The sequence below is a fragment of the Ovis aries genome, chromosome 23, assembly GCF_016772045.2.
Source record: "Ovis aries strain OAR_USU_Benz2616 breed Rambouillet chromosome 23, ARS-UI_Ramb_v3.0, whole genome shotgun sequence".
NCBI classification, from domain to species: Eukaryota; Metazoa; Chordata; class Mammalia; order Artiodactyla; family Bovidae; genus Ovis; species Ovis aries.
In genome coordinates, this window is record NC_056076.1 from 4,268,182 (window position 1) to 4,329,326 (window position 61,145).

General features: G+C 41.0%; 1 protein-coding gene across 1 annotated transcript; it reads right to left on the bottom strand.

Moving 5' to 3' along the window:
- Positions 1-11,873: 11,873 nt before the first annotated feature.
- On the bottom strand, positions 11,874-53,509 carry C23H18orf63 (chromosome 23 C18orf63 homolog). The gene is made up of 12 exons (XM_027960695.3): positions 50,623-53,509; positions 48,569-48,647; positions 45,212-45,268; positions 43,198-43,309; positions 42,446-42,487; positions 40,078-40,154; positions 37,390-37,499; positions 36,398-36,494; positions 36,199-36,284; positions 35,111-35,294; positions 27,105-28,121; positions 11,874-11,963 (listed from the first exon to the last, which is right to left on the bottom strand). Exons 1-12 carry the CDS (start codon positions 50,817-50,819, stop codon positions 11,874-11,876), a joined length of 2,148 nt encoding a protein of 715 aa, XP_027816496.2. The 5' UTR covers positions 50,820-53,509.
- Positions 53,510-61,145: the final 7,636 nt, after the last annotated feature.

Here is a 61,145-nt window from a genome sequence, read left to right on the forward strand (position 1 = left end):
CTCGTTCTTCCACGTTTCAGGTCTTAGTTAATGGCTTACACCTCCAGCAGCGCCACTCCCCACCCCTCCCCGCCGGCAGGATTCTAGAGAGCACAGAGCCCCACCTGCCTCTGTGGCCCCACTGCCCAGGCATCGGGCAGCTGGTGGCATGGATGCCTGGGGAGCTCAGCAACACCTGGTCCTCTTCCCTGTGGCCGCACTTCCTATCGTGCCGCTGATCTCTTTGCTACCTAAAGAAACTGGCTGAACCAAAGTTTTGTTTCGAGCCACTGGGAGTTCCTCATTCCTCTTGACCTGCACGCAGGGGTCGTATATTCCCTCCTTTTGGTCTCCTTTTAGTAGGAAGCAGGACAGGGTGGACCAACTTCAAATGGTTGGTAAGCTACCAGTTTTGAAGCAAATGTATGTCAGAGCTTCATGTGTTTCTGTGGGCTTTGCTCCCTGCTTTTGTTGACTTTATCCCAAGCCTCTTGGGCAATTATTTTTGGTTCATTCAGTGAATAGCTTTAAATCAACTTCTTCTGTCCCGAGTGCTTAATTTAGGGCTTGTCTGCATGTAGTATTCAGAGTACTACTGGAAAGTGTCCCTTGTTAATAAATCTTTCTGTTGCTCAGCGGGCACCCTCCTCGTGGGTGCTGTGCAGCCTGTTCGCCTAGGCTGATGGAGAATCCTAAGTGGTTCTCCCCTGGAGAAACTGTTTCTCAGATTCCGTTTCCGGGGTGGTGGGGGGATGGTCTGAAAAATACGGCACTAAGATTTCCATAATATTTAATCCCTCCTGATTAGCATAATTTTCTAATTAGAAAATTAGAGATACCAAGGGAACATTTCATGCAAAGATGGGCTCAATAAAGGACAGAAATGGTATGGACCTAACAGAAGCTGAAGATATTAAGAAGAGGTGGCAAGAATACACAGAAGAACTGTACAAAAAAGATCTTCACAACCCAGATAATCACGATGGTGTGATCACTCACCTACAGCCAGACATCCTGGAATGTGAAGTCAAGTGGGCCTTAGGAAGCATCACTATGAACAAAGCTAGTGGAGGTGATGGAATTCCAGTTGAGCTGTTTCAAATCCTGAAAGATGATGCTGTGAAAGTGCTGCTCTCAATATGCCAGCAAATTTGGAAGACTCAGCAGTGGCCACAGGACTGAAAAGATCAGCTTTCATTCCAATCCCAAAGAAAGGCAATGCCAAAGAATGCTCAAACTACTGCACAATTGCACTCATCTCACATGCTAGTAAAGTAATGCTCAAAATTTTCCAAGCCAGGCTTCAGCAATACGTGAACCATGAACTTCCAGATGTTGAAGCTGGTTTTAGAAAAGGCAGAGGAACCAGAGATCAAATTGCCAACATCCGCTGGATCATCGAAAAGCAAGAGAGTTCCAAAAAAGCATCTATTTCTGCTTTATTGACTATGCCAAAGCCTTTGACTGTGTGGATCACAATAAACTGGAAAATTCTGAAAGAGATGGGCATACCAGACCACCTGACCTGCCTCTTGAGAAACCTGTATGCAGGTCAGGAAGCAACAGTTAGAACAGGACATGGAACAACAGACTAGTTCCAAATAGGAAAAGGAGTACATCAAGGTGGTATATTGTCACCCTGCTTATTTAACTTCTATGCAGAGTACATCATGAGAAACACTGGGCCGGAGGAAGCACAAGCTGGAATCAAGATTTTTGGGAGAAATGTTAATAACTTCAGATATGCAGATGACACCATCCTTATGGCAGAAAGTGAAGAACTAAATAGCCTCTTGATGAAAGTGAAAGAGGAGAGTGAAAAAGTTGGCTAAAACTCAACATTCAGAAAACGAAGATCATGGCATCCGGTCCCATCACTTCATGGGAAATAGATGGGGAAACAGAGGAAACAGTGTCAGACTTTTTTGGGGGGAGCTCCAAAATCACTGCAGATGGTGATTGCAGCCATGAAATTATAAGACACTTGCTCCTTGAAAGGAAAGTTATGACCAACCTAGACAGCATATTAAAAATCAGAGACATTACTTTGTCAACAAAAGTCCATCTAGTCAAGGCTATGGTTTTTCCAGTAGTCATGTATGGATGTGAGAGTTGGACTATAAGGAAAGCTGAGTGTTGAAGAATTGATGCTTTTGAACTGTGGTGTTGGAGAAGACTCTTGAGGGTCCCTTGAACAGCAAGGAAATCCAACCAGTCCAGCCTAGGGGAGATCAGTCCTGAGTGTTCATCGGAAGGACTGATGCTAAAGCTGAAACTCTAATACTTTAGCCACCTGATGAGAAGAGCTGACTCATTTCAAAAGACCCTGATGCTGGGAAAGATTGAAGGCAGGAGGAGAAGGGGATGACAGAGGAGGAGATAGTTGGATGGCATCATTGACCCAACGGACATGAGTTTGGATAAACTCCGGGAGTTGGTGATGGACAGGGAGGCCTGGTGTGCTGCAATTCTTGGGGTCGCCAAGAGTCGGACACGACTGAGCGACTGAACTGAACTGCACTGATTAGCGTAAGGCCTTTTAAGTCTCTAAAATATTTTGGTCAACAACGGAGGTGAAGGAGCCAACTACATGTTTTGGGGGTGAAGAAACCCCTTGGGCAGGGCTGCTCACCCTACAGATGAGAACCCAGGCCATGTCCCCCTCGCTTACGTGGGAACAGACTCCTGTGTCCAGGCCCTGATCAGGGGGCCTGTGTGGGGCACCCGGGCTGCTTGGGGTTTTCTAATTCCCTGTCCCTCTGATCAGTTTCTTGTTGCCAGTGTAGCAAATTGCCACCAACTTATTCTGTGAAGCAACACGTGTTAGCCACCTGACAGCTCTGGAGAAGTCTGAAATGGGTCCTGTGGGCTACATCAAGGTGTCAGCAGGATCAGGTTCCTTTTAGAGGCTCTCAGAGACCTGCTCTTTCCAGCCCCTCATTCCCTGGCTCCTTCTTCGTCTTCAAAGCCAGAAACATAACCATCCTCACATCTCCTTCTCTGACTCCCCTGTCTCCCTCTTGCCCTTAGAAGAGCCCTTGTGATTACACTAGATCCACCTGAATATTCCGAGATGATGTCCCAGACTCAAGATCTTCAACTTAATGTCTGCAAAGCACTTTATGGCACATGAGGTGACATAAGTCTTCCCTGGTGGGTCAGCCAGTAAAGAATCTGCCTGCAATGCGGGAGACCTGGGTTCAATCCCTGGGTAGGGAAAATCCCCTGGAGAAAGGCATGACAAACCATTCCAGTATTCTTGCCTGGAGAATCCCATGGACAGAGGAGCCTGGCGGGCTACAGTCCATGGTGTCACAGAGTCAGACATGACTGAGCAACTTACACACACAGGTGACATACAGGTGGCTCAGGGTAACGACCCCATTTGCTGATACAGGAGACACAAGAGGCCTGGGTTTGACTCCTGGTCAGGAAGATCCCCTGGAGGAGGAAATGGCAACCCAGTCCTGTACTCTTGCCTGGAGGATCCCATGCACAGAGGAGCCTGGAGGGCTACAGTTGCAGAATCGGACACAATTGGGCACACATACACACGCTCACGTTTACAGGGTAACACACTCAGAGTCTCTGTGAACTGGGTTGGTGCCTCTGGCCAGGTCTCCATTCTGGCCTCACCCTGTGCACTGAGGGACGCTGAGGTGAGGCTGGTGTTGGTCCTTCTCATTCCCACCTTTCTTGCCCTCAAGTCCGGCACGGGCGGCACCGCCTCCACCGGCTGGATGCTTGCTAAGTGTTCACTAACAGTCTGATACAAGGCTTCTCTGGGACCTTGACTTTGCTCCATAGAAGGATGACAGCTCCGTCTTCAGAGGGCCCATACCTCTCCCAGCACCTTCTTTGGTTTTTATCTTTCTTTATTATCAACTTCTTTATTCTTTATTACTTCTTTGTTATCAACTTCTACCTCATGTTCGTATTGTTGGATTGCACGAGAAGCCTCCAGGACTTAGCAGAGGAAAGGGAGGAGAAAGACCACTAATGGCAAGGCAATGTGTCTTTCATTCTCCAAACGCAGCTGTGAGTAGAGTCAGGAGGGGGTTTTGGAACAAGTCGGGCAGCCTGGCACTGGGTTTTTGTAAGCACAGAAATATGCTAGAACTTCACATCGTTTCTGCATCTTTTTCCTCTGTTAGATGTGGCGTTTTAATATCCCTCTCTCTTTCCTTAAAACAGTAACAGCCCTTACATAATTTGGTGGCTGGACAGACAAGATAAGCTCAGCAGTTAGTTGTTTCGGAAGTGTGTATTTTAAGATTAGGAAGCAGGAAAGGAACACGTTGCTCGGGAAACTTGAGACTCTCAACAGGGATAGATGGGCGTGCTTCCATTTTCAAGGTGACCATGCCAAAGCCTAGGAATTTTCTTTAAAACAGAACCCAAAGCAATTCATAGTCTCTCTCTCTTTTTTTAACCTTAAAAGCTTCTTTTTTCTTCCCTTGTTTGACTTCCATCACGTTCAATACAGTAAGCAGAAAAGATGGGGGTGGGATGGGCTGGGGATGGCCTTCAGGTCCCCAGACCCAGTTCCAGGACACGTGTGCAGGCTTCCTCACACCAACACACCATTCTCAGACTCCAAGTGGACGAATGCAACTCAACTCTGAGGCCCTCTACCCCGAGACAGACTCCAATTCCACAGGCCAAGGCCTTAGCTCCAGAAGGCGGCCTCCACGTCAGATACCAATCTCAAGTCCAGGTTGTTAGCTGCACTTCTGACCCACTGGCTATAAATCAGGGGCTCCCACCACCCCCACCGCAGGTTCCATTCGTGTGCTAGAATGGATCCCAGAACTCGGGACACCTGTTTCCTCACTAGATCATTGATTTACTCGTTGTTTAGTTGCTAAATAACAATGCGCAGGCATGAAATTAAAAGACACTTGCTCCTTGAAAGAAATCTATGACCAACTTAGAGAGCGTATTAAAAAGCAGAGGCATTACTTTGCTGACAAAGGTCTGTCTAGTCAAAGCTATGGTTTTTACAGTAGTCATGTATGGATGTGAGAGGTGGACTATAAAGAAAACTGAGTGCCGAAGAATTGATGCTTTTGAACTGTGGGGTTGGAAAAGACTCTTGAGAGAGTCCCTTGGACAGCAAGGAGATCCAACCAATCCATCCTAAAGGAAATCATCCTAAAGGAAATCAGAGTCTTCATTGGAAGGACTGATGCTGAAGCTGAAACTCCAATATTTTGGGCACCTGATGCGAAGAACTGACTCATTTGGAAAAGACCCTGATGCTGGGAAAGATTGAAGGCTGGAGGAGAAGGGGATGACAGAGGATGAGATGGTTGGATGGCATCAATGGACATGAGTTTGAGCAAGTTCTGGGAGCTGGTGATGGACAGGGAAGCCTGGCGTGCTGCAGTCCATGGGGTCGCAAAGAGTCGGACACGACTGAGTGACTGAACTGAACCCTACTCAGGCATGATGGCATACATCATTGGCGACTGGTGATTGATTCATCAGCCAGCCCCCTCCCTTCCTGGAAATCGGGGGCGGGACTGAGGGTTCCATTCTCTAATCACATGGTTCTCATGGCAACCAGCCCTGACCCCTGTGTGGGGTTTCCTGATGTGTTTTCAGGAACTAAAGAGGCCACGTATTATCTCATTGCCCTTATTGCTCAGGGAATTCCAAGAGTTTGGGGAGCTGTGAGCCAGGAACTGTGGATGAATGACCAAGTGTAAGTGTCTCATACTAGTTCTCACCTGAATGGCCAAATACACTTTTCCAGGGATCGAACCTGCCTTTCTTGGGTCTCCTGCAATGCAGGTCTTTACCACCACACCACCTGGGAAGCCTGTATTTCTGCTATAAAGCACAATACTGCCCGCAGGCACTGTGGCACACGCTATGGTTCAAATCTGGTGCTTGTCAACACAACAGTGAGTAAAGAGTGAAGGCAGGCTTAGATGCATTTACAAGCACACGAGGTTACCTGAGGAAGGTGTGCCAGCCCCGTGGTTCTCAGAGGAGCATCACCTGGGAGTTTGTGGGAGATGCAGCTTCCCAGCCCAGAGTCGTACATTCGAGAATCATCCTCCTCTGGGACAGTCAAGAAGTCTAGTCTGCAGGAACCGTTGTCATCCCTAGGCCCAGCTTCCACTGTCTGAGTTGAGACATTCACGGACAGGATCCCTCTCCAGCCTCCATAACCCCTGCAGGTACAGGCAGTTCCACAGTTAGCAATGCAGTCCTTTTGTTGTCCAGTTGCCCAGTCGTGTCCGACTCTTTGCGACCCCATGGACTGCAGCACTTTGAGGTTAGGCATTACTGCCCTCTTTTTAAAAAAGGACACTGACAAACACTTTCACTTATACTGTCTTTCTGTGGCTGCTGGGCCTCCTCAGACCCAGGGCTATTTTGACTGTACAACCGAAGAGAGTTACAGCTCCTGCAAGGACATCTTGTGTCATTTCAAAGACTCTGGCCCTCTGAATTATTTTAATGTCACAGAATGAGATGAAAAACTATGAGGAGGTTGGGATTGACCATGTCAGAAAACTAACACAAGTAATCTGCATTTTCTGCATACAAACCTCTACCTGGGTGAGGGGTTTCCTTCCTCTATTGCTCGCAGGGTGGAGAGCTGCAGAGAGAGACCCCTTGATTCCAGGTTTGTGCCGGGCTTTGTGCTGAGGAAGTGTCCCCTACATTTTATACAAGGAGGCGAACCTGGACTGAAAACCTGGAGAGTTCTAACCTCCCTCGTCTGTAAAAATTACCCAGGTTACCTTTTCTGGAGCCAAGCTACCTTCTCAGGGGAGAGGTGCTGAGAAATACATATTTGAAAAGCATTTAAAAGTGCTTTTTGCAACTGCAAGGCCCTTTCAGTCTTGAATGGTTGCTAATCACTGTTTTCCCCAGGCTCCTAATTTCTTCAGGTGCCAGAGACCTGTGAGATTAAATGAAACCTTAGTAAATACCTTGAGTGCTGCGTGTGTAATGTGGATAATTAACTGTGGTATTTCAAGTTGGGAAATCTGAAGCCATAAAACGTAAACTGGAATCCTCCATCCCAGCCCCCGTTCTCCCTTTGGAGCTCTTATTTATAAGAGACGGAAGTAGCAGCGTTTCTTGAGAACACGCCCAGAGATCTGGGGCTGGGCAAACGCTGGCAAGCCTGAGAAATAAGACAATGTCGCAGGTTACAGTCCTGAAGCGTGTCCCTTCCCCTCGTGCCTCCTGGTGTTGGGTTCTGTCCCTCGAAAGTTCTGGCATGCCTCTGGCAAGCCCCAGCTGGTCCAGGAGCAAGGGCATGACGCTCGTGTGAGCTGTGTGCTCGAGCAGTCCCCAGTGCAAGCTGAACGGTGAGGCAGGGGTGGGAGCCGAGGCAGTATGGAGAAGCCAAGTGCCCGGAGCCTCAGGGAGGGGTGAGAAGCCCGCGGCCAGCGGCTGAGAGCGCCGGCTGCGCACAGTCAGCGGGAGGGCAGTACTGCTGAGCTCCTACTGCCCCGCCGTCCACCCGCAGGAGAACCCAGTGCTGTCTGCCGTCTCTGGGTCTCATTAATGCATGAGCATCTTTTCATGTGTTCATTAGCCATCTCTATGTCTTCCTTGGAGAAATGTCTGTTTATGTCTTTTCCCCACTTTTTGACTGGGTTGTTTGTTTTCCTGGTATTGAGTTGTATGAGTTGCTTGTACATTTTGGAAATTAATCCTTTGTCAGTTGTTTCAGTTGCTATTATTTTCTTCCATTCTGAGGGTTGTCTTTCCATCTTGCTTATAGTTTCCTTTGCTGTGCAAAAGCCTTTAAGTTTAATCAGGTCCCACTTGTTTACTTTTGTTTTTATTTCCTTCAATAAAACAATAAATTAAAAAAATAATGCTTGAGGATTAATGCTTGAAAACGCACAATGGTAAAATTTCAAGGTGAATCAAATTGAGTAAGAACTGCTAAGCCACTTCAGTCCTGTCTGACTCTGTCCGACCCCATAGACGGCAGCCCACTAGGCTCCCCCCATCCCTGGGATTCTCCAGGCAAGAACACTGGAGTGGGTTGCCATTTCCTTCTCCAATGCATGAAAGTGAGAAGTGAAAGTGAAGTCGCTCAGTCGTGTCCAACCCTCAGCGACCCCATGGACTGCAGCCTACCAGACTCCTCCGTCCATGGGATTTTCCAGGCAAGAGTACTGGAGTGGGGTGCCATTGCCTTCTCCACTAAGCCCTATAAAAATATAAAATATGGGCATTTCATCAATATGAAAAGTGAAAGTGATAGTTGCTTAGTCGTGTCTGACTCTGCGACCCCATGGACTGTAGCCCGCTGGGCTCCTCTGTCCCTAGGAGTCTCCAGGTAAGAACACTGGAGTGCGTGGCCTCTCCCTTCTCCAGGGCATTCTCCCAACCCAGGGACTGAACCTGGGTCTCCTGCATTGCAGGCGGATTCTTTACCGTCTGAGCCTCCAGGGAAGCCCGTCATCAGCAGAGCTGGTCCTGGTTTCCCCTCTTGTTTTAGCTCGGCATCTGCGGGATGGCCATGCCCAAGTTCAAGGGGGAAGACGAAACAGAAGAACAGCTGTTCTTTGTGGGCACCGAGCGGTGCTGATGGTTGGGAGGGCGCTGACACCGGCCTGGCCCTGCCAGTACCCCCACCCCCCCCATTTCCCTGTGCTCGCGAGGCCCAATCAGGAGTGCTTCACACTGAGGAATGTGTGTGTGAGTTTCTGAAATCGTGAGAACCAGCAGCCTCTGACCTTAAGCTCCACGTAGAGAGGAAAACGCAATGTTCTCAGCTTGAATTGGGAACGTCCTCACTTGGGGCCTGGCAGGGAGAGCCCGATGGGTGCCAGGCCATGGAAAGGAGCGAGTGCTGTCAAAGGGGGCAGAGGCAGCCACCGTGAGGCCAAGAGGGCTGTGAGCGCCGCACAGCCTAGGGCTCGCGCCCCTGTGTCCTGCCTCACCTTCCTGTAGGTCCAGGTGCTCTGCCCACCTGAGAGGTTAGATAGGTTCACACAGTTCATCCGTTCACAATTCCTATTACAAGATAGGGTGGAGATGCTGCTGCTGCTGCTAAGTCGCTTCAGTCGTGTCCAACTCTGTGCGACCCCATAGATGGCAGTCCACCAGGCTCCCCCGTCCCTGGGACCCTCCAGGCAAGAACACTGGAATGGGTTGCCATTTCCTTCTCCAATGCACGAAAGTGAAAAGTGAAAGTGAAGTCGCTCAGTCGTGTCTGACTCTTAGTGACCCCATAGACTGCAGCCTTCCAGGCTCCTCTGCCCATGGGATTTTCCAGGCAAGAGTACTGGAGTAGGGGGCCATTGCCTTCTTCAAGGGTGGAGATAAATAAATGCAAAATGTTCATGGAAGAACTCAGAACTCTTTTGAAGAAGGTTGTTGTATTAGTCAACACTCTCCAGGGAAATAAAACCCATTGGGTATATGTACTTCTCCTGTTAAACACACACATACGCATGCAGATATGGAGATTATGGGGAATTGCATCATGAAATTGTGGAGGCTGAGTAGCCCTGTGATGTGACCCCTGGACTGTAGCCCGCCAGGCTCTTCTGTCCACAGGATTCTCCAGGCAGGAATACTAGAGTGGGTTGCCCTTTCCTTCTTCAGGGGATCTTTCCCAACCGTGGATCACTCCTGGGTCTCCTACATTGCAGGCGGATTCCTTACCTCCTGAGCCACCAGGGAAGCCATGAGCAGCTGGTAGCTGCTGGGCCAGCAGCTTAAGGACAGTGACAGACAGGCCTCTGGAGAGAAGCTGAGTTGTTGCCCTGGCTCCCCAGCCTGTAGGACGTGGAGGTTTCCACTGTTCACTAGAGAGACTAGAGGAACGCATGACATCTGCTCTCGTCAGTCTGTGGCTAAGTCAGGACTTGTGGAACTCAGACTGGAGCCTGGAGGAGAAATACAAGTCAAATGTGAGGGCGGTGGCTAGCGTGGAACTTGGTGTGCCAGCAGAGCCCCGGTATGACCTCAGATGTGGGGTGAAGGCAGCTGACCATTTCCAGTTAAGCGGTGCGGTGAGATTCGGTTTCACGTACCCCAAGAAGAAACAACCGTCAAACATCAAGCTGTTCTATCTGAAAGTTGATGCAGGCTGCCGCATGACTCTGCAACCCACTTCACAGCTCATTCTGTAGCCCACTTCCTCTCTCAAAGCATAAAATTCTGAATGATGGGAAAAACACGTGTCCCTTGTGTTCTTCCCTTTAAATATCACTAGATTCCTCAGAATTCGTGACTTTAAGGACTTAAAATAATTCACCCTACCTCTGCCACAGTGTCTTCCCCTAATTTTATCAGCTGCTCCTTTGTTAATTTACAAGGCAGAGACCCGCATGAGAATATCTATGATCCAACTCAAGGGACTCCGTCTTCTGCAACAAGAGAGCTGACCAGTATCTTGAAACTTACTAGAATTCCAATGTCGTGAGAACTACGTGGAATAAGTTCTTAGCTGAACTTCCCAGACACTATTACAATTACAAAAGGAAGAAGGTAACGGGGTTAGGAGCTGGCATTAGATATCCGTAGGTACCCACCTGAGTTTGGAGGTTATTTTTATGTTCTAACCACTCATGGAAAGCAAGGCAGAATCTGTAATTCCCAATTCAATACATGATTCTCTTCCTCACTGAAAAAGAGCAGTAAAACACAATGACTGTGCCTGAGACCAGCTTTGTAAAGAGAGATGAATGGAGAAAGAACAGAAAAATGCAACGATTTCCTCCCTCGTGAGAGATGAGAGTTTGAATTTGTCCTTGAGGCTGAACGTGTTTTTCTTCTGGGAAGCCACCGCAATGTGGAAAGACCCTCTTCTGAGAAAGGAGATATTTGAAGCCATGTGGCTCTGGCTCCAACCCCTCTGCATAGTAAAATGAAGGTTGTAATTATTGTGGCCAGTCACATTTCTGCAGATTGTGATCCTTTAGAGTAATTTTCTTTCCCAAATATGGATTTATACTGCAACATGTTGTTCAGTTGCTAAGTCGTGTCCTACTCTTTGGGACCCCATGAACTGCAGCACACCAGGCTCCGCTGTCCTTCACTATTTCCCAGAGTTTGCTCAATCTCATGTCCATTGTGTCAATAATGCCATCCAACCATCTCATCCTATCGTCCCCTTCTCCTCTGCCTTCAATCTTTCCCAGCATCAGGGTCTTTCCCAGTGCGTCAGTTCTTCGCATCAGGTGGCCAAAGTATTGGAGCTTCAGCTTCAGCATCAGTCCTTCCAATGAATATTCAGGGTTGATTTCCTTTAGGATTGACTGGTTGGATCTCCTTGCGGTCCAAAGGACTCTCAAGAGTCTTCTCAGGCTCAAGAGTCTTCGAACTTTCACCACAGTTCAAAAGCATCAGTTCTTCCCTGCTCAGATTTCTTTATGGTCCAACTCTCACATGCATGCCAATATTTTATTATTTATTTTAGTGAAGTTGCTACATTGTTCCTCAAAGGCAGTGTTGAGAAAAACCCCCAGACTGTAGGAAATCTACGCAGGTCTGACCTTCACTTCTCTGCACTGGAGGATAGATCATTGAAAAAGAAAGAGAAAGAAGGAAAAGTCCGGATGGCAAGGCCCAATAGAAAGGGGAAAGTGTCAGCTGGACGCAAGCTGGCGCATTAAGCGCAGGCGGCTGTGGCTGCCAGCCAGCACACTAAGCACAGGAGGCTGCCAGCCAGGGCACTAAGCGCGGCCTAGAGGAGATTTCCCACATCCAAGGTCAGGGGCAGCGGCCTAGAGTGCCAGGCTGCGTTGGCGCAGGAACGGCTGAGAGGAGCTACCCTGCGTCTGAGGTCAGTGGCGGCTGGGAAGAGCCACCCCGAGTCCGAGGTCAGGGGCGGCGGCCGGGAGGAGACACCCCGCGTCCCAGGCCAGTGGCGGCCGGAAAGAGACACCCCGCGTCCTAGGTTAGGGGCGGCAGGGAGAAGTCACCTCGCGCCCAAGGCCAGCGGTGGTGACCTTGAGGAGCCATCCCGAGCCCGAGGCCAGGGCCGACAGCTGGAAGGAGCAACCCAAGGAGGGGTGGCTGCGCAGGCACAGGAGGGCCTAGAGAAGCTTTCCCACGCTGAAGGTCAGGAAGGGTGGCTGTAAGGAGATACCCCTAGTCCAGGGTAAGGAGCAGCGGCTGTACTTTGCTGGAGCAGCCGTGAAGAGATACCCCACGCCCAAGGTAAGAGAAACACAAGTAAGATGGTAGGTGCTGCAAGAGGGCATCAGAGGGCAGACACGCTGAAACCATACTCACAGAAAACTAGTCAATCTAATCACACTAGGACCACAGCCTTGTCTAACTCAATGAAACCAAGCCATGCCTGTGGGGCAACCCAAGACGGGCGGGTCATGGTGGAGAGGTCTGACAGAATGTGGTTCACTGGAGAAGGGAATGGCAAGCCACTTCAGTATTCTTGCCTTGAGAACCCCATGAACAGTATGAAAAGGCAAAATGATAGGATATCAGAAGAGGAACTCCCCAGGTCAGTAGGTGCCCAATATGCTCCTGGAGATCAGTGGAGAAATAACTCCAGAAAGAATGAAGGGATGGAGCCAAAGCAAAAACAATACCCAGCTGTGGATGTGACTGGCGATAGAAGCAAAATCTGATACTGTAAAGAGCAATATTGCAAAGGAACCTGGAATGTCAGGTCCATGAATCAAGGCAAATTGGAAGTGGTTAAACAAGAGATGGCAAGGGTGAATGTCAACATTCTAGGAATCAGTGAACTAAAATGGACTGGAATGGGTGAATTTAACTCAAATGACCATTATATCTACTACTGTGGGCAGGAATCCCTCAGAAGAAATGGAGTAGCCATCATGGTCAACAAAAGAGTCCGAAATGCAGTACTTGGATGCAATCTCAAAAATGACAGAATGATCTCTGTTCGTCTCCAAGGCAAACCATTCAATATCACAGTTATCCAAGTCTATGCCCCAACCAGTAACGCTGAAGAAACTGAAGTTGAACAGTTTTATGAAAACCTACAAGATCTTTTAGAAGTAACACCCCAAAAAGATGTCCTTTTCATTGTAGGGGACTGCAATGCAAAAGTAGGAAGTCAAGAAACACCTTGAATAACAGGCAAATTTGGCCTTGGAATGCGGAATGAAGCAGGGCAAAGACTAATAGAGTTTTGCCAAGAAAATGCACTGGTCATAGCAAACACCCTCTTCCAACAACACAAGAGAAGACTCTACACATGGACATCACCAGATGGTCAACACCGAAATCAGATTGATTATATTCTTTGCAGCCAAAGATGGAGAAGCTCTATACAGTCAACAAAAACAAGACCAGGAGCTGACTGTGGCTCAGATCATGAACTCCTTATTCCCAAATTCAGACTTAAATTGAAGAAAGTAGGGAAAACCGCTAGACCATTCAGGTATGACCTAAATCAAATCCCTTATGATTATACAGTGGAAGTGAGAAATAGATTTAAGGGCCTAGATCTAATAGATAGAGTGCCTGATGAACTATGGAATGAGGTTCGTGACATTGTACAGGAGACAGGGATCAAGACCATCCCCATGGAAAAGAAATGCAAAAAAGCAAAATGGCTGTCTGGGGAGACCTTACAAAGAGCTGTGAAAAGAAGAGAGGCGAAAAGCAAAGGAGAAAAGGAAAGATATAAGCATTTGAATGCAGAGTTCCAAAGAATAGCAAGAAGAGATAAGAAAGCCTTCTTCAGCAATCAGTGCAAAGAAATAGAGGAAAAGAACAGAATGGGAAAGACTAGAGATCTCTTCAAGAAAATTAGAGATACCAAGGGAACATTTCATGCAAAGATGGGCTCGATAAAGGACAGAAATGGTCTGGACCTAACAGAAGCAGAAGATATTAAGAAGAGGTGGCAAGAATACATGGAAGAACTGTACAAAAAAGATCTTCACGACCCAAATGATCATGATGATATGATCACTAATCTAGAGCCAGACATCCTGGAATGTGAAGTCAAGTGGGCCTTAGAAAGCATCACTATGAACAAAGCTAGTGGAGGTGATGGAATTCCAGTTGAGCTGTTTCAAATCCTGAAAGATGATGCTGTGAATGTGCTGCACTCAGTATGCCAGCAAATTTGGAAAACTCAGCAGTGGCCACAGGACTGGAAAAGGTCAGTTTTCATCCCAATTCCAAAGAAAGGCAATGTCTAAGAATGCTCAAACTACTGCACAATTGCACTCATCTCACATGCTAGTAAAGTAATGCTCAAAATTCTCCAAGCCAGGCTTCAGCAATATGTGAACCATGAACTCCCTGATGTTCAAGCTGGTTTTAGAAAAGGCAGAGGAACCAGAGATCAAATTGCCAACATCCGCTGGATCATGGAAGAAGCAAGAGAGTTCCAGAAAAACATCTATTTCTGCTTTATTGACTGTGCCAAAGCCTTTGACTGTGTGGATCACAATAAACTGTGGAAAATTCTTCAAGAGATGGGAATACCAGACCACCTGACCTGCCTCTTGAGAAATCTGTATGCAGGTCAGGAAGCAACAGTTAGAACTGGACATGGAACAACAGACTAGTTCCAAATAGGAAAAGGAGTATGTCAAGGCTGTATATTGTCACCCTGCTTATTTAACTTATATGCAGAGTACATCATGAGAAACGCTGGGCTGGAAGAAGCACAAGCTGGAATCCAGATTGCCGGGAGAAATATCAATAACCTCAGATATGCAGATGACACCACCCTAATGGCAGAAAGTGACGAGGAGCTAAAAAGCCTCTTGAAAGTGAAAGAGGAGAGTGAAAAAGTTGGCTTAAAGCTCAACATTCAGAAAATGAAGATCATGGCATCTGGTCCCATCATTTCATGGGAAATAGATGGGGAAACAATAGAAACAGTGTCAGACTTTAATTTTTGGGGGCTCCAAAATCACTGCAGATGGTGACTGCAGCCATGAAATTAAAAAGACGCTTACTCCTTGGAAGAAAAGTTATGACCAACCTAGATAGCATATTCAAAAGCAGAGACATTACTTTGCCAACTAAGGTCCGTCTAGTCAAGGCTATGGTTTTTCCTGTGGTCATGTATGAATGTGAGAGTTGGACTGTGAAGAAGGCTGAGCCCCGAAGAATTGATGCTTTTGAACTGTGGTGTTGGAGAGGACTCTTGAGAGTCCCTTGGACTGCAAGGAGATCCAACCAGTCCATTCTGAAGGAGATCAACCCTGGGATTTCTTTGGAAGGAATGATGCTAAAGCTGAAGCTCCAGTACTTTGGCCACCTCACGTGAAGAGTTGACTCATTGGAAAAGACTCTGATGCTGGGAGGGATTGGGGGCAGGAGGAGAAGGGGACAACAGAGGATGAGATGGCCAGATGGCATCACTGACTCGATGGACGTGAGTCTGAGTGAACTCCGGGAGATGGTGATGGACAGGGAGGCCTGGCGTGCTGCGATTCATGGGGTCTCAAAGAGTCGGACATGACTGAGCGACCGAACTGAACTGAACTGATATATATACCATACACGGGTGTAACAAGCCTTGTATGAAACAAGTCTCAGTAAATTTAAAATAAATGACCACAGTAGACTTCCTAGAAAGCAAAAATAGAAAAAAAATCTGGCAAACTCATAAATATTTGAAAATTAATCAAGCTTCTAAGGAGAAATTTAGAAAAATTCAACTTAAACTGAATTGAGATGAAAGCGCACGTTAAAATTATGAGATATGCTTAAAACATTGCCTAGAGGGACACTTATAAATGCTAAAAATGCTTGTGTTGGAAAAGAGAAAGCTCTAATACGTTCTGAATCAGTTCACTCTCTGCATCATGCTACCACACCCTCCTAACAGAAGCCCTCCTATCCAGCCTTGTCTTCGTCTAATCCCAAATCCTCCATCCCTTCTGTCCAGCAGCATCTCTCACTGCTCCTTCCTCCTTGCCTCCTTCTAGCCCCACAGACCTGCTTTAGTTCCTTAGACTTACCATGCCTTTCTCTGGTCTTCTCACACACAGGTTTTCCTCTGTCTAGACCACTCTTTCTGGGCTTCCCAGGTGGAACTAGTAGTAAAGAACCCATCTGCCAATGCAGGAAACGTAAGAGACGAGGGTTTGATCCCTGGGTCAGGAAGATCCCCTGGAGGAGGGCATGGCAACTGACTCCAGTATTCTTGCCTGCAGAATCCCATGGACAGAGGAGCCTGGCAGGCTATATGGTCCATGGGGTCAAAAGAGTCAGACATGAGTGAAGCAATTTGGCACGCATGCAGACCACTCTTTTACCTCCAGGACACACTACGAATTCTCACCCACAGAAATATCCTTAAAAGTCTCCTCTTTCTGGAAGCTTTGCTGCGGCTCTAGATAGCTTCCATAATAGCTCATTGCATGGGGTCCGCCAAAAGTTCGTTCAGTTTTTTCTGTATACTGTTGCAGAAAGAACTCTTAGGCCACTCAACACGTCCTTTCTGGTAGCATTTGACATCTCTTCACGGCCCGATTGCTCTTCCCTGCTGGATTCGGGGAGGATTGACTGGGTCTTTTACATCTGATACATGTCTGGTGCAGAGCACAGTTCCTGGCACATGTGTGTTGCGTTTTTAGTCGCTAAGTCGTGTCCGACTCTTGTGACCCCGTGGACTGTAGCCCGCCAGGCTCCTCTGTCCATGGGATTCTCCAGGCAGCAATACTGGAGTGGGTCGCCATTTCCTTCTCCAGGGTCCAGGCACATAGTAGGTGCTTTCTAAATATTTGACAAATGAATGAAAGAAAGCCCATTTTTAGTGGAAATATGACCACTAAGTTTTTGGTTACAGGTCGATGAGGTCAGGGTTCTGGGGTTACAGCTTGCAGCCAACATTGATTATTTCCCAGCACCCACTTGCTGCTGCAGCTTAACAAGGCCCCTGAATTCTGTTTGGGGATCCACGTGGTTCCCAGGAAGCATATATTTACCGTTGCTCCAGTAGTTACTTAAATACTAACCTTTGAGAAAGCTCATCAGCTTTTGTGGTTTCAACTGCCTGAAACAGCAGTTTCTCAATTCTGAGTTACTGGGACTCCCTCTGAGGCCCCAGGGCCCTCCCATCTCCTCGTCTTCCCGTGCTGAGAGCTGGTGTGTGTAACGTTGTCCGGCAGCGCCCCTCTCATGCTTCCTGGGAGGAGGGTTGGGAGGGCCTGGGAGGTTGCCCAGTACCCTCGAAAGAGCAAAAGCAGAAACTCGGCACACATCCGAGGGAAGCGTGCCTGATGCCGTGAAGATGAAACTGATAAGAATAAAAGAGGAAAGCCAAGTGGAATTAACCTAAACATCGTCAGTCCCGTGATATTTTTGTATATATGAAGCAAAAGGAAAAGGCTGTCTGGCCAAGAGAAAAAAATACTGTGTCTTGCTCCGTCTAATGGTTTAAAAATTTTGTGTCGGAGTATAGCTGATGCACAATGCCGCATGAGTTTCAGGTGCACAGTAAAGTGGATCAGCTATGAAAGCGAGAGTCGCTCAGTGGTGTCTGACTCCCTGCAACTGTCTAGTCCACGGCGTTCTCCAGGCCAGAATACTGGAGCGGGCAGCCTTTCCCTTCTCCAGGGGATCTTCCCAACCCAGGGATCAAACCCAGGTCTCCCGCATCGCAGGTGGATTCTTTACCAGCTGAGCCACAAGGGAAGCCACACATTATCCCCTCCTTTTCGGATTTCCCGTCCACATAGGCTGTTACAAACTACTAAGGAGAGTTCCCTGTGCTGCTTCTCAGGGGCAGGAAAGGCATGAGGTCAGGCAGAGACACTGAAGACGCTCTGAGGGGGACTTCCCCAGGGGTCTAGTGTCACCGCACCGCCAGTGTGGGGGGCCTGGGCTCAATCCCTGGTTGGGGAACTAGACCCCACATGCTGCAACTCAGAGTTTGCATGCCACAGCGAGAGATCCTCCATGCTGCAGCTAAAAACTAGGACCTGCATGCCACACCAAAGACGGAAGACTCCACATGTGGCAACTAAGACCCAGCACAGCCAAATAAATAAGTGAATGAATATTAAAGAAGAGAAGCCACATGTGCACCACGGCTGATCCATGTCAATGCATGGCAAAAAACACTACAATATTGGAAAGTAATTAGCCTCTAATTAAAACAAATAAATTATTTTTTTATAAAGAAGAGAAGCTTCTGAAGTACTGAACCTCACATGTATACATTATAAACTCTTTTGAATCCATGATATCTTTCAGAATGAGAAGATTTTTTTAAAGAGCAAGATGGGACTGGAAAGCAACACTTATTTTTTCCTCATCATTATCATAATAGCATGAACAGCATTTACTCTGTGCCTCAGCTCCCTCACCACTCTGTTGAGGACTTGGCCCCCTCGGCCATGATCTCTTTCTGGTCTTATGTTCTGTCCTTCAGCAAAGAGCAGGCAGGTTTGAAGGAAACTTGAGGGGACATTTGGTCTATTTCCATACTTCCCAGAAGATTTGCCAGTTAATTAAAGCCAGTCCAGGCAAAAGTGACTCAGTTTGACTTGGAAATTCCACTCTCTCCCTCTCCAGGAAGAGATTACATAGCTTTGTTATGTAATCAACTTTAAACGTCTGAAAATTCTTCCTTCTGAGTTACCCAGAGGCTCTATGCTTTGCGGTCTGTTTTCAAACAGTGAGATGATGCATTCGAAGTTGGAAAGCTTCTGGAGACTGACTCTAACAAGAGCTGCCTGTTGGAAACCTCACGGTCTCCAACATCCAGAGGGAGCCGTCTACCCATTCCTCGAGCACCGCAGGGTGGAGACACCACGGAGGGAGACGTCGGTGTAGAGAGGGGAGCAGCAAGGACTGCTGGGCTGATGCTCTTCTTGACCAAATAAAATCTTTGTCACGTTGGCAGTACAAATACAACTCAGTGATCTCTCAAAGGAGAACCCGCCTGGTGTGTGTTAATGTTCCTATATGCGAGGGAAACTCAAAACCATATGTTTCAATATAAATATTTTCTGATCACATAGAGCAAGCATTCTGGTTCTCATAGCCCCCAGATTTGAACTGCACTTGAAATCAGGTTAACTAGAGCTAAATGTAATCATTGTGCAACCGGATTGGGTGTATACAACCTAGGGTATTGAATGTCCTACTTCATGCTGGTTTTATTCTCAGTTTCATCTAGTTATTTCCTCAGGGACTGCAGAGCAATAGTAGGCAGCAAAGTAATGAAATGTGGTAAATCTGGTTAAAGAGAAATATGACTAAAAATACTTTCCTTTGTTTCATCTCAGCAGCCCCATATATAGCGTGGCTTTATTTAGTTTATGAAGTACTAAAACTAGTTCTTAGGAGAGAAAAGGCAGGCTGGATTTATTGCTCTGGGAAACAGAGCTCGTTTAATGTTATAATATATAAGAGTTCTTTGTTTTATAGATATGCCGTAAAAGTCTAGGTCATAATCATTAACTGCCTTGTGTGCATCTGTGTGCACGTGTGTGCGCTCGGTTGCTCGGTCATGTCTGACTGTAGCCCACCGGGCCCTCTGTCCATGGGGTTTTCCAGGCAAGAATGCTGGAGTGGGTTGCCGTTTCCTTCTTGGTAATAGCGTGTAGGGACCCATTAGAAGGACGCGATGTTGCTTTGATGAGTGTCTGAAGTGTTAGCGTCTGTAGTGCTAACAATGTTAGCAAGCATGTATACGTGTGCTTGGTTTCTTATCCAGTAACTTTGTCACGATGAACCTCTAGAAACTGCCTTGCTGGGTGGAGGCATGAAGCAGTGCATCACTCTGGGCAGGAAGAGACGAGCCTCACAGGTCTGCCTTGTGAATCCCACACCCCAGGCGCTATTGCTGCTGCCCTTTGCCCTCGCCGCTCACCCCCATTCCCCCAAAGGCAGCTCACTCTGCTTTCAAACTGCTGTTACATTTTGGGAGCCCTGGGCGCCCACCATCCTTCAGAGAACTCTCAGAATGCAATTGTTATGGGCCCCATTTTACTACCTTATAGCCCCAAAGGTAAGACCTTTCTGGCTTCTACACTGTGTGAGGGGTTTTATTTTTTTGGTATTATTTTTCTCAAAATAACACACACATATACCCCATGAAATATAACCTACACATTAAAAAGTGCATAAACATATAGATAAGAGTTTAATGGACAATTATAAAGTCACTGCTTGTATAATATCACCCAGGACAAGAAATGAAATGGAAATTACCACTGTTCCAAAAGGACTTCCCTACCATCTACCTGCCCAGGTTACAGTCCCTCCCCTCCCTTGGGAGGCACCGCTGTACTGGATTTTTAAACAACAATTTCTTTGTTTTCCTTTATAGTGTTTATACTTATATATTCATCCCCGAGGGCTTTCCCCAGTGGCTCAGGAGATGCAGGAGACTCAGGCTCGATCCCTGAGTCAGGAATATCCCCTGGAGGAGGGCATGGTAACCCACTCCAGTGTTCTTGCCTGGAGAATCCCATACACAGAGAAGGCTGGCAGGCTACAGTCCATGGGGTTGCTGAGTCAGACAGGACTCAGGCAAGCATTCATCCTTAAACAACACGGTTGAATTTGTCCTCTCTTTGGACTACTCATGAATGGAAGCTATTTTGTTACTCTGCTTCTTTATGTTTGTAAAATTCATCACGGTCATTTAGATTGTTTGAGCTATTATGAACTGAAAGTGAAAGTGAAGTCGCTCAGTCGTGTCCGACTCTTTGCGACCCCATGGACTATAGCCTACCAGGCTCCTCCACTCATGGAGTTTTCCAGGCAATAGTATTGGAGTGGGTTGCCATTTCCTTCTCCAGGGGATCTTCCTGACCCAGGGATTGAACCTGAGTCTCCCACACTGCAGCCAGACGCTTTACCATCTGAGCCACCAGGGAAGCTCACTGGGATAGTATGAAATCTTACATGTATTGGTCCCTTTCTGGACTCTGTTCCAGCGGTTTGTTAATCTGCATACCAATACCGTATTGTCTCAATTAGCACCGCTTTGTATAAACCTTGCTATCTGGAGAGCAAGTTCTCCCTTCTTATCTTTTTCCTCTAAGAGTCTTGACTTTTGCATTCCTGTATCAATTTTATAAGAAGCTTATCAAGTTCTAAGACAAATATGTTGAAATTTGGATGGAAACCTCTTTCAATCTTTCCATCATTGAGTTCCAATCTACGAACGTGACATAGTTCTCCACTTACTTGGATAGTTTTCTTTAATATAATTCAATAAAGTTCCATTTCTTCCCAAAGGTTTTCGCATTTCCAATAGTTTTATATGTCTGGTATGATTTTAAGCTAATTCTTGGTTTGAGGTTTCTTGGATTACCTTGGTGATATACCTTTGGGCAGAAATCCACTGGGGAGCCCTTTACAGGTCCCTGGGGGAAGAGAGCCTGAAGCTAGTTACGAGGGCATCCCTTCACTGCGGGCACAGCCTTCAGGGTCCAAGAAAGCGCGTGTGCTGCAGGGCGTGCCGGCACCTCCCTCAGGCTCTCTGTCTCTGTGGGCTCCGAACTTTGACATTTATCTCCCCTCACTCTTCAGCGTCATGGAAACCCAGCTCCACGTCAAGTCTGGATTACCACATCTCTTAGGAGCAAAAGTGATTTTGAATTCTCTGTTTACCCTTCTGGCTTTTTTCTTAGTGTTTTTTGACTGTAATTCCATATGTCATTTTGGTTCTTGGATGTTTCTACGAACTTTAAGAAAATTCATCCAGCATTTTTAGTTGCTTTCCATGAGAGGGTTAGCTTGAATAACCTAGTGTGCCAGCATCAAAAACAGGAAATCCAAAAAGGCAGCTAGTTTTCAAATTCTGATCCAGACCAAAACAAGCGTTCACCAAGCTGAGAACCAAAGGGAAATGAGGGCAGTGAAGCAGCATTTTCTTCATAAAAATCCCATATTTCTTTCTTTTTGGTAGTAATGGTAAGGGGCAGAGCTAGAACTGGATTTGGAAAAGGCAATTTATATAAAATCCATACTCTTAGAAATAAAACCTTATAATGATTTGAATAGCATGTTTTTAAAATTCCATTATGTTATTCATCTTAGCTAAATGATTATACTTCCCTCTACGTGCAGACCCAGGATTTTACTTTAAAAGCTGCTTAACTCAGAGATTTAAATATTTTATTCCCAAACTATTTTAATGGTGAGATAAGTAGATATATAATAAACCACAAAGCCAATAATTTTGCCAGATTTCTCCTTGAAAATGATTGCAGGTTTCTATTTTTATATAGGAATATATATTTCTTTTTTCCTACATTTGTCACCTTCTAAAACGTAATTTATTTGTTCTGTTTACTGTTTGTCTCTTTCTGCCAGTGTTCACTGGTGTATCCCAAGCATCTGCAATAGCTCTTGGAACACAGCAAATACTAAATAAATGTTTGTTGAATGAAAGAAGGTGAGACTTGGGGCTTCCCTTGTGGCTCAGTGGTAAAGAATCCACCTGCCAACGCAGGAGACATGAGTTTGACCCCTGATCTGGGAAGACCCCACATACCACAGAGCAGCTAAGCCTGTGGGCTGCAACTGCTGAGCCTGCGCCTGCGCGCCCCGGAGCTGCCACACTGCGCCTGCGCGCCCCGGAGCTGCTGCTCCACACCAAGAGAAGCCACCGCGACCAGAAGCCGGAACACCACAACCAGAGAGGAGCTCCCACTCCCTGCAATGAGAGAAAAGCCCCCACACCAGCCAAGACCCAGCACAGCTGAAATAAATAAAACTGTGTTAAAAAGAGGGATGTGCAACTTTGAGAATAAAGGTTTTGTTAAGGGGTGAGAACCTAAAATTGTTTGCATGGGTCCAGCAGTAAATGCGTGCAAAGAAATGGAACCACAGAGGTAAAAGAATTTATTATTTATTCAAGCCTTTCCAGTCCTACGTACAGTCACTCTGACATAGGGAAATACATCTATTTGAAATACAGTTTTTTTTCATTAAAAATAAGACACTATGACACCATGTAGGATACAACATGAGTATTTTAAGCATCAATAAATAAAGACCATGACATCTTTAAGCACTTATCAATACTGACTGTTCTTAAGTATCAGCAAATACTCAATATAGTCAGTTTCAGCATAGCAGCAGATGATGTGAAATTTGAAGAAGAGCAAAAACTGGGTAGTCAACTGGCTAGTCAGATAAAAGCTAATCATTGACTAACTCATATTTCTTACTTACTTGCTATGTGAGCAACAAATAAATTATAAATGAGATATAAAAATTATAGTAATATATAATAAAATACAAATAAATAGTGATATAGTAAGCAATATTGTGAAATTTAAAATATAAAAGGTAGAAAAAATTTTTTAAATGTCTATGAAGGTGATTTTTATCATTAATTTCAGCATATTTGGTTTTTAAATGCAATGGCTGATCTTTTCAGATTCTGTATTTAGGCAAACAAAATCATTTATTTATGGTTTTAAAATTGTAATGGTATTAAAGCTAACATACAATTGGAATGTGAAAAATGATCTGGGGGCAGAGTTAGGGGTATCCCACAATGCATATAGATTACCAAAAATTTAAACAAGAAAATAATTAAGTTTTCCTTAATTAGATTTGGAATTATTCTGGCTTTCAAAATGATAATCTTTAAAATGAATCAAAAACTTCACTGATTTCTCCAGTGAATTTGAGCACAATGTGGTCTGAATATCGACTAGTAAATTATCAATCAATTTATCTTTACAGTAAATCATATATATATACACATATATGTATATGCATTTATATGTTATATGTGTATATATATATTTGGTAAATTTTCATTTAGATATTATAAATATTATAAGATGAAAAATAAACCTACTTTACACCAGAAAATAGACTGATCCTAACATAAGCAGGCTTTTGCCATGTAGGTTAATATTTATCTAAGGAAATACTTTCCTATAAATTCTAAGTTTTAGACACTAGTGGAGTATATAAATTCTAAGTTTTAGACACTAATGGAGTGGAGGAGGGGCTATCAAGATTTTTTATATAATGAACAGGAAGATATAATACACTACCTGATCAAGTGGATTTATCTTTTTAAATTATTTTGCTAAGTCTAATAGTAAAATAAGTTTTAACTACCTGAGGCATGATAACAGAACAATAACAGGAAGGCAGTCTAGAGATACATGGAACAGAAGGAACACTGGTTTCAGCAATGAGTGTGTTGTGGACGACTGATCAAGTGATCAAATATTTATCCTTATTAACAGCACTTTCAAAAACAAATATTTTCACCATAGCCTCACAAAGTGACATACCGTTTTTTACTGCAGTCTACTAGTTGTCCATCATACTAGTTTTAGAATGAGAAAGGCATATTCAAAATAGGGTTTAAACCAGATGTACTTTCCTATGAAAATGGTAAAATAATTATAAAATAGAGATAACTCTATTAGAAATGTTTACAGCAAAGGTATACAGTAAACTAACAAGGTACAACTTTAAGAGCAATAATTATATTTACAGTTTTGAAATAAAATGTGTTCACTTTTGCCTTTAATTGCAATGGTTTAGGGAAGTAGTAAAAGCAGTAAGTCACTATAAAATCTAAGCTCAACTTATATTTGACTCTCTGCTGGCTCTTTTTAAATGAAGGATTATTTCAGTGGAACATCAATAAGGATTTTTGGTTTCTTTAGATATCTTACCACAACAATTATATCACATTTATAAATTAAATACCTAAAATGTTTGAAAGCCAGAATAATACTAGAACAGAAGCTCCATTTCAGTTTCCCTCTTTTAAAATATTAGACCAAATGTCGTTGTTGACATTGGCTTCGATATATTTATACTTCTGCATCTTGGCCAGGAACCCAGAATGGAATGGGACTGCTGGACACCAGACCACATGGTCAACTGCAGCCTTATCATTTCAAGATTAAACAGATAAAATCTCCCTCCAGTATCCTGATTATATGACTGAAGGCTCTAGTTCTTCCGTGAAATTGATTTTATTTTTATTGAGGGTTTCCTGTTAGTTTGCCTATTAAACTAAAATGAAATTTAGTGACTCAACAAAGATATGGTAGACCTTCAAAATGTAATGTATATAAACACATTCTTTTTTTTCTTTAAAAATATTCTATGCTTTATCTGTAAGAGAAAACATATTTACGGTAAAACCAAATGATGTGCTGAATTTGCTTTAAATTAGCATAGTAAAAAAGTGTATCAGTGAGAAATAGATGAAACAGAGTGGCAAAATATTAATAATTCTTGAAGCAGGATGATAGGTACTCAGAAGTTTTTTACATTATTATCTGTATGTTCTGTGGTTGAAAATTTTAACAGTAAAAATAATGAATCCAAGCAAGTTTCAATAAGTTACTGAATTACTGGACATTTTGCAAAGATCTGTACTAGACTAATTATGTAACACTTGTTGTTATAGGGAAAAGTTGGGAACAACTTAAACGTCAATCATTAGGAACAGTCAAGTATAGTATATCCACATGCAATGGAATCCTGTTCAACGACGAAAAAGCCTGTTGAGTGAAGAAAGAGCTTCCACAGCAGCATATGGAGCCTGATTCCATGTTCACAGGAGTGTGTGCATGTCCATCCATTGTTCAGAGTGGTTATCTCTGTAAAGAGGGATTGCAGGTGGTTTTTTATTTTTTACCTTTTCTTGAACCTGTTTTGTATCATTCAAAAATTTTACAGGCATATATATTAATTTTATATTTGGGGGATATTGTTTTCTATAATAATATCCTATGATTTTTCTCATCATGTTATTCTTCCTAGCTGATGGAATGATTATTTAATTGTTAAAAATTGTGTTAGGTCTTATATAATTCAAAGAGGGCTTCCCAGGTGACTCTAGTGATAAAGAACCTGCCTGCCAATGCAGGAAACTCGAGAGATGTGGGTTTGATCTCTGGGTTGGGAAGATCCCCTTGAGAAAGAAATGGCAAGCTACTCCAGTATTCCTGTCTGGGAAATCCCACGGACAGAGCATGGAGGGCTATAGACCATGGAGTCGCAAGAGTTGGACAGGACTTAGAGACTAAAGAACAGCAAAATCCAAAGTGGCAAAGTGCGATACTTCTAAAACAATATGAAACCCAGAGTAGATTTCATTATCTTACACAATGGAAATAAAACTTTTTCCTCAACCACCTACTGGTTGTTTAAAGAAAGATATCAAAAACTACATGAAACATAAAATTATAAAATAAATGAAAATAGACTTAATTATCTTTCAGTTAATTCAAATCAGGCTAAAATTCTATTAATTATGGAGAGAAATAGCATTTGGGAGAGAAAATAAGAAAATGCTTTCTAGTTTGTTCACAATAAATTTGAATTGAAAATATTCCAGCAGTTCTACGCAGAAAAGTATTTGTGTATATTTTAGTCATATGTTTGTTCTTAGATTAACCAGACGGCAGGACAAAATAAAATGCTTTTTCCAGATGCATAGTTTTGTGATTGCAGAGCTGTGGACTCAGCATGTTCAGCTAAGTCTCACGTTTAACTTTAGCCAGCACTGTAAAATTCTTTGAGTAAACTTGAACTTAATGATTAACTTTGGAAATATCATCTGAAGTTAGTTATCTTGGGTGAGAGTCCAAAAGGTAGGTGCTCTGACAGCTGTGGAATCTTACATCTTTAGGCAGTCTGTTGCTGCAGCGCCCTCCTCTTAGTCGGCTGAGAGCCCAGAACACAGTGGGTGAGAGCCAGCGATGGGACCCCTCTACGTTACCCCTCTGTAGGGCCCTCTTACAACGCACCGCAGCCGCTGCGCACAGCCCTTCGTGGGCTGTACTGCCCCCACCATTTACTCTTTCCTAGATTTTAAGGCTTCAAGGAATTAAAGGTAGCTCCTTTGGTACATGAGACGGGGGACCCCTAATCTTGATGATTCCAATTTGGGTAATGTCATAAAAACACGACTCAGAAGATATCACTGAAGTTACCTGGTGGATATTTCCTTCTTTCACATCCATGTCCTAAGCTTTAGGAACGAGAGACTTCTTGGGTTTTGATTCGTCCAAGTGATGTACCTGTAACCAGATTGAAGAATCACTTTTTATTATAAATTAATCGTATATACTTGCAGGTGTGTTAGATACTCTGATTCTCAGTGTGTTTCTAGGATATCTTTGGCAAATCATTTAAATCTTTAGGGGGTTTAAAAGTGTATCACATGATGAATGGCCCCAGATTAAAACTGTGTTTTGGTTTTTTACCTGTTTCCTAGCACGGGATTGTCCACAAAGGACAGTATTGGAGTGAGGCTTCTTTGACGTTTTTGGAGAGTTCTGACATAACTTCTTTTTGGACTTGGGGGCTGCTCTGCTTCCTGTTAATTGGTGGTCAGTTACATCAACTTCTTTAGTTTGGTCAATTGATTGCGGCTGTAGTGGCTGGGAATCTTCCGGATCTGTGTCTGACTCAAAAATATGTGGTTGCCTTTTCACTTTTAGCGACTCATGGCTTTTCCCTAAAATTTGTGTTATATATTTGCTTGTCAAATTCTCTTTACCATTCACTTGGGAGCCAGCAGCACTTTTTATTACACCTAAATTGCTAGTTGGCATCTGAAATACTGAACTATTAGACAGCTGTTTACTTTCACTTAAACTCGTGATCAATGATTTTCCACTAGAAAGGGGATTTTTTGTCATATTTCCATAGGATTCAGTGTTTTTTTCTGGCAGAGATCTACAAGTCTTGAGATTCAGATTTTTAGCCTTCATCTGAATGCTATGATTAGGTCTTTTTTCAGTAGTTGGATCTAAATTCAGTTTATCATCCGGGATCTCACTAGATTTCAGTGAAAACAACTTAGATTCTTTATTAACACGTTCTTTTCTTCTCGGGTTCTCAGGTGCTAAGATACTTTTGGTCATCTGTAACGGTCGACTTTTGAAAACTGGTATGAATCTAGGGGCAATATTACGTTGGGAGCTAAAGTTTGTGTCTTGAACTTGAGCATTTCCTCTGGTGGGCCTGGGTACTTCCAGCACTTGTGCGGCCTGGTCAGACGGCGGTTTCTTGCTGCTCAGAACAGACTCTGGTTGGAGGCGCAGAGCGGAGGACCCCGAGGGCTTCGGCGGGCTGACCGAGCGCGCCCCCTTGTGGCCCGCAGCTACTGAGCACGGCGGGAAGCCTGGGGCCCCCGCTGGTCTTGTGGAAGGGGCTTGAGCTGGAGAGAACCTGAACCTCTGTTTAGCGGTTAGATTGGGCGGCTTGACTTTGTTTTCCTGGAAGGATAAACATTAGAAAATATAAAACTGCCCTTAAAGGAAAATAAATAATTTATAAAATATCATCAAGGTAAGAATAGAAAGTAACACTACAATGTATAGAACAGCTAAAGAAAAACAAAAAACAAATGGGCCTTATTGAGGACATGTGTGCGTTTCTTATGATTTGTATCCTACTTTCGATACTATCCATTCAAGAAATGTTTTAAGATGAAGTTGTGTTCCAAACTGTAAAAACTATACACTTAGCTACTACCGTTGTGTTTCAAACGTGCTCATGCGTCTTTCTCCCTCAGAATGTCTCTCTTCTCTCCGTTTTTTTCCCTTTCAGCTTCCCAAAGATCATTTATCAGTCAGTATTTGTCACCAAAAAAAAAAAAAAAAAGAGGACAGTGTAGCGCTCTGGTCTGTTAGGGTGCGTATTCACTCTCCCTAAGTAAGTACTAGACTCTTTGAGGGTAGGAAAACCATGCATTACTTATTCTTACATCCTTCACATTCTTAAATCCTCCACACAGTTACTAACAAAACACTTTATTCAAAGAAATTAAAATAATGGAAGAGGCATTTACACTGGGCCTTTCAGAGTAAGTATGATATTGACTATAGGGCAGTGACTGTCTTAATCATTTTGTCTTCTCATTGCCTATTAGAGTTCCTGGTACCTGGAAGCGTTTTGGAAATATTTGTCAAACTGACTTGTCAGATATATCAAGGAGAAACAAGTGTTCATAGTCTTCTTAAACAAACTGTGGTAAAAAAAAATATAAAATATCAAATATACCATTTTAACCATTTTTAAGCACACAATTCAGTGGCATCAAGTATATCCCCCACTGTACTGCTGTGTAATCATCACTATTATTTATAAAAATGCCAAACAGGAACTTCGGAGGCTTTAAGCAGTAACTCCGTTTCCTTCTCTTAGCACTCTTTCTAGAGCCTAGAAATCTAAAATGAACATTTTCTCCTTTGCAGCTAGGGTTCAGGATGTGATTTAAGATCAACCAATCAGATACACTCATACAATATTTGGAAGAAAGAAGCGAGGTAAAGTCATACTTCTGTAGTTTCTGCTGAAAGGTTTACTTATGGATGACTTTGGAATTTTGGTGGCAGACTTAGCAGAAGTCCAGGTGTCCACTCACCAGCTCTGTAGCTGTCTGGAAACAGAGCTTAGGACTGTCACTTTCCGGGTGTGCATAATATTAGGTAAACATACCACATGCACTTCACCCCACACCACCAACCTCACCCCACGAGGCTTTCCTCTGTACACAGATGCTACCACGGGGAGCATGATTTCTAAATTTGCATAAAATTCTATCTCAGAAAGATGCTCTGTCAGAAGTGATTAAATCATCTTGAAGTGCCTAGACTGAATATTTTCTGTTTGACGAAAATATGGTTCAAGAATTAAGTTGAAATCAATTACAGAAAATCCAAGAACATTTTTAGACTCTTGGTTTTTATAAACTGTAATAACTGTTAAACAGCATACATTCTACTTGAGATACAAAAAGAAAAACTCAATCTAGGCAGATTTATATAAGAATAGGTTACTTGTATTCTGATATAAAACTCAAACGTTTTATAATCTGTATCTGAAACATTTACATTCACATCCAGTTTTGTCTTCAGGAATATACCTAAATATACCTGAATATTTTCCAGGAATATACCTCTGATGGAAATAATTTCCAGGGGCTTTTTTTTTTTGCCCCCTAGCCTGTCAATATATTATTTATGCATTCTTTCAATTTCTAAAATATAGTAAACAGCCCAAAGGGGGAAACCTCTAGGTTTATATTCAAAAAAAAAATTTTAAGGCTACAAAAAGGGCTTATGTAAACAGCAGATGAAATCATAAATAATTCACAGAACTTAAAATACGTAAATTATCAACAAACCAAAGCTTTGTGAAATAATAACCTAAGAGAAAACACATGCTTTACCACATGACGACCACTATTCTGCCAGGTGTCACTGTGGCTTAGGTGACTTTTAACTTCTAGAACTGTATACAATTTATATAACTTTGTACATTAATGTAAAATTACAGAGGGAAACAAAAAGCTTTAACCTATATTTAAATAGATATCTAATAGAGGCCTAGAATTAAGGAAATATTTAAATAAAGCTTGAAGACTAACCAAAATGATGGATCAAATGTGCTTTATCTATTAAAATCTGGTTCTGTGCCTTGTACCACCCGAGAGTTTCTTTAATTAAAGTCGAACCAGGATTCAGTTAAGCTCAGATTTAGCTAGCGGTTTGTAGGAAATATGGGTCTTGGAAGAAAGTGTTAAGTTTAAAAGACATGACAAGGAAACCATCATTCAAATGCAAAATATGGAACATTTTCCAGGGTAAATGATCCATTTTCCCCAGCAAATAATTGGCATAAATAAAAGGGAAAAGAACCACTTGTAAAAGAATGAAACTTTAACACTTTCTAACACCATTCACAAAAATAAACTCAAAAGGGATTAAAGATCTAAACGTAAGACCAGAAACTATAAAACTCCTAGAGGAGAACAGAGGCAAAACACTCTCTGACATAAATCACAGCAGGATCCTCTATGACCCACCTCCCAGAATACTGGAAATAAAAGCAAAAATAAACAAATGGGACCTAATTAAAATTAAAAGCTTCTGCACAACAAAGGAAACTATGAGCAAGGTGAAAAGACAGCCTTCGGAATGGGAGAAAATAGTAGCAATGAAGCAAGTGACAAACAACTAATCTCAAAAATATACAAGCAGCTCCTGCAGCTCAATTCCAGAAAAATAAATGACCCAATCAAAAAATGGGCCAAAGAACTAAATGGACATTTCTCCAAAGAAGACATACAGATGGCTAACAAACACATGAAAAGATGTTCAACATCACGCATTATCAGAGAAATGTAAATCAAAACCACAATGAAGTACCATTTCACACCAGTCAGAATGGCTGTGATCCAAAAGTCTACAAGCCATAAATGCTGGAGAGGGTGTGGAGAAAAGGGAACCCTCCTACACTGTTGGTGGGAATGCAAACTAGTACAGCCACTATGGAGAACAGTGTGGAGATTCCTTTAAAAACTGGAAGTAGAACTGCCTTATGACCCAGCAATCCCAATGCTGGGCATACACACTGAGGAAACCAGAATTGAAAGAGACATGTGCACCCCAATGTTCATCGCAGCACTGTTTATAATAGGCAGGACATGGAAGCAACCTAGATGCCTATCAGCAGATGAATGGATAAGAGAGCTGTGGTACATATACACAATGGAGTATTACTCAGCCGTTAAAAAGAATACATTTGAATCAGTTCTGATGAGATGGATGAAACTGGAGCCAATTATACAAACTGAAGTAAGCCAGAAAGAAAAACACCAATACAGTATACTAACACATATATATGGAATTTACAAAGATGGTAACGATAACCCTGTATGTGAGACAGCAAAAGAGACATAGATGTATAGAACAGTCTTTTGGACTCTGTGGGAGAGGGAGAGGGTGGGATGATTTGGGAGAACAGCACTGAAACATGTATAATATCATATAAGAAATGAATCGCCAGTCCAGGTTTGATACAGGATGCTTGGGGCTGGTGCACTGGGATGACCCAGAGGGATGGTATGGGGAGGGAGGTGGGAGGGGAGTTCAGGACGGGAAACACGTGTATACCCATGGCGGATTCATGTTGATGTATGGCAAAACCAATACAATATTGTAAAGTAATTAGCCTCCAATTAAAATAAATAAATTTAAATTAAAAAAAAGAAAATCAGTGTTAAGAAATTTAAAAAAATAAAAATAAAAGGGAAAGGAGTTTGGGATGTTATATAATAAAAGAGATTTAAAAGATGTAACAACCAAATTAAGTGGACCTTGCCTGGATTCTGATTTAAACAAAACCTTTAAAATAAACCTTTGAGATAAATAGGCAATTAGAGTATGACTAGGCTCAGATAGTAATAAATCTGCCTGCAATGCAGGAGACCCGGCTTCGATCCCTTGGTGGGGAAGATCCCCTGGATAAAGGAATGGCTACCCACTCCAGAATTCTTGCCTAGAGAATCCCAAGACAGAGGAGTCCATGGGGTTGCAAAGAGTCGGACATGACTGAGCAACTAAGTACACACACACACATGGGAATTACTGTTAAATAAATTTTTTAAAAAGCTCTTATCAGAGAAAGACATCATTAATGCTAAAGTCTCTATAAATTAAATAATAGTATATCCTGGATTTGTTTTAAAATATTACAGTTTATACCACACTCCAAAAAGATGTCAAGGAGTAACCAGATGGTAGGCATGTAAGAGTTCATTATACTACAGTAATTACTTTTATGTATACTGGAGAATTCTCATGATTATTTTTTAAAAGCTAATTGGGCTAGGCACTCCTGCTAATTTATGAAATCCTTTTTAAAGTCAGTTGAGTTTTTTCAAGCAGTTTGATCCATTTATTTTTCATTTTTTAAATTTATTCTTTTTAAGTACTGCATGACTCTTAGAGCTAACAAGGTGGTAGCAATAACAGAAACTAACATTTACTGAAGGCTTAAATACAAGCAACTGTTCCAAGGAGGATTATCTAATCTAAAAATAAAAACCACAAAACCCCGTGTAGTCTGGTTCTGGGAAGGAAACGGTGATGTGCTGCATAGGGCTCCTTCCAGGAAGGGGGATCCCCGATGCCAGGTGTTATCAGCAAACCTCCTTTGGCAGTCAGCCCCTGCAGAGATGGCCTTGGCTACTGACGCCCATCTCACCCTAGAATTTGCCTGTCTCGAGGTAGCCCAAATCTAACAACAGACTGGAAGGGGGGATACAGGCCTGCTATTTTGGCCAGTGCAGAACCACTGTGATTGGCAATTTCAGTACCTGCCTTGGTTTTGACTTCTCCCTTCACCCAGTCTTCTTCCCTTGCCTTCCACAGGTGTTGATTCCAAGGGTGGTTCTCAACAATCATCACACACACTGGACTCTGTCTCAGAGCAGGCTTACCGGAGAGCCCAGTTTGTGATGAGCACTAGCATTATCACTACTGTGGTGCCCCATTTTACAGCTGGGGGAATAGAGGCACAGAGAGACCAAGTAACTTGTCCAAGATTATACAGGGGCTTCCTGTGGCCCAGCTGGTAAAGAATCCGCCTGCAATGCGGGAGACCTGGATTCGACCCCTGGGCTGGGAAGATCCTTTGGAGAAGGAAAAGGCTACCCACTCAAGTATTTTGGCCTAAAGAATTCCATGGACTGTATAGGTCATGGGGTCGCAAAGAGTTGGATATGACTGAGCAACTTTCACTTTCATTTTCAAGATTATATAAGTAATAAGGGGTTCAAACCCAGGCAGCCTGTCTCCAGAGCCTGACCTCTTAACCACAAATCTAAACTTTCCGATTTTAGAATTAAGAATCTGATTCTTCAGGTTTCAGTTTTAATTTTTCAATGTATTTAACTGTGTGCCTTTGGTTGAATTACTTGAATGCTGTGAGCTTCAGTTTTCCTTTCTGCAAAACTGAGAAAACAATTTTTTACCCCAAGAGTCTATTTTACCCCAAGAGTAATTAAATGAGAAGGCATACAGAAGGCGCTCAATAAAACTGAGTAGGAGAAATTCTCATTGTCAATGTTCCAATTGTCAGAGGCAATACAAAGATCAGAAATTCCATTTAAGTGTTATTTTACATTTAAGAAGCAAATTTTCACAAATACATTGTCTGCATTCACCATTTCCAAAACAGACATGGGCTGGAAATATTAGGTAGTCAATAAATATAGAAACATATTTGATAAAAGTACATGATGTAATGACATGTCTTCTAACTTCCTCAGATTTCGACTTGGCCAACAACTAAACTCTTTAAAATGTTATGTCTGGCCAAAATTTTAAGATTCATAAGGTTCAAAAAGATGTCAATTGATATTCACCCACCCACACTACCTTCCAGTGAAATGGCCTTGCCTATAGTATCTGATATCTTGCCTGTCATGTTTTTATAGCATTTATATGAGATGTTGACCCTTAACCCAAGGACACCAGACCCCCATCTGCCTAGTGACAGATGATATGATCTGGCTTGAAAACATAAAGCAAAAAAATGTCATGAGGCATACTGTTGGAGCCATAGCAAGTCAACGTACATGAAAGCCTAAGTCATTTGAGCAGTGGAGGCTACAATAAAACAAGGTGCTAGTAAGTCAAGAAAGGAGACTCAGCAATATTCTAGTAATCCATATTATATTTCAAACTGCTCAAATTATTCAAACCTTTGTCTTTCCTTCTGATGAAAACATATTATATCTGTCACTTAAAAGAAAGATTCTTGTTGAAAAATTTAAATTAAATTTCCATTTGTTCTTCCAAAGCTTCCCTTTTGATTTTGTTGCCTTTTGACAAAGAAATTGTATCTTATTGAGTGTGAAGACAGTCCATCTTATTTTCTTCATCAGTACTGCTTAAACTGCTTATTATTTTTTTTCATAAATAAGATTTCACTTAGCATATCATCTTACAATAAAAATGTTCTCAAGTTAATTCAATTTCTATCAATTATTCAAAGGCTTTCTCAATCAATTGGACTGGAAATGACAAAACTTCAAAGAAAACTTGGATTTGTATCAGGCAGACGTTTCCAAATTATCCTGTAATATCATTTATCATTTATTCTTTGATTCTTTGAAGAAACATGTAATGAACAATATTAAGTACCAGGAACTTAGGATATGTTCTCTGCCTTCTAGGAAGTCACGCTATATTAATTAGAAGAAACAGACCAATAACTACCATAATACCAAGGTAAATACAATAATAATAGGAATGACAGTACAACAAAAACAAATAGCAGCAGGGAAACACCGAACTGAGGGAAAAGACCTAGCACAGTGGGTTAGGCTGTCCATCACTGACGGCAAAGATCCGAGTAATATAGGTGCAGAGCACGTCTTAGAGAACTTGGTAGGGCATGAAAAACTACTCACCTGCAAGTGCAGTGTGCTTAGTTCTTGTGTGCAGTAGCACGGTTTCGTTGTCATCTTTATGGGAAATCCACATATATGGGGCAGTTTAGATTTTAAATCTGAAAGAAAACTTTTCAACACACCTTCCATATCTACCCTTGGAAAGAACTGTATGGGTTGACTTCTGATGCAACTGAGAGGGTACCTGAACACTGTTAAAGAACAATGGGACATTTTTTTGCAGATAGGAGATGGCATTTTTTTTAACTGATGTAAAAAGGTCTGAAAATTGTAACTGCTAAAAAGATACAAATAACTAAATCCTAATTACTTTAAATTTTAACTTCCACCATAAAAACAACTCACAGTAGTACCCTTATTACTATATGGCTCTCGCCACAGACAGGCAAACTAAGCTATCCAAAAAATGACTTATAAAAAAGACATTATGATCTTCATAGATTATAAACATAAATATTCACAGTAAACAATAAACAGGTTGCATCTCCAAGAACAGTAAAAATTCAGCACAGAGAAATACCACATATGAATTGCATTCAAGGTCTGAACGTGGTTCTTTGAGCAAAGCAGTTAACTTTTTCTGATATAAAACATTCTGAAGACTTAGAATAATGTCTTGGCATCTAATGAAGGGGAATAATTGATAGCTGTTAACTTCAACTTTATATTAAGATTTGGGTTAGGAAATACAGAATACAGAAAGAGAACACGGTTCCTCTCTCTTCCTTTTAGAGAATGCAAAGAAACAAAAATGATGCTACCAGTGTTAATGAAGATGGGAGAGTTTCACCTGAGCACTTGTGCTCTGTGTGTAGACTTTAAAAAATAACACCAAGAAAAATATTTTCTCAAACCAATGAGGTGCATTAAGTGCAATTTAAATCCTCTAAACTTTGCCTGTGAAATTATTCTCCAAAAAAGAAATTTTCATTAAGTGACATTCTTTCAATTCCACCCTTTCAACAGCGTCCAATACGCCACCGGAGGGAGCCCTTGGCTAGGGAGAATCCTATACAATTATTTTGTTCCTTTCTACTAGGAGTCATGCCTGGATCCTGGGGTGGGCAGAGAGCATCTGTAAAGGATACGTGAAGAGCCTCTCTCCTATCATTTTGAAGTAGACGCAGCAGTATATTTCAGTAGTTCCAAGGTCTTCTGGAAGCTTATAGCCATACTAAAAATTAAGAACAAAGTTGAAATTCTCTTGAGTGAAAGCTAAACTTAAGGTTAAATTACAAGAAGCAAAATTAAATAGCTACTAATGTAATATATATTTCTATTCCTTACCAGGCCATCCCAGTGCATCTGGAAATCTTCATATGAGTGAAAAGGACAGTCAGGGGGTATGGTGTGAAGAATACTTATCATTCGTCCCATTTTCATACTACGAAAAATACAGTTGGTAAAATATCATGAGCCAGTGCTTAGACACGGAGCTTCCCAGGTGGCACTAGTGTAAAGAAACCAGCTGCCAAAGCAAAGAGATATACGAGAACTGGTTTTGACCCCTGGGTTGGTTTAAGTCAACTATGTGATTTGGAAAGCATTCAAAAATTTTAGCAACTATCAACACATAAGTAATAAGCTACTCATTTGCTCCCAGTTCTAAATTAACATTGTATTAAATTCTTAACAAAGAAATGTTAGGAAAAACAAGGTTGAACTGATGCAAACAATATGCCAGTTACAAACACAAAACAATGACTAATAAATACAGTGTTGCCACACAGAGGTATGCCTGGTAATTTTAGACTTTAGGGAAAAGTTTGTTTAGAGTTGATGAATCGGAAGCAAATCTATGTTCCCTATCTACCTCTTCTCTGCTTCAATGACCAAGTTATAATGCAGATGCCACTACTTAAAGTTCTAATCTGGTTAAAATTTTATGCTAATAGTCATATTTATGTTAATAACAAGTCATTCTTTCCCTTGAAGATAGTATAAACTTATAACTTAGCTCATATCAAATGATAATGAATCATTAATTATATGTACATGTTTATAAGGTTCTATTGATGTTATATATAGTTGTATATCTAGAAATTTTACTGTTTTAAAATGAGGTCTAATAAATATACAAATGTGTAATAAAATTATTTTAGTAATTTGATGGCTTCTGCAAGTATGACAATATTGTTTCAATATCTTTTCAGAGTTATAATTCAGTTTCCAAAATTCACAAAAATGGTTTATACTTTGCACATATCAATGTTAAAGCAAAATAAGAGAAAACTACTATATCCCAAACCCACCCTAGATATGACAAACTGAAATCTCACCTTGGCAAAACATAGCACCAGTTGCTTAAAATGGACTGTTCCTCAATAACAGCATTCTGGTTAGTTTCAAAACTCTTTATAATACTCTGAGAAATATCAAATTCTCTTAGCTTTTGATAGAAATAAGAATTTAATGCATAAGTCCTCCAAAGAATTTGGCAAACAAAAGGAAACATTTAAAAACACAGATTAAAAACAAAGATTTATCACACATACACCATCAGTTAAGAAACAGTTTCAAAGCCTGTTACACTGAATCATGTATGACCACTTTACACAAGGTAATCAGTGTTTCAGCTCACCCCTGTTTCTCCTCTACACAGTTTATCAAATATTTCATACTTTCCCTCTTATTGTCCAAAGCCAAACTCCTATTTTGTACTTATTTGAACTGGCTTTCAGTTTCTTTAATTATGTTAAGTGGGAGCTGACTCTCTGTCCAAAGGCAGATATTTACATTGTCAGAATAGCTTCTTAATTAAATTTTAAACAGATTTTTTTAAAGTGGAGGACGAGGATGTGTTAGGGAGTTATGCCTTCCTCTGATTTTCTGGAGGCAAGCGGGCAGAGCCAGCACCTGCACTCTCCTTTTGAATCCCTTCTCCAGGATCTGGAGTGCTGTTTTCTGTGTCCTCAGGTGCCCTGTCTGGCAACTACTCGCCACTTACAGTCTCCTCATTCTGGGTAGTGTGGGTCATTTTCTTATAGCGAGGCAGAGGTTGGAAAGACCTCAAGTGAGGTGCAAAATAAAATATTAAAGGGTGGAAGACACTGTTTATAGAGAACGTTTCACATCTCTCGCTCTTATTCATTCATCTTCAGGGAAACAACATTCTAACTCTACTGCCTGCTGCTTCTCAATGAACTCCAGCTGACCCAGCCAATTTTCCAATTCCTGGACAAGCCATCAGCATTGTAACAAGGCCCTGGCTTAAAGCACTGCCCCCACACTGATTTATCTGCATTCTGCCGATACAAACCTTACAGGCCTAGATCTAGATCCTTTTCCTCCACATTCAATGACTAATTGTGCTCTGAATTTCCACTGCGTTTCTGAGATTAACGGAGATACTAGAAATATATGCGGTGAGGCATAGTGTGGAGGTTTTAGTGCGTGAAAGATCACAGTGGGTTTGGAGCTTTAGGGAGGTTCCTTGTCAGTACAAGATATTCACATTATGCCACTGTCTCTGTGACAGAGAAGAACCAACCTGAAATATATGTGATAGCCCATTCTCAAGCCCTGTCTCCCAGGCCTGACCTTGAAAGGTATAACACTTTTCATTCATATAGACTTAGAAAGTTCTGGAAACTTTGTCTTGTTGGAGGTTTATAGGAAGATCGTGACTTGACTGACATGGACAGCTGCAAGAACAAAGGATTCGGGCACCAAGGGGTTTGTAACAACTAGCCACACCTGCTCCCTCTTTAGTATAAAAGCAACCTGAGCTGAAACTTGGTAAGATGGTTCTTTGGAACGCTAGTCCACCATGCTCTCCATCTGCTGACAAGTCTTTGCCCAAACACCTCGTGCTTCAATCTACTGGCCCGCCATGCAGGAGCAGTAAGAGCATGGACTCAGCAGCAACTCCAACTACTCATATTCAGGTCAGCTTTCCTACTGGCTTACATAACTCTTGAGGGCCAGAACAGAGATCCTATTAATTTCTGACTTGTCTATTGCCTTAACATAACAAGTAATCAAAAAGTTATAGAGAAATGAATGGAGCAGCGTTTGAGCTGGTCTCTGAAGAACAAGCAGAGTGTATAGCACCTCAAGGGGCACTCTAAGCAAAGAAGAGTCTTCTGTCCTGTGCCTAGGCTTTCTTAGTGTGGCCACTGTTGATCATTTGGGCTGGAAAACTCTTGGTGGGGATGGGAGTGGAGGTGCTCCGGCGTGCTCTAGAACATTCAGCGGCATCCTGGCCCCTATCCACTTAATGCCAGTAGTAACACACCCTCCCACCTAGTGATAGCCAAGTTTTCTGCAGATGTTACAGATGTCTCACAGGGAACAAATCACTCATTTTACCCTCCACCTCTCTCTGCTGAGAACCACTGTCACAGAAGAAGAAAAATAACACTGAGTTATCATTAATATGAAAGTTTCTATACGGGGTGCTATGAGAATAAGCAAAACAGAAGACATGTCCTTCTACTAAGAAGGCAAAAAGTGTTAGGTGTGAAAAAAAAAAGATGAAAAAACTATAATAATGCCAATGTGGGTTTATTATTAATATATTTAGTATGAGCTGAAATAGCACTTCTAATATTTGGAGGTGAAAGAAAAGGCAAAGAGCAGGTGCTGAGGCAAGGCAGCGTTGTGGAGTCTTGAATGCTACCTAAAAAGATTTTTGAGCAAAGGAATAACATAAGTAGATCTGTGTTAAACTGACAGAATGATGTTTTCTTTGGTAAACAGATTTAAGACAATATCAATATGTCAAGTATTTAATAATATGGATTTATGGATTTTGATAATAAAAAATTTATCATCACTCTTATTAAAAACTAAAACCTCCTAGCATATCAGCTGTCATCTCTGGGGTCGCACAGAGTTGGACATGACTGAAGTGACTTAGCAGCAGCAGCAGCAATAGCAGCATATCAGTAATGATAATAAATTTATTAATTATATAGTAATAAAAATACATTAATTATATATTAAGAAATGAAAATATGTGGTACCTGAGGTGGTGGCAGTCTGATTGTGTGAGCTTCTATGCTTAGACAAACTTGAGTTGATGTTACATTGATATCTAACACTGAAAATAAAATTATTAACCATGAACTTTCTGGAATTATTACTCCAACCTAACAAATTAAGTATTTTAGTAACATAAGAAATCAACTCAATTTATTCAAGTTAGAAATTCAGTTAAGAATTGATTTTTTTCACACATGGTAAAATTCAAATAGTCACCTTATATGGTGAATATATTATATTATTTGATGGTCTACAGATGAGACATCTAAAAGAAGACAAACGCACAGAACAGTACATATGTGGGCATAATGTGTAGGGCACAGTTACAATGAGAAAAATGAGACATCCCACAGTTGAGAGGAAAACTCAGCAAACACCTCCTAGAAGCCTGACATTTATTATATGTGAAAAATGAAGACTCTTCTTAAATTAGAATAGGTACCATCCCATGTTTTTGACTTACTAACAAATGTCCTCAAATATACTGGCAGATATATTTCAAATCTTTCAGAGCCCCAAGGCATCTATCTTGCTTTCTCGTAATTAAAATATTGAGGGCAAAAGGAGAAGAGGGCTGCAGAGCGTGAGATGGTTAGATAGCATCATCGACTAATGGACATGAATCTGAGCAAACTCCAGGAGATAGTGAAGGAAAGGGAAGGCTGTTGTGCTGCAGTCCATGGGGTCGCAAAGAATCGGACCTGATTTAGTGACTCCACAACAACATCTAAGTCAGATGGTACTACTTGAAATGAAGCATGCGGGGGCTTCTGGTGTACTGGTAATGTTCATTTCTTGATCTGAGAACTGGTTATAAGGATATTATTAGTTTGTGAAAATCCAATGAGCTATACATCTACAGTTTGTAAGTTTTGCTAGAGAATATTACATTCAATAAAACTAAAAGAAAAAGGTCTAACACGAGTGAGGAGTGCTCTCCAACAGCTGAGTCTCCCGATAGCGTTTGGGGACAAGTAAAAGAACTCATTCATCCAGAGCCGAAGCACAGCGACTGCCACTGCCCAACTTACACACAAACCCAGAGCAAGAGGGGCAAACGGGCTTCAGCTTGAAAGCCAACTCAGATGGAACAGTCTGTGGATTACATGTAGATTTAAGGCTATGGTCAAATGCTGGTGAAAACCACCATGATTGACAGTGTCTATTTGGTTCAGGATTCCCCTCTATCTGCCATCTCTGGACTACTGATAGGAATCTGTCTACCTGCAATAGAGCCACGTGTCTCAATGAAAGAGTTAGATTAGACCAATCTGTGTCTCCTTCAGTTCAGTTCAGTCGCTCAGTCGTGTCCGACTCTTTGCAACCCCATGAACTGCAGTATGCCAGGCCTCCCTGTCCATTACCAACTCCCAGAGTTCACTCAGATGAGTCAGTGATGCCATCCAGCCATCTCAACCTCTGTCATCCCCTTCTCCTCCTGCCCCCAATCCCTCCCAGCATCAGAGTCTTTTCCAATGAGTCAACTCTTCACATGAGGTGGCCAAAGTACTGGAGTTTCAGCTTTAGCATCATTCCCTCCAAAGATATCCCAGGGTTGATCTTCAGAATGGACTGGTTGGATCTCCTTGCAGTCCAAGGGACTCTCAAGAGTCTTCTCCCACACCACTGTGCAAAAGCATGAATTCTTTGGTGCTCAGCTTTCTTCACAGTCCAACTCTCACATCCATACATGACTACTGGAAAAAACATAGCCTTGACTAGATGGATCTTTGTTGGCAAAGTAATGTCTCTGCTTTTGAATATGCTATCTAGGTTGGTCATAACTTTCCTTCCAAGGAGTAAGCATCTTTTAATTTCATGGCCGCAATCACCATCTGCAGTGATTTTAGAGCCCCCAAAAATTAAAGTCGACATGGTTTCCACTGTTTCCGCATCTATTTCCCATGAAGTGATGGGACCAGATGCCGTGATCTTAGTTTTCTGAATGTTGAGCTTTAATCTTTTTTAAAAAACAAGAATCATGTACTCATAAAAAAAAAAAAAAACAAAGCTTTTACTTACAACAGTACTAAAGAATTCTTATAATATGGTTCTAGAGACTATATATTATAAATACCTACAAAATTAAACAATTTTTAGTTATAATTTTAACTAGAGAAATTTAAAATGCAGCTTTTATTTCAACTAAGAAAAGTGAATTTTTTCTCATGAAGAATATATATTTTGAATCAGAAGTGATTTCCTGAGTGAAACTGTTATTATAACAGTATCTGATTAACTTTTGATACAAGCTAATCATCAAGATTTTAATAACCCAACAATCTATAACACTTTTTAAACAACTATTTTATTAATGTTTTATCTATTAACTTTTATATTTTTACTTACCAACAGCACTTTGTTTTCCCATCTGAGAAAGAAATTCTCTTCCTTAAAAAATTCATAGGATATACCATATTATTAAAACTCATAAATCATGCTTAATATAACTTCCTTATGCAAAGTTATCAAAGCTGCAGAAAATGCTTCACAATGCAGTTTTATACAAATGAATATATGATGATAGTTCAGAGAAAAAAAATTAACACTCAAAAATATCTCTTATATTAAAAAGACAGAAATACTCAATTCTTCCTGCAAATATTTTTTCTTGGTGTAAAATATTTAGAAAACAGATCACAACACAAAATTGAGAATAGACTTTTGGTTCCAACAACACTAATAATTTGTGTTTATTACAGTGCTCCATAACTTACATTTATTCCTTTTTAAACATCAAGTATTCTATAATAAAACCACTTTTTTCCATAGAAACACTAGGAGACCTCCTCTGGATATAATCGCAAAGGAAGGAGAGGACACTTTTGTTGATGGGGTCTTGCTTAAGAATGTTTGGTTGGGGCTATGCTTTAAAAACCATTCCCTGTGGATACATGTATAATATATGTATGGCTGAATGTTTTTACTGTTCACCTTGAACTATCACAACATTGTTAATCAGCTATGCCCTAATACAAAATAAAAATTTTTTTTTGAAAAAACATTCCCTAAAAACAATATATTTTGAAATTAAAAACAGATGTACATAATAGAAGTAATCTGGTTCAGAAAGCCCTAACGATTGAAAGAGATAAAGTCACCTTGTATCAAGAGATGGCCAGCTTTATTCCAGGCTGGAGCAAGTCTAGCCGTGAGTGAATATGAAAGGCAGTTTTGAAGAATTACAGGAATTACTTGTTGTGGAGCCTCCACCTAAAAATATTAAAGCACAAAATATGGGCAAGTTCACAGTAATTGTTATACTATCCTAGAAACTCAGAGAAAATGTGTGTGTGCTTAGATCACCTCCCAACAAAACTGGGCTATCCTGGGTAGAAGTTACAGTCATCACTCCAGCTAATCCTATCTGGTTCTGAAGTTAAAGAAGTGTTCAAATATATTCACATTGACACTATGACTGTAATGGCCAAATTCTACCAGTTTATCCTGCCTCAATAAGCCTAAATCTTTGGAGCTCATGTGCTAGAACTTTACTTTGTACTCTGCTCTGCACAAAGGAAGCCGGCCAGAACTATGTTGTAACATGTTTCATTACTGTTCACTCTAGTCCAATATCAAAAAAGTTAAACGTTTACATGCGCACACATGGAACCAGCAGTTTGTATGTGTTTGTACCAGATATAGTGCAACAAGTATCTCTACTTGCACACAATTTTCAAAGGTCAGAATATTCACTTATGACCAATGGGATCCAGACACACTGTCCCACTTGAAATAATTAAAACACTGGGTAAGTTAAATGAAACAATGTTTCACAACACACAGCCCATCTAGCAACAGAAAAAGACAAACCCCTAGGAGTTGGGAAACTCATGAGACCCCAGCATATTGATTAAAGAGGCTCTCCAGGCTGCAGTGCAGGGAGGGGGAATCCTGGAAGAGGCAGCAGGCTCCCTGGGTTGAACGGACAGAACTGAGAATCCATGGAGGCCACGGTAGCTAGAGTTTGGAGGGCAGAGTATTGAGAGAAGAGAGCTGCACAGAGAGAAAACTCTGAGATCAGCAGAGTCCCTCCTTGAGTATTCAGTTGCATATGTAATAGCATATTCACATGAGCAAACACTCTTGCAAATGCAGCTGAGATGAAAACATGATGAAAACTTCTGCATTTGTTACCAAGACAAAAGTGAGAGAGCCAAGAACTATCACCCAATAAATAAAAAGGAGGAAATTATTTTTCTATGTTAAGATTCCCATGGGCAAGAAGTTTATCAGGCCCCCAGCTTTATCTCCAGAAACAAGCAAAGTGCTCAGTATATCATAGATGTTCAATAACTATCTGCTGTGATTATTACTCATGTACAAAGTATCCAGATAAAGACAATTTGAGCATAATTGTGCAGGCTCAACACAGGTGAGAAGAACACTGCTTTCCCACAGATGGTATATGATGGCTAAAATCAGCTTTCAGGTTATTCAGATATTTCTCAGGGAACTGCAAAGCATCTCTGGGTATTATTGAGACCTCATCATTCTCCTAGGTCTTAAAGCATTTCATCTTGAAGATGGCCAAAAACCTCATCATTCCAAACTCCACTAGATCTAGGAACAGAGGCCAGCAGTGATACCAACAGGCTGCTAGAATAACCAAGGATACAGTGCCTCAGACACCCATGCAGAGACATGATGGGAGCTCTAGCAAAGTCTCAGCAGCCTGACTATTGAGACATGAGAGGTGCTCTACTTCAAGTACTCATTTCTTCTTTTCTTTGCTAAGATCCAGACACAATCTATGTGTTTTTGTTCCCTTACTTATTAGCTATATGATTGTGGACAATTTTTTTTTTTTACCTCTCTGGGTTTCAGTTTCTTTATCTGTAAACATGCGATATTCACTTCTTGGAAAATAGAGATGACAAATGAAATTATGTCACATAAAATGCCTGCAATAAAGTACCCAACAAAATTAAGCCTCTTCCCCTTTCTCTATTAAATGTGCACAAAAAATTGTCCTGAGAGAAAATATTAGTTTTTTCACATGCATAGAAACAACTTATGAGAAAGATATTCCAATTTTTGTTTACTGACAAAATAAGTTGAATATACAAAATCAATAAAACAACATCTGGAATTATTATCCTTTTAAAAACTTACCTTAGCTTCATATTTTTCCAGATAAGCATTAAGTTTTCCAGCTTTATAAAATGTTATCTATTAAAAAAATCCATATTTATAAAAATGACTTAAATATATTATTAAATAATGCACTACATAAAGAATCTAAACATTTATACAGCAGAACACAGCAGAGGACCATCATCCTAACAGTTTCTATGCTCTTTCACTTTTCACTTTCATGCACTGGAGAAGGAAATGGCCACCCACTCCAGCGTTCTTGCCTGGAAAATCCCAGGGATGGGGAAGCCTGGTGGGCTGCCATCTAAGGGGTCCCACAGAATCAGACACGACTGAAGTGACTTAGCAGCAGCAGCAGCAGAGAAAGTAGCAAGTGATAATCATTCTCTTCCTGAAATATTGGGTTGACCAAAAAGCTCCTTTGGTTTTTAAGCAAAACTAAAAGACACATTTCTCATTTCACGAATAACTTTATTGAACAACGTATTCATCATTTTGTTCTGCTACCTTCTGCCATTTTCTAGGCAACTTCATAATTCCATCCTCCCAAAACTTTTTATCTTTTTGAGCAAAGAACTATTCCAGGTACCTTTTACAGTCTTCCAGGAAATTGACATTTTTTTCCATTAAGAGAACTTTGTAAACAAAAGGAAATCTTAAAGTCCAGTTTCTGGTGTGTATGGCAGACGAATCAGAATTTCCCAGCCAAGCTGTAGCAGCTTTGGCCTGGACATCAAAGAAACATGCGGTCTTGTATTATCCTGATGAAGATTACACCTTTTCTGTTGACTAATTTCAGACACTTTTTGTCGAGTGCTGCTTTTAGTTAGTCTAACTGGGAGCAGCTTGTTGGAATGAATCATTTGATTTTCTGGAAGGGGTTCATAATGGAGAACTCCCTTCCAATCCCTACCCCCTCCCCGCCCCCCATATACACAACATCACCTTCTTTGAATAAACACCAGGCTTGGTTCTGGTTGGAGGTGGTTCATTTCATTTGTTCCACAGTCTCTTTAGTCCCACCTTATTGTATAGTATCCATTTTTCATCACTCATAACAATTTGTTTTAAAAACAGAAGCTTTTCATTATGTTTAAGTAGAGAACTGCATGTAGAAATACAGTTAAGGTTTTTTTTGCTTAACTTATGTGGAACATAAACACCAAAGTGATTAACATAACCAAGCTGGTGCAACTGATTTTCAGTGCTTGATTTGGATATTTTGAGTATGTCAGCTATCTCCCCCATGGTATAACATTGATTGTTCTCAATTAATGTCTCGATTTGATCACTATCAACTTCAACTGATCTATCTGTCCATGGAGCATTGTCTAGCGAGAAATCTCCTGCATGAAACTTTGTAAACCACTTGACATGTTCAGTCAATCATAGCACCTTCTCCATACACCGCACAGATCTTTTTGCTGTTTCAGCTGCTTTTTACCTTTCTGGTATAGTGTTAGTCGCTCAGTCACGTCCGACTCTTTATGACCCCGTGAACTGTGGCCCACCAGGCTCCTCTGTCCATGGGATTCTCCAGGCAAGAATACTGGAGTGGGTTGCCTTCCTTCTCCAGGGAATCTTCCCGACCCAGGGTTGAACCTGTGTCTCCTGCATTGCAGGAAGATTCTTTACCATCTGAGCCACCAGGGAAGCCCACCTTTCTCATATAATAAAGTATAATTTACTGAAAGTGTTGCTTTTTTCTTCCATCTTCAATATTAAAATGGCTACACAAAAATGTATCAATTTTGATTTTAAAAATGCATATTGATATGCCAGCTGTCACAATTAAGTCTAACAACTGTTTCAAACGAAGTTAAAGACAATGAAGTGCTAAGAATGTCGTCTTACAGAAAAAACCAAATGAACTTTCTGGGAAACCCAATAGAACCTATGGGTACATTTCTAAGTGAGGAAAGTCTTTCTTGAAATGATCTGAATCCAGAAACCATATAAAGGAAAAGGCCAGTAAATTTCATGTAATAAATATTTAATACTTTTCTTATTAAACAATTATTTCTTAGACATGAATAAGGAAAATAGATACAAGTGGAAGATCAAGAGAAAGTTCAAAACATATTTTTATATAGTGACTTTCTTCTTCTTCTTGCTAAGATTAGGATACTCTTTTCCTAAGTTTTTCAGGTAGAAAAGAATATAGAGACATTACTGTCTACTTGATCACTAACATCTTGTCTTTCTTAAAAACCATATTAAGAATGAGAAGATAAAAAATAGATATAAACCTAAAACCTAGAGAAAAATAAAAAAACTAAAGATTTTGAACTATCTATCAGCATTGTTAATAAATATTAATTTCTGGGAAATTAAAATCTCAGATTAAGGGCTATATACAGCACCAGAAAATATATTTCTTGTTCTAATTTTACTAAGTAAGAAAAACATTGTAATGAAATTTCCAAAATAAAAAAACATGTTGGCCCAAGTTCTTTAAACACAACTGGAGATCTATTGGAACAAAGAACTTCTTTTATATTAAATGTAATTCTAAAGAATAAAATATAAAAAAGGATTAAGTCTGTGCTATCTTAAAAACTATGCCGTTAACATATTTTATTCATTGATAATCTTTATTTTTTTATTATTATTTTTTATTTTACTTTACAATACTGTACTGGTTTTGCCATACATCAACATGAATCCGCCACAGGTGTACACGTGTTTCCAATCCTGAACCCCCCACCCACCTCCCTCCCCATACCATCTCTCTGGGTCATCCCAGTGCACCAGCCCCAAGCATCCTGTATCCTGCATCAAACCTAGACTGGTGATTCATTTCTTATATGATATTATACATGTTTCAATGCCATTCTCCCAAATCATCCCACCCTCTCCCTCTGCCACAGAGTCCAAAAGACTGTTCTATACATCTGTGTCTCTTTTACTGTCTCGCATACAGGGTTATCGTTACCATCTTTCTAAATTCCACATGTAAGTGTTAGTATACTGTATTACTGTTTTTCTTTCTGGCTTACTTCACTCTGTATAATCGGCTCCAGTTTCATCCACCTCATTAGAACTGATTCAAATGTATTCTTTTTAATGGCTGAATATATGTACCACAGCTTTCTTATCCATTCATCTGCTGATGGACATCTAGGTTGCTTAATCTTTATTTTAACATCAACAACAGAGAAAACTAAATATGAATTCAGAGCCACAAAAATGGATCTTAAACATGAGGTATATCAAAGTTAAAGTCTGTTAATGTTTTGATCAACCTACAACACAATGTAATTAGTTCTCATAAACTGTCTTCAGTTTGAGCTATAATTAATACCCAAATTAATGCTTATCAATATTGTTCTAAAGGATTATAAATGATACTGTATAAAATGTTACAATACTAACCGCCATCACCACCCAAATTTGGGTAAATATGCCAGGTACAGGTGATGTAAGGATATCTTGGTGCAAAAACAGCAACTGCCTGTGGAGATGAAATGTATTAATTTTAAAGCAGAGTGCCCACCCTCTGTTTTCATTGTATCAGAACGTTTAGAAATTGCTAGTTCCAATGAAAAGTTTAAGCTTCTTCTAGGCAGGGACTGTATTATAGATTTCTGTATGTCTCTCCACACTTAGCATGGTACCTCGAATACTGTAAGCAATTAGCCAAGATTTGAATTGAGAGAACTATAAAGTTTTAGATATGATATTAATATAAAAACTTGTCTGCACATTTGTTTCCTAACCCTTTCATCTGTAAACTAAAATTTCTCTTTTAAAACTTCATTTCTATTTTAAGTACAGACTTGAAAAAGTCTAAGCACTATGAAGACTTCAGCTCTTCTAACTCCTATTTCTTCCATTGTCCTTTTTTTCTTTTTTTAAAGTGGTGGTCAGAAGCACTGGAGAAAAGAGTCTAAGGAACAGTGTAGTTATCAACTACTTCAGTGTCAGAACTATCGACTAGATTCTTTTCCTTCAAAAAGGAAATTTTTTGAAAGGAAATGAAGTGGGTAGTGGTTTTAGTTTAGTATTCAAAAGACAAATGAACTTATAGCAACAATCATTACAATTCAAATTACCATCAATAATTTTACTAGAAAAGATGGGAAAAACACAAAAGGGAACAGATGTAGAAATACAAAAATTTTCAAAATTATTAATCATCAGGGAAACAAATTTTAAGGGCTAGGAGTGCATATGTGTGTGTGGGGTTATGTCAAAACGTGAGATGGGTCAACGTGTTTCTGCTAGGCTCATCTTTGTTGGAACTGTGGTGCAGCAGGCTTTTTTTTTTTTTTTTTTCAATGTTTATGTATTTGGCCATGCTGGGTCTTAACTGAGGCACACAGGATCTTTTAGTTGCAGTGTGAACTTAGTTGTAGCATGCAAGATCTAGTTCCCCAACGGGGGATAGAACCGGGCCCCCTGCCCAAGGAGCACAGTCTTAGCTACTGGATCACCAGGGACATCCCCAGGACGTGCTTGTACAAGATGTGCCTTTGTCTGACACAACCACGTCTTTGTCCTTCTGTTCTAGCCTCTTTGTCAGTTATTGGGGCGATGAGTCAAGGCACCCCTCTCTACGGGCAAGACCACTTTCAATATGAGTGAATGGCAGAAAATCTCTCTTAAGGTTTTCTACTTACTTGCTTCCCTAAGGGGTCACAAGTAAATGCTCAGTGGGTATCAAATTATACCTTAGCAGGAAGCATACAGATTCCTGGATGTACTTGAGTGGGAAAATACACAGTGGTCAGAAGACAAGTTTTATAAGTAAGAGCAAAATGGAGGACACCCAAGAGTATTTTACTTCTGACTCCTAGCCATCTTATAAGTGTTTGCTCCTCTCTAAGAAATTCAATTAGAGATATAATCTTGTTACGTATTCTAAGAGTTCTTCCTTGAGTGTCTCAAACAATTTAAGGGACTAATACATGGTGGGTCTTCAGTGTTATACTTTAGGTGTCAACTTCTAGAAGTGTTTTCCAAAGACTATCTTAGGTTAGATATTTCAAGATAATTCTTGGAGAAATACTCCTACATCAATCTGAAAATCTAAAAATTATATTAATCTAAAATGTTTACAGTATCTCCTGAAGTACTTCATAAACAGTAGGTACTTCATAAAGTTATTAATGACTATCTCCCAAAACTTAGGACTAAGTTTTGACTTAATCCATTGATTTAATTCATCAATGTCTATAAAATTTTTAAATTAAAATAACACACAAGAATATATCACAACAGTGATATATTCTATCTGAAGTACTTTAAGTCCTCCCTTAAATGTAATTCAATATACTTGGTCAGAACAATACTGAATTCCTTTATTCTAAAGCTGTATAAACAGATTTAGCAAATGAGTATCTTGCTTTAAAGGAGATACTATTAAACCAGCTCTTACAGATGTAAAAAGTTTAGAAAGTGTTAGTTACAAGATTGTGCTTTTTTACCTGCATATCTTCATTTGTCTACTCCTAATCTCAGTGTCTGCCACTCTGTTACTCAATATTATCTTGACAGCACAGAGTTTGTGTAAATCAGGAACTGTGATGAAGAACAGTGACTGCTGCTTAGAATCATTCATCTTTTCCTGTTGACTGAATGCCTCAGTAATCAGGCCTTTAAAAACAAACAACAATAAAAACATAGTAAACTTTTATTTAGTTTACCAATAGGGTAAAGCATTTCAATCCATCACAGAATATTTGATATTGCATTGGTATACAATGGCAAAAACAAGTTTAGCAAATATTAGCAGTTAAATACCACTTACATTTTACCTTTGACGTTTTCTAATGATAATCCAGAATTTTGGGGGTACAAGTTTTATTAGGGTATAATTCATATCACATACAATTTGCCTATTTACCATGTATAATTAAATAGTTTTTACTACATTCACAGGGTTGCAACCATCACAATACACTTTAGAACACTCTTCCACCCCAAAAATAAAATCTAGAATTTTAAACCTGCAGTTCTATATAACAAATAGAATAATTTGAGAACAAATAGAATAATTTGAGTACAAATATTATAACAAACCACCAGCAATATGTATTAAATGCATATTCTGTTCTGGATACTAGATACGTTTCTGCTATATTGTTTTTATTTAACAAATTCTTTCTAAAAATTTTGGCTATTAAGTTTCTCTTTGTTTTCAGGAAAACAAAATCTTTCCTATGACAACAATGCTTCTTAAAAAAATCAAAATGTATAGCAAAGCCTTCTGCTATTTTAAATTATCTCTATAAAGCATTTCAAAGCTGAAGAATATATTTTTCACCATTTTACACTAAAGAAAATTGTTCACTGAGATCTTTAAATTGTTATTTAGTTTCCTTTCCCACTAATCTCTGGCTTTCCAACTTCTCTGTGGGACACATTTCACAGTTGATAATTCACAGGGCATACCTTTGGGGTCTATCTTACATATAACAGAAAAGAAAACTGCAATGTGGAATGATTTCAGCTCAGTTTCTCTAGGATACACAAACATACCCAGGGAAGGTAACTGGTATTCTGGTACTTCAATCTTTTATGTATCCACATATTTTCTCTCTTTAAGAAGAGTAGTACCACAGTCCTGGAATCTGGAGTGTGACCAGCCTTAGGTCTGATCTCAGTAACCAAATCCCCTTATGGTGCCATCTGACCAATGGTGGCATTGCCCTTCTGGCTCCCACGTCTTTCTCACTCAAGTACCACAGTGCTTGAAATTTTCTTTATTAAAGATCATGGAATTCTTTTAAAACTGCAAGTACTCTTAGAAAGATTAACACAGTCACACAAGGTGTTAATTAATTTGGTGTACCTAATTAAGATGATTGCTGATAGTAAAAATAGAAACATTCCTTCCTTCTCTCTGTTTTTCTACTCTCTCTCTATGCTAAATGCTTACTGTTGTGGAAAAAAAAATTTTTTTAATGAAGAACAAAGTTCCAAGGCCAACTCAGTCTACTTCACCAAAGTAAAGAGCATCAATAATGAATGAAGTAAAATAAAAAACAAAGAACTGATTACGGCTTGGGCGCAGAAGTACAAAAGTGCACATTAGTGAAAATAGGTTAGACAGTTGAAATTTAGAGATTTGTTGCTTTCTTTTCTGAAACACATTTCCCACTAAAATTACTTTCTGCCTCATTCTTCCTTTAAATATCTTACAGCAAAATCACCAAAAAAGTCCTGTGAGTGGTCTTTCCCTTCTCTTGTCAGCTTCAAAGACTGATCAGAAAACTGTGTGTAAACAACTCTGACCTGTTCGGGAATAGGCAGGAATTTATTTAATTATATTATTTAGCATTACATGAAAACATTTTTTTCAATTCATAACTGGCAAAACTTACAAATTAAAATGTGCAAATTTCTTGCCCTAGATTGTGTAAGGACTCCATTGGAAGGCTCAAAATTCAGATGATCTGTTAACAGATTGTTTAGAGAGTAGCACCTTTCATATCCAAGCTGATTAATGGAAAACTTGCTGACTAAAAATAACATTTTAAACACATTTCTGCCCTGGTGGTAAGTATTACAGTAAGGAACAGGTACCTACAAAATTGTCCATTTGATGACTCAAAACCCCAAGAGAACCAAGGTCATCGTGAGCGCCCAGGCTGTGAAGTCAGTGACCTGCCGTCTAAGCAGCGTCCAGCCCCGCCGGAGCTTCACTGGTCCTCCCTCTGTGGGGCCTTGGTGGGAAGAAGCCTGACTGGGGGTCGGATTCCCACCGGCCCTACCCACCGCTTCCAAGGTCTACAGGCAAGTTTCCTCCCCTGGGGCCTCATTTTCTTACGCACCGCATGGAATTGGTGGAAATATCTCCAAGGTCTCTACCTACGTAAGTGCCTTATTTAAAAGGCGATTCTATAAATTACTGATTAAATTAGATGCCCGAATGTTGGAACCCGTGGGCCTTCGTGGAAGAACGAATCTTGGTTCCTTTCCTTTTCAAAAGCTACAACAATCTCTTCAGCAGGCGCCTCCTGTCAAAGCAAGGCCATCAAAACCGCTCAGGAGGCGACGCTCGAGCCTCGCGGTGAGGCAGCGGCAGGCTGGGAGGCCGGCCTGGAGCAACCTCCGCAGTTCCCTCTCTCGCTCTAGGCTCGGCAAGCAGTCGTCTTCCGGCCTCAGTCTCCTCAGTCTCCTGAGACCTCAGTCTCCTGGCCTGCGTGTTCTCGCTCCTCAGCGCCCTCTCCGTGGCTCAGGGGTACTGTATCCAGCATGCCTGGCCATCCCAAACCTCCCCTCACCACCCCTAGCGCCCCCAACGTACCCCAGCTTATCCCAGCGTACCCGAGCTCTCTCAGCTTACTCCGAGGGCTCCCAGCATACTCTGCGTGCTCCCAGCATGCTCTGAACATTCCCAGCATTCCGCTGTGTGCCCGGTTTTCCCGCCATAGCTTTTACTGGCATGAGCCGTTCATCCTGCACCCACGGTTGTCTGAGAGAAAGCTGGCTTTGGCATTGGTGTGGCCCGGCGCAAGGCCGTGGCTGTCTCCCAAACAGAGGTAGGATGCATCCTCAGGGTATGGCCGCTGGAGAGGGCCAGTGGCTGAGCCCCATGCTGACTAAAAGATGGGCTGTCTGGCCTCCTTCCCACTTTTGCTGTGTTTGTTTGAACTTGTCCATAATAAAAAGCTTTGAAAAAATATGTTCTTCAGAATTAAAATAGATTGAAGATACAGGTCACAAATTGGGAGAAGATATTTTCATGAAAGTAATCCACGAGTGGTTAGTTTCCAGACTATATAAAGAACTCTTACAGATCAGTTAGGGTAAGACAGTGTGTCATAGAAAAAAGCGGTAAAGTCATGAACAGGTATTTTGCAGAAAGAAGAAGGATGGCTTAAAAGCCTGTGGAAAGATACTCAACATTGTTAATTATCAAATCTAAATAAGACCACAACGAGATACCATAGTATTGACAAAATCGTAAGGATGCAGGATTAGATCTCCCATACACTGTTGGAATGCAAGAATGAAAATTTGAAAATAATGTAATGTAATCTTCTGAAGTTGAATACTGTAACATACCCTTAGATTTAGAAATTACTTATATACACTTCCTCTAAAGAGATTCTTGCATATGTGCACCAAGAAATATATTTGTAGCAACATTGTTTGTTGAATAAATTAAGTAGCTACAACAAGCAAACAAAATCCCAAATGTTCAGGGACAAGGGAATTGATAGATAAACTGAATTATATTTACATAATTATATAGCAAACAAAAAATAATGATCTACAGTTATGTGCAACAACATGAGTAAACCTTCAAAATTAAAATGTGAACATATCATAAGTACGCACTTAGATGGTTTATCAAAAATGACCATCCTTATATACCTACCACCCAGATCTAACAGTAGAACATTATCTGTATCTAGGAAGTGCTCCTGGTGCCCTCTCCTAGCCACTTACCCACTTCATTCAAGGTAACTAGTGTCCCAGCTGCTAACACCATACATTACTTTTGCTTGTTTTGAAACCTTATATTAATGGAATCGTACAACACAAACTCTCCTGTGTCTAGCTTCTTTGTAAATATTATGTTCATGAAATTCATCCATATTGTTGAGGGTGGAAGTATTTTATTCATTTTCATTGCTGGATAGGATTCCATTGTGTGTATATATTTATCCTTTCTGAGGCTGAAGGAAAATTAGATTGCTTCCAGTTTAGAATTATTATGAAGAATGCTGCTAAGACCATTCTTGTTCACTTGTTATGTTCACCTTCTATTCAATATGGATGAATTTTTAAAAACATGATTTTGAATGGGGAGGAAAGTTCCAGAAGACTGCAAACAGTATAATCCCATTTTTAGAAAGCTCAATCATTCTCCAAGAAAGCTGAATAAATTGTTGATATATCCATATGGGTTTTTTTTTCCTTATACTAAGCAAGGACATGATGAACAGAATTCAGGATAACAATGATTTTGGGGAGGCAGAAGAATGGGATATGGGAAGAGCCCACAGTCCCCAAATCAAGTGAAGTGTTCATTGGTATTTATTTATAGTACTTGGCAGAACTCTGTTAGGCCTTGCCCTGCTTTATTTTGTACTCCAAGGCCAAACTTGCCTGTTATTCCAGGTATATCTCGACTTCCTACTTTTGCATTCCAATCCCTTATGATGAAGAGGACATCTTTTTTTGATGTTTGTTCCAGAAGGTCTTGTAGGTATTCATAGAACCATTCAACTTCATCTTCTTCAGCATTAGTGGTTGGAGCATAGACTTTGATTACTGTGATATTGAATGGTTTGCCTTGGAAATGAACTGAGATCATTCTGTAGTTTTTGAGATGGCTTCAAAATATATATGCATGTCCACTTACATCCATCAGTTCAGTACAGTTCAGTTCAGTCACTCAGCTGTGTCTGACTCTTTGCAACCTCATGAATTGCAGCACGCTAGGCCTCCCTGTCCATCACCATCTCCCGGAGTTCACTCAGACTCACGTCCATCGAGTCCGTGAGGCCATCCAGCCATCTCATCTTCAGTCATCCCCTTCTCCTCCTGCCCCCAATCCCTCCCAGCATCAGAGTCTTTTCCAATGAGTCAACTCTTGGCATGAGGTGGCCAAAGTACTGGAGCTTCAGCTTTAGCATCATTCCTTCCAAAGAAATCCCAGGGTTGATCTCCTTCAGAATGGACTGGTTGGATCTCCTTGCAGTCCAAGGGACTCTCAAGAGTCTTCTCCAACACCACAGTTCAAAAGCATCAATTCTTCGGCACTCAGCCTTCTTCACAGTCCAACTCTCACATCCATACATGACCACAGGAAAAACCATAGCCTTAACTAGATGGACCTTAGTCGGCAAAGTAATATATAGTATCTATATACTATCTAGGTTGGTCATCACTTTTCTTCCAAGGAGTAAGTGTCTTTTAATTTCATGGCTGCAGTCACCATCTGCAGTGATTTTGGAGCCCCCAAAAATAAAGTCTGACACTGTTTCCACTGTTTCCCCATCTATTTCCCATGAAGTGACAGGACCAGATGCCATGATCTTTGTTTTCTGAATGTTGAGCTTTAAGCCAACTTTTTCACTCTCCTCTTTGACTTTCATCAAGAGGCTTTTTAGCTCCTCTTCACTTTCTGCCATAAGGGTGGTGTCATCTGCATATCTGAGATTATTGATATTTCTCCTGGCAATCTTGATTCCAGCTTGTGTTTCTTCCAACCCAGCGTTTGTCATGATGTACTCTGCATAGAAGTTAAATAAGCAGGGTGACAATATACAGCCTTGACGTACTCCTTTTCCTATTTGGAACCAGTCTGTTGTTCCATGTCCAGTTCTAACTGTTGCTTCCTGACCTGCATACAGATTTCTCAAGAGGCAGGTTAGGTGGTCTGGTATTCCCATCTCTTTCAGAATTTTCCACAGTTGATTGTGATCCACACAGTCAAAGGCTTTGACATAGTCAATAAAGCAGAAATAGATGTTTTACAAGTAATGTAATGTTTTATACATAATGATGTAATGTTTCATACATAAGAGTGGCCACCTAGGCTCCCAGGTGTTGCTAGTGGTAAAGAATCCACCTGACAGGGCAGGAGACATGAGACACAGGTTAGATCTCTGGGTCAGGAATATCCGAATATCCCCTGGAGGAAAGCATGGTAACCCACTCCAATATTCTTACCTGGAGAATCCCATGGTCAGAGGAGCCTGGTGGGCTACAGTCCATAGGGTTGCAAAGAGTCAGACACAACTGAAGTGACTTAGCATGGCAAGAATTTTCGTTCAGGGAAAAACTTTCCTCACAGGATACATTTTGATGACAAGCCTGTTGGCAAGCCTATTCAGTTTTCCAGATGAGTTACTTAAGTTTCCCTTTATCTCACTCACAGGCATTCAAGATGGGAAAGAATCCTAAGAATTCTGCCTGATAGTTTGACTGTATATATCCCTTTTATGAAGATTAAGATCATTGTATTGGTTTAGATCTTGTTTAAATTGTCGGGACATGCAAAGATAAGACCATATTTTGTGAGTAGCCAAGTACCACATGAAGATGAAGGTCATTTCTAGAAAAATTACCTGGGGAAGAGTCAGCTGTTTAGACAGGAAACTGGAACTAAGATGACAAAACCTTGATGGTGTTAGGGCTGAGGTCAGCATGTACCTTTGCCTGGAATTTGAAGAATTTGGATGTCTAAGATTGTATTTATGGGTAGAATATAATCCGCTGCCCTCAAACACACAGAGGGAGAGGTGGACTCGGTAGGGTGGGTCCCTAAAAAGGGTCCTCACTGGGTATGCACCTCACAGTCACTTGAGGTTTGACAATCAGACAGACTTTCTGAATTGGCATCACTGCTTCATTTATTAAAGGTGAAGGATCTATGTCAGGTTCTCATAGTGGAAAATTCTTTTATGCTATCCTTTAGTAAAGTTCATTTGAATATTCTGGCCCTGCTGTAAAAAGCAAAGAAAGGGTTCTATCCACACGGATGCCAGAGAGTCAAGACGATAACGTAGTATTCATAGTAGGTGGTGGGGAGTGCTATCAGTAATCAGAGAGAGAATCAGGGACAGAAGGATATGGAGGGATGCAGTTGCGTACCTGGAAACGAACGTTTACTTCCTTCTGACATTAGCCTTAGGGGTCCTGTGCGTGCGTGCGTGCTAAGTAGCTTCAGTCATGTCTGACTCTTTGTGACCCTATGAACTGGGCCCTCCAGGCTCCTCTATCCAAGGAATTCTCCAGGTAAGAATACTGATTGGGTTGCCATGCCCTCCTCCAGGGGATCTTCCCAACCTGGGGTCTCATTATGTCTCCTGCCTTGGCAGGCGCGTTCTTCACCACTAGTGCCACCTGGGAAGCCCTGGAGGTCCTGGATGGCACTTTTATTCTGGTAGGGAGCTGTGTTTCTGACATGGGGCTCCCAACTTTTGAGAACTCTACTGCCCTCTCCATCATCCATGTTACTTGTACGCTTAGGTGGCTGCATTGAGCACCTTGGACTAGTGTTAGATCCACTCATTCATTTAAAATTATTTACATGCTGCTGTTTGCTTTTAGCTTCTTTCCCCTAATTTCCTAGGCCTAGAAAGAAATAAAACAGTTTTACTTTTAATAGTGTTACTGAATCAGGTTTGTCTGACATGCAGCAAGCCAAATGAGGTTGGGTAGAGAAAGGGTTTATTCTCGAGGCCACCACGTGAGGAGATGGGAAAACAAATCTCATATCCACTTCCCCAAAGGCAAGGCACTTGGGATAGTTATGGGATCTGAGGTAGCAGGAGCATGGGGAAATTAGAAGCAAGAAAAATGAGGTAATCATCATTGTGCAGCTTAAGCCCCAGACTTCCTCATGGGACACTTGCTCAGAAAATGGTGGCATTAGTATGTTTTTAGGGTGGAGATTTTGGCCTTCAGATATCAAAGGTCACCAAGTGGACACTTTTACCGTCTAAACCAGTCTTAACTGGCTGGAGCTTGAACTGGACACAGCTGACTCCAAGTTCCTAATAAACAACTTGGGCAAACATTTCTTATTATTTAGGCTATGTGACACTTAGAGAGACACAAGATTTTGTAAAAACAAAGCAAATTTGATCAGTGATAGCAGGCTACAGGTTTAATAGAACTAACTGATGATTACCCCCAGTTTCAGTAGATGTCCATGGAAATATTTAAAACTTGGCTGATGTTCTTGCTAGTGACAGATAAATTAATCCACATTTCTCAGCATTATTATTGTATAATTATGATTTTTCCAAGTACTTAGCCTCTTCTGTATCACTTTTATACCCTTATTCATTCAAAAACATTTACTAAGCATGTGCTGAGTGCCAGGCACTGTGCTAGGCTCTGAAGATACAGCTGTGACTAACCATTCCTGTCCTTGAGGAACTTTTGGTCCAGTGAGAAAGGCAGACACATAGACTGGTGATGTAGTGAGTGTGTAATAGCCATGACTGGAGAATAAAGGAGCAGAGAGCATTACTTGGAGGGGAAGCGTGTGGTCAGCACATGCCTCAACCACAGTTGACTCCTAAGCTGAGTCAAAAAGGGTCCTGAGTCATTGGCCAGGATAAAGGAGGTAGGGAGAATAAGGGGTAAGAGGTAAACTTACGGTAAGCGGCAGAGGACAGGGCTTGAGCAAGGATGTGAAAGAGAGCAAAGAATGCTACATGTGGGAGATCTAAAATAGCTCACCGTTGCTAGGCCATGGGGCTTGAGGGGGAAAGGTCAAAGGAGGAAGCTAGAGAGAGGAAGCAGATTTTGAATGATCTTGGATGATCTTCAAATTCTTGGCAAGGAATTTGAACTTGAGTTATTGAGAGACATTGGAAGGTATTAGACAAGTAGTCTCAGATGGTAAAGAATCTGCCTGCAATGCAGGAGACCCGGGTTTGATCCCTAGGTTGGAAAGATCCCCCTGGAGATGGGAATGACAACCCACTCCAGTATTCTTGCCTGAAAAATCCCATGGGCAGAGAAGCCTGGCAAGCAACAGTCCTTGGGATTGCAAAAAGTCAGAAACAACTGAGCAACTGATACTGATACAGACAAGTAGTGATGTGATCAGATTTTAATTTGTGGTTCATTATTGATGGAAGATGGGTCTGAGAAGTTCAAGACTAAAGGCTGGAAGAACATGTAAGGTAGTTACTGTAAACAGATAGGCAGCTAATCCTGAAAGACAAACCTGGGGCAGTGGTAGTAGGGATAAAGAGGAGACTGACCTCTATGATTCCCAGTCTTCTGACTTGCAGACCTGATGATGATAACACCATCAGCTGTATTTCATAAAACTGTTTAGAACCCTGAATTTCTACAAAGTTAAATAGCATATCTGGAATTTTCCTTATCTATACTATTTTACTCTGTTCTATTTACTTGTGCTGGAGACAAAAAGATTTTAAAAATAAATTTAATATTGCAATCATGTACAATCAAACATTTAATCTTTTTATTTACCTGCTCCTGTTTAAAGATGGACATATTAAATACAAGGAAATATGTAGGAATATATACAAGGAAATATGCCTAAGAATGTATGTATAATAAACTTTCCTGCATATAATTAGCTTGACTTGTCTGAAGTTACTGAGGACAGTTGCTCTACCTCAGCAGTGAACATACGACATTTGTATTCTTTGTGATCAGATGATATCTGTTGCTCTCTGCTCCTCATTTCTGCCTCTGATAGTCAATTGATTAGAGATTATCAGCTGACATTCTGGTGTGTTATAAATATACATGGGTAAAAACAACTTCAAGTCCATTTTAAAATGAATGAAAATTTTAAAAATTTAGTAAGCTTTGGAAATTATTGCCAACAGATGGGGAGTTGTTTGGAAATCAACTACATAGGATATGTATACTAAAGAAATAGATATTTTTAGAAGGGAACAGTTAACCTATGCTAAATTCCAGTGGTCATGTATGGATGTGAGAGTTGGACTGTGAAGAAAGCTAGGCACCGAAGAATTGATGCTTTTAAACTGTGGTGTTGGAGAAGACTCTTGAGAGTCCCTTGGACTGCAAGGAGACCCAACCAGTCCATTCTGAAGGAGATCAACCCTGGGATTTCTTTGGAGGGAATGATGCTGAAGCTGAAGCTCCAGTACTTTGGCCACCTCATGCCAAGAGCTGACTCATTGGAAAAGACTGTGATGCTGGGAGGGATTGAGGGCAGGAGGAGAAGGGGACGACAGAGGATGAGATGGCTGGATGGCATCACTGACTTGATGGACGTGAGTCTGAGTGAACTCCGGGAGATGGTGATGGACGGGGAGGCCTGGCGTGCTGCGATTCATGGGGTCAAAAAGAGTCAGACACTGAGTCAACTGAGTGACTGAATTGAACGTATTTAAAAGACACGGGTTTAATGCAAATTATCCATGTAGATAATTTGAGTTGGAGTCCATCTTTGTAGAGTGCCCATTTGTCAAGGGAGCCTGGTTTCTATGGTTATAGCAAATATAATGATTTGTCAATGGGAAGT

Excerpts from the sequence above, each read along its gene's own strand:
- C23H18orf63 (XM_027960695.3), bottom strand. The coding sequence starts at position 50,819 with ATGTTTTTATTGTTGTTTGTTTTTAAAGGCCTGATTACTGAGGCATTC. Across the intron at positions 36,285-36,397 it reads AGATGCACTGGGATGGCCTG|TATGGCTATAAGCTTCCAGA; the intron begins GTAAGGAATAGA and ends CTTAATTTTTAG. Across the intron at positions 35,295-36,198 it reads ATAGGAGAGAGGCTCTTCAC|GTACCCTCTCAGTTGCATCA; the intron begins GTATCCTTTACA and ends AACAGTGTTCAG.